Source organism: Camelus bactrianus, chromosome 30, assembly GCF_048773025.1.
Source record: "Camelus bactrianus isolate YW-2024 breed Bactrian camel chromosome 30, ASM4877302v1, whole genome shotgun sequence".
NCBI classification, from domain to species: Eukaryota; Metazoa; Chordata; class Mammalia; order Artiodactyla; family Camelidae; genus Camelus; species Camelus bactrianus.
The window spans coordinates 20,895,359-20,962,100 of record NC_133568.1 but is presented as its reverse complement, the minus strand read 5'-3'; the positions used below and the strand labels follow the sequence as shown (position 1 = coordinate 20,962,100).

The window sequence follows — 66,742 nt, the reverse complement described above, 5'->3', positions numbered from 1 at the left end:
GAATGGAGCTGGGGAGAAAATGAGGGTCAGGTGGAGTTCAAGTTCACAAAAAAAAAATAGAAATAGATGTTCAGACGAGGACCTGTTTCTCGGGGTTTGTGAGATCGCTGGCCCATTGTTTTCCACCCTCTCACTCAACTGTGTGGGGAGTCCTGCCCCCTGGTAACTTACATGGTTACCCTACAATCAAAAAACATCTTTTGGTGGCACTAGATAATTTTAATTGGATTTACAGAATCCTAGAAACATGTTTGCTTTGCCGAAGAGACACTTGGTTGAAATGACTAATCACAGGTCTTTATAATGAAGAGCTTTAAATCAGACAAATGTGAGTTCTGACATGAACTCTGCCTTTTGTTATGCATGTGAGGAACTTCCTTGACTACCCTGAACCTGTGTTTATAAAATAGGGAGGGTAGCAGATATCTACCTGACAACGTTGTTGTTAAGCGTTAAATGTGATAATAAATATAAAGTCTCTAAATAGAAAAATTACTCAATGATATTATCCTCCTTTTTCCTTCGAAGATTATGGATTGAACTCAAAGAGGAGTCACAAATTTGAGAAGGAAAGTATTGGGTCCCCAAATTAATTCTACAAATGGGGAAACTGAAGTGAGCCTTTGGGGTCACATGACTTGCTCAAGTCCACACGGTTAGAAAACATCAGATTCAGAATAAACATTCAGTTTTCCTCTCCAGCGCATTGACCTCTCCGGCACACAGCCTAGAAAAAGAGGAGCTGAATTGTGGTACCACATAGCACGATTTCTCCTTATGTGTTTGTACATATTTACAAACAAATTTCTTATTCAGACAGCCAACTCAGCCAGTTTTATTTGTGGAACAAAGGGGAAAAAAAGCTTACTTCTCTTTAAAGAAAAATCTTATTCAGCCTCGGTTCAATCATCATCAAAGTCCTCACCTTAACCTAAGAATAAAGATCGGGAATAGAAATGGCTCTCTACAGTACTGGAAACCGTGACATCAAAAAGCTCCCTCAGTGGCTATGAAGAGCTGAAAAGAGAGCCACACACTGCCTTGTTTTAAATCTGCGCGTCCCACCACCATCCCCCAAACCATGACACCTCTCACAGCCCTCTTCCTTGGATTACAACTAAATATTTTCCCCGATACTTCGCGAGAACTCATCACCACCTGCAAGAATCATGGCCAAATAGATGTAATTGAGTGTCTGCATTTTTACCTTGTTTTCAGATTGGTCAGAGTCGAGCCCAGAGCTGTGTCCACGGCACGCAGACACACACAGCACTCAGCACAGAGTGTACTCCTCCCGTCTGCTCAGAATTTGGTTGCACAAGCGATTTTCCCTTGCATTGTGAAGTGATGTGATGTATTTATACCTAGGGGTAGAGAGTTGGCCAGCTGACGTGTGCATTGTAAAGTATGCTGCTCCCCTGGCTCAACATGGATGTGGACTGAAGAGATGTAGAAAAGAATGAATAAAACATTTAATGGCATGGATTTTATGTCATAAATTATGTGGTATTTTTAAATGAGCTGTAATGTGTGTATCTATGTTACACAAACTCTCCATCTATAACAACAAATTATTGGAGTTTAAAAACCAGAGAAGAGGCTTCTGTCTTGTGAATTGGCAAAAGGTGTCTTCCCCTGGCTGCTCGGATGAGACATGGTGAATGAAATGCTGTTCTCTCTGGCGCAGAGGCAGCTGGACACGGAGTAACCCTTGTTGAGTAATGATTTCAAACCTATCTCAGGGCAAATGTAGGCAGGATTCCCAGGAAAAGCAAGTTACAGATCAGCTGTAGCTCCAACTCAGAGAGAGACCGGGACAGCATCTCAGGATGTCAGAGATGAAGAGGCCTTAGAGCGCATCTCTTCCGAGATTTTCAGCCCCTACAAATACTTTTTATACTGTGATCCAGAATATTCATTCAAAACTGAAACAAGAGTTTCACAAACAAAAAATAAACATAGCACTGCCTGTGATCTAGCAGTTTCACTTCTGGGTATTTATGCTAATTTGAAAAGATATGTGCTTACCAGTGTTGATTACAGTATTATTTGTAGTAACCGAGATAGGGAAACAGCCTGTGTACGTGGATAGATGAATGGATAAAGAAGATGTGGGGTGTGTGTGTGTGTGTGTGTGTGTGTGTGTGTGTATGCAATGAAATAATCCTCAGCCCTAGAGAATGAAGTCTTGCCACTTGCAACAACATGGATGGAGCTAGAGGGTCTTATGCTAAGTGAAATGTCAGAGAAAGACAAATAGAGAGATCTCAGTTATAAGAGGAATCTAAAAACCAAAACAAACAAAACAAAATGAAAACAGACTGTTAGATACAGAAAACAACTATGCCTTTAAAGTATTTGCTCTAAAAATCAAGGCATATAGTTTTGCTTTTTTAAAAAAAGAATCCTTCTAACAAATTATTAGCTAACACTAATTAGGAGTAACTAAAGTGAAATCCGGACACGTGTACTAGCTCCTTTTCATAAAATTAAACACGCATATACATATATAGAGATAGAAGTTCTCATTTTTAGAAACAGTGTCCAAACGACAAGTATGTGCAGAGGAAGAAGAGGCTAATTAATGGAAGAAAACGATTCAAGGCAATAAAAAAGGGAGAAAAAGCCAGAATTGAGACCCAAAAGCCAGAATTGAGACCCTTTGTATTTCCGTTAAATGACCCCTGACTTGTGTAGGTAACATAAAAGCAGGCATCCAATATTTGGTTACAACAGGAAACGAATTCGATAGTTTTCCTTTGATAACTTGACAGTGAATTTTATAAAATTATTTTACATATGGGAATAAAGACGTGGATTGTGGTCTTCATGAAACAGGATTGGCAAATGCCCCCCTTACCAGACATTAGGCAGTATTTGGCTTTTCCCTAATTAATGTGAAGAGGAAAAGGCTGCCAAGTCAGGAGAAAAATGTCCCGTAGTTCCACTTGCTTCTCAGATTCTCAGAGGGGAGGGGAAGAAATGAAACAATCTGATTACATATAATGTTAGTAAGAGACATCCTGGATGCACGGACTGTCTTCTCAAGGAAACCTTGCCCACTCAAAGAGCCAGCTTGCCTCCCTGAAGCCCTGCAACTAGCTGTCCTCTCTTCCGGATCATTCAGTATGGGGACCCTTGAGCAAGGGGGAAGGGACAGTATTTTTCATGCTCTGGCAAGAAATGGACTTCTATATGACGCAAAAATCTTTTCTAGAGTCTCAAAGAAACATACTTTGAATCAGATTTCCACCAATTTAGAGAACTTCACTTCTCTCATATACAGTCCTGAGGAGAATTTGGATTCAAGAAGGGAAAGGGGGGAAAAAGAAGGGTTAACAATGAAAACAGAATCCTATCAACTTCCTGGCGTCTGTGATTCACCTATAGACGCTGTTCGCCCAGAAAGCCAAAGAACAGATACTTTAGAGCAAAACAAAACAAAACAAACAAAAAATAGTTAATAATTCTTTAGTTGGCTGTTCACAGAACCAGCGGGTTATTGGCAAAGGAATAACTGGGCATTGTTCAGTGACTTCTGTGCTTTTATTACGTGTGAACACCCTATTAACAAAAGAGCATTTGCTGGGTTTTCTTGCCTGTAAAGCATTCTGTCTATAAAGACTCTGATTAGTAGCTCGGAGTGAAGGTGTGTGTCTCTGCCTGTTGTTGTGGACGGTTAAGGGAACAGGTGATTGTACGTGGTCACGCCTGGGGCCCTCATCCCACAGCACTCGGCACCCATCTGGTGGTCCACGGCTCTCGACCCTGGTTTGCTTCGTGCTACAGTGGATGGCTTCCATCCACAATGCTCTAATTTAGATCCATATAACAAGGATTTTTTAACCTAGTGGGTCTATGGTTGGGATCAAAGAGATCTTCGAACTTCCTAAATTTACTTGCATACATTCTCCTATAGGGGCATGTTTCAGCTTTCAAATTGGATTCTCAAAGGGAGTATGTAGGTCAGTAAGTAAAAGATCATTACAAGAAAAGCTTCCGTGGGCCCCTCTGCAGTCGGGCTCTTCCCTTCCTCCTGGCGTCCACCCTCTCTGCCCCAAATGCTGATGTTACTGTCATTTAAAGATTTCTAAATCAAATACTGAGAAATCCTCTTCTTTTATCTCCACGTTCATTCAATCGTGAATGCCTAACCAGTCAGGCCACCTCCTAAATCTGTCAGTGCTATTCACTTCTGTCTACCTGCATGACCTGTCCCCTGGTCCCAGCCACCATCACTTCCCAGCTGGACCACCGTCCAGTGCTCCCTGTTAACAATCTTGTAACACTCTAGCCCACTGTCCACACATCAGCAAACACAATCCTACAAAGTGCAAGCTTCAAAGTGTCACTCCCTTCCTCAGAGACCTGCAGTGCCATCGCACCAAGCTTGGAGCAAAGGCGAACTCCTCGTTGTGTGCACGGTGCTCTCCGCACCTCCCCAGCCCACCCTCCTGCCCTCCTGCCCTCGACTTCCTGCAGTTGCACTTACGGCCATCAGAGGAGCCGGTGGCCTCTCACGTGTGGGCTTTGGAGTAAGCTGTTATCTCTGCTGGAACCTCCTTCCCCTCTCTTGCTGCTCCCCTTACTCCACTCATTCCTCCAGGTTTGAGCTGAAACAGTCCTTCCTCCAGGAAGCCTTCCTGTCTTTCCAGGACTAGTTTAAAACCCTCCACTGCGCGCTTCCAAAGCCCCTCTGCCTTCATTCATAGACCTTAATCACACTGTTACAATTTGTGAAAATTATAATAGCTCCTTCCGGCCAAAGAGTCAAACTTAGCAGCACTGACAGGTCTTGTCTGAAGAGGCACACTTGGAGAGAAATTGTACATGTAAAGGTAGGTTGTTCTAAAAATGTCTAGAAAGCATTTCTGTCATCTTCTCTTCCCTCCATTCTTTACTCTCCATTCTGCTCCCATTTCTCTCCCTCCCAAGCTCTGAGTATATTGACGTATATTGTTTTGCATTGTTTAAATTACAAGCCAAGAATAACACCCAATATTTGTAAAAGATTAGTCACTCTAGTTTCACTAAAGACTTCTCATGTTTCAAGTACAATGGAGTTCCTGTTTTGGTCAGCAAGGCCACAGGCAAGGAGCAGGGTGAAGAGGGAGGAACAAAGGAATGTCTCAGGACACAATTAGGTTCTGATCGTCCTAGTCCGCAGGCTACCTGCTCTGTTAGGTAAGCTCACTGTGGCTGTCTCTTCTGGAAGGTGCTACCGGTTGTGTTTATGAACACTATTCTAGTCATGGGTCTTCACAAATTTTAGGTTTGTCTGTTGGGATAGGATCTAAATACTAGCGTTAAGAGATACCCAGAGGGTTAAAAACACATAATACCACCTTTCTCTGTTGACAAGTAGAATCTGTCAGTCAGTGAAGCGTGTGCTGGAGAGAAATTACAATGGAACAGAAGATAACTGTCCTTTCTCTTAGAGAGTTTTTAGTTACGAACCTTTATTTTTAGAAGAATTTATATTATTATTACTATATAAACTCTCAGAAAGTTTATTAGGAGAAATAATACCAAGCCAAAGGAAATCCTTGGAAGTATAAATGACTCAAACATCAGAACACGAAGACATGTAATTATGGATTTGCCCACATTTATAAGAGGGGTGGTCTTCCAGGAAAGCCTGAGGTCATCAGAGACACTTGGCGTCCATAAGTGAGCATCCCAAAGACGGGGTGCACCATGTGAGGTGCTCGACCAGGAGGCATGGCCAAGGCACAAGGTGAAGTTTCCGTTTTGTATACTATTTCCTTGCAGACCTGACTCTCACTCTCTCTGTTTACCTCAAACTTCAGTGACTTTGCGTCCTACCATGCTGCCCAGAAAACCCTATCAGCAGAGGAGAGTGGCCGGATTTAACTGAACTGCGGGGCCACCATCAGAACACATGCTGCTGTATCCCATTCCTGTATCTTTACCGCCCGAACACAGAGCCGGGGGGTTGGGGGGTGGATGTTATTTTTGAATGGCAATAGATGGGAGTGGGATTAATCAGAAAAATCAGCTCCTTGCAAAAAGCGTACCATTGCATACCAGTTAAATTCACTCCTGTAAAGGTATCTGAAAGACAGTAGTTACTTCAGGGGTGCAGGTTAGGGGTTAAATTATTTCGGTCAGGGGCTTTGCTACATCTTTCAAATCATACCACGTTAACTCGTTCATGCCATATTCAGGGGCTCCACAGTATTTGTTGAAAGTCAAGTTCTGCCAACCCCAGTGCTAAGCACCGCGGTGCCAAGCTGTAGGCCACTCCTGACCAACCTAGTTTCTATTCAGATAAAGAGTCTTTTGTGATGAAAACACAATTCGACAGGCTGTTACAGTTTATAAAATCCTCAGTAAGTGCTGCATGGTCTAGTGATTCTTACTTTTCAGTCTGTCTTGTAAAATTACTTACGGCTTATCATAAATACTAATATATGCAAATCATTTCCCCTTATGAATTTAAATCCTAGTATTTAAATTTGCTCATCTGTTTATGTAAGTATCTGGAGAAGTAACTTTCATGTGTACTAAAATAGCAACATTAAACCAAGTCAGATTTATATTAAAAAAGCATTCTTTCTTTTCATGGCTTGATTGCTTGGCGTAGAAAATAGTGCAGATAGTCTCACGATTGGCCCGAGGAGAGCCATCATGCTGTACAGCTGTGTTCAATTTTTTTATTTCGATAAATAGAGAAAAAATTTACAAACTTTACAGCATATGAAATAATATACTGCAAATAACAACTGGCAACTGTTAAGAGATACTTAATATTTGAAAAACTATGTACATATCAAGTCTCTATCAAGGAAAGGCCAAAATGATTAATGAAACATTTCAGTTGGTCCCCAACCCCAAATTCATATTTTTTTAGCATCTAAAATAGATATTAATTTCAAATCAACTATATTAAATTAAATGCTAATGTCTTCTTAGCTCAGCAAGGAAAAATTATCCTTCACATTTATTTCCCGCAGTGGGACTTACTATGTAGATCATTTACAGCAAAACTAGAATATCTGCCATAACTACAGTTTCAAAAAAGATCCCTAGGGCTGCTTCTATCTTACTACTCCACCATTACCAGCAGGGCACTACACAATTCCCATATGTTATATCCAGATCTTTGTGCGAGAGGCTATGGTGTGAAGACTGGCAGAAATAAGTGTGGGTAGAGAGACAAGGAAATTAGAAATGGGGTAGGCAGATGGTGGTAGAAATGCTAAGAGCAAGATCAAGACAATCAACCAGGTGTCTAAGGAGGGTCAAGTCACCAAAATCATCTGCCAACCAACGTTAGAAGGAAATAAACCCAAGGGAAACACCATGTGCTTCCAATTAAATTCAAATCTATTCACTTGTGGTGGCTCCTTGATGTTTCAGGGACCATTATAATAGAAACCAGTTGGATTTTCAGGGGCAAGAGACTTTGCCACTAAACAAAATGATGTCATTCTTCCTGATGACAAATAGGAATGGGTGATCAGCTCGGAACACTGTGGAGTCTGGGAGCTGCTTTTCTACGAAGTCGTTTCCCGTGGCAGCGGTCGCCTCTGTGCCTTCCTCGGTCACCTCTATGTAAGACTTGTGCATCAGTTTTGACATGTATAGTCGGCCTCCTGCAGCTATACCGGAGAGATCAGCTCTGGATTCATCAAAGATATCTCTCAGCCCTAGGGCTTTTAAATAGTGTTTGGCTTCATAATTCTTCTCTATCTTGAACTGAGGGAAAAACACCTCAACATATTGATATCTCATTTTTCTTGGATTGGTCCAGTCCATTAGATTCTGGAAGGTCAGTTTTTTTTCAATCTGCAAGAATATTTAAAAGACAATTTAAAATCATATGGTTAAGAAACAGATGGGGGGGTGGTGGATAGCTCAAGTGGTGGAGCTCACACTTAGCCTGCATGAGGTCCTGGGTTCAATCCCCAGTACCGCCTCTAAAAATAAAGAAAGAAAGAAATCTAATTACCTCCCTCCCACAACTAACAAAAAAAACAAAAACAATTTTTTAATTTTTAAAAAAGAAACATGAAACAACAGCTACAAAGATACAGGGTTTTCCATAATCATCCTCTCCTGGATATTTGCATATACGTATGTGTGTGGGTCCCCGGCGTGTCTGGAAAGGGGAAATGATTAAAACAAATGGTTCAAGTACTCTTTAATGAATCACATATTAATCTTCTCTAATGTGACAAGGTGTGGCTTATCCATGCTTCAGGGCATTTCTGATCTCTGCCCGCATATGAACGTATGTAGCCAAGGGGAAACAATGAACGAGTGAAGGAATTAGAGAATCAGAGATCACCAAAGGGAGGAAGGAACTCATCAGCCATAGAAATCAGTGTTTCCTGACCATTTTCCCCTCAATAAAGACTTAGTGATAGTGCTTGCACAGCTTGTGGGAATAAACCAACGGAACCCCGGGTGGCCCACAGCAAGGAGCCCAGAGCTGTAGCCTCTTGGGCTTGTGTCATCAACACCTCCCAGCACAGACACCCCCACCGGAAGGCCTGGATCCAGATCGACTCTCCTACTCAACGTGTGTGACAACTGAAGCTCAAGACAGTGTAGGGAGATGTCATTTTTCTTGGATTGGTCCAGTCCATTAAGAGTAAGGGCAGAGCCAGGACCCTCAGCGACACAGTGAGGAGCCCCTGTCTCTCCCCAGTATCACTGCTGCCCCAGGTGACTCGCAGATTGAACTCTCCAACCCCTTCACACTGAGAATCGATCATAGATTACTACACACTTATAATGGGAAGAGTTTTCACGCACATTGTTTACCAATCTTGTACACATATGGGCATTTGTTCTCAAATTTAGGCTCAGTGGAATCCTAAATGGCTTTTCACAGCTGCTAAACCTTCCTCATAGTCTTATCAAGGACCTGGATTTATATAATTTTATAAATTTTATATTTTAAATTTTTTGTGTGTAAATTATCCACTTCGTGGATAGTAACTTTTTGTTACTGGATTAGAATTTTTTCCTCATTTAGTCTTCTGCAGAGGCAACTTCCACACTGCTGTTTAGTCCTGTAGGATTATGGAAGTCTGTAGATTTATGCTAATCTGATCCAAACATTATTAGGAAAATCTATTACAGAAAAGAAAAACTCAGTAAGTGCAAGAACAAATCTTTATAGTTATCTACCACTTGTTTTATATGAGATACTTTTTCTGTTATTGAAGATTATTTGAAGTTAACATAATTGATGTGTGCTAAGATCTGACTGTCATAAAGATTATCAAGTGAATTATTGATTTAATATGAATACCAATAATTCATATTGTCATGCTTTAAATTTAACAATGCCAACTTTATGACATTCCTCTTGCCGTTCATGTCAAAAAAGAAGATTAAAATAAAAATTGGACACAAATCATTATAATAATTCATTGCCTGTGTCCATGTAGGATTGGTACTTCCATAGTTTTAAAATCATGTCTTTAAATCATAGGAAAAAGATGGATAGAAATAATGCCTCTGGGTAGGAAGAGTCTCCATTTCTTTCTATATTTTTTACTTTCCATTATTTTACAAGAAACATTTATTATTTTCCTAATTAAAACACAACAAATATTTTAAACTTTAGTTATAGCTTTTTAGGATAGTGATATGTGTGTACACACACATACATTTGTCCATATGTACTTCTCAGACAAATTGACAATTTTATGAGCCTCTTTTCCCTAATCTCACGTGGCTGCTGTAAGGATTAAATGAGATAATAAAAATGAAGCACCGAGCATATGGCTTGGCACATAGTAGGTGTTCAATAGATGATGTCTCTTATTCCTTTTGATTGGAAGTATAGAGATTTGGGCTTCTGAGATTGCAGGTCACAGACCTAGGAAGCCAAGTTCACAGAAAGAAGAAGGGGAAGAGGAGGAGGAGGGAGGAAGGAAAAAAGGAGAAGGAGAAGGAGAAGAAGGGCTGAAGAGCAAGATCTGAGACCCAGTGATGATGTCTGGCTCTGCAGGGCCGCCGCTGCCTGCCGCCTGCACCGTGCTGGTCGGCTGCCCTGCTCCATCAGTCACAGGGCAGTCTCTAACCTGCTCTTCCTAGAAACACAGCAGCACAGAGTGAGACCATACATTTTAATTCTCAAAGGCTCAGGACTTAAAAATGCCGTCATATTGTTCCTGCTTAAGATGCTGAGTCTATCAAAATTTCAGTTTTACATAAAAGGCTATTTTCCTGGCCAAATGCAAAGACCTAAACTCATGCTCTTCACTCACCGTGGCTGAAATTTAACAGGTTCCAACTCTACAGCTATTCAACTAAAATGATGCTAAATTGAGATGAGTCAGTCTCAACATCTGCAATGGTATCTGGCACGGAGTAGGTACTCAAATATTTGTCAAGTAAATGAATAAATGAGTAAGTCAGTAATTCCAGATCTTAAAGTTGATGGATAAAACACAATCAACAGCATCCTAAAAATCTTATTCCCCAAGAGTGGAAGTGGCAGCAGTGACTTACTTGGGATAGGTCATTCTCAGGCAGCATTATGTACATGCTTATGCCACCGTGATATCTGAGCTCCAGAACCTGCATGGATGGGTCCTTAATGACAGACAAATTGAACTTCCGTTCTTGATGCATCATGGCCACTGCTTTTCCAGGACACTGGAAGTCAAAAGTCACAAAAGAATTTTAAAAGCCCACCTTATTTCACTTACTGACCAAATACAGTAAGAACATGCTGCAGTTTTTGTTCAGTTGACCTTGTGGATTTTCCCCAACTTGTGGCCAATAGTGGTCGTGTAGGTTCACATCTCAGTGGTAAAAGCACAGACTTTGACTTCAACTGCTTGAGTTTACAACTCCCCAGCTATGTGACCTTGGGAAAGTTACTTCACCTCTCTGTGCCTCCATTTCCTCCTCTCATAAAGAGGGGTAAAAATAATCTCTACTGCATAGGATTGTTGTAAAAATGTTGTTAGTTAATCTGTCTAGCACTTGGAACACTGCCTTGCATTTGAGTTTTATCTGAAAATGTATCATAAGTAAGAAATAGTTATTAAATAGCATTATAATTTTAAATGATTGCTATAATTTTTTTTCCTCTCATCAGAAGGAAAAGACAGACTACTACTATAAAATCACAATTTAAGAATGAAGTCTTGTAAAATGTTTTAAATTCCTGTGAAATATTTGATACTGAGGGGATAAAAAATTTTGATACTATCCCCCAAATTAACTTGAGGGGGAACACAGTAGCTCTTCTCTTGAGGGTACCATTTGTAAATTTAGAGACACTGTAGAGGTATAATAAATGATTTTTTCCCCTAAAATATATTGTGATTCTGCCAACTTTTCAACATTTTTGTAACACCTCCCCTTAAGAAAGAAGGTTCTAAAGGAGGAAGTCAGATAATTATTTGAACCAAAGATCCTTCTTCCTCTGAAAAGTTTGTTCTTTTTGACTGAGAGTCCAAACCTCACAAAGAACACACAGGATGCAATGAAGGAAAAAAGGGCACCTGTTTAATGAGACCCACCAGCCTCGTGGAGGCTGAAACAAATGAGGGCTGGGATGTCACAGCCACAGTCTCACTTCCTGCCCGGGCGGGTAAAGAGTCACACAGCAGGGTTGTGCTGGGGAGAGACGGGAACTAGACTTAGCGAAGAGATAATGCCACCAATTTTTGATGGACCCAAAACTGACACCAGTCTGTGATGTGTCTCCTGTACTAAGATTACTGTGCACAAATTGATAAAATAAAACCAAGCATATGTGTCTTCTGAAGGGACAAATTGGTACACAAGAATATATGTTTTATGAAGGTCGGTTAAGATGTTTTAGATCAAAAAGAATTAGACGAAAGACCAGGTATGACCAATTCTGGGAAATGCACAGCTTTATTTAACATAACATTTCCCTTTGTAAAAGGAAACACCTCTTTGCTTTGACCCTGGAAAAAAAAAACGTCATTGATGTTAAATGACTCTCACTGTACATGTACACCCCACACTTAGACTCACACACAAAAAAAATGGCATGCTTTCGTCAGATGTTTTTTCTGATAAGCCTCCTAATGAGAATATCTTAAAATAAGGGTGGGGGGAGGTTAGAGCTCAGTGGTAGAGTGCCTGCTGAGCATGCACAGGGTCCTGGGTTCAATCCATTAATAAACAAATAAACCTAATTACCTCCCCCTCCCCGCCAAAATTTTTTTAAAATGTTCTAAAGAGTATCTTAAAATAAATTCATATTTTATTACTTTAGTCAATTTTGAATGTTTTAAGAAATACCAATTTGCTGCGTTCCATAACCTGCACTGTCGGGCAAATAGAAAGTCTGTTTTACAAGCAGCTTACCCATACTGTATTAGCATGTAGTACTGGATGGTGCCGGTGAGGCAGTAGGAAAAATGAGCAAAGAAATGGTAAACCCAGCACTTGTCTACGTAATACCACAGTTTCTGTGAAGGCACACTATTGGCAAAAATCTTCCTAAATTAAACAGATTTCCACACCTTGGGCGATCTGAAACGGCAGTTTAGGGTCTCACTCTTGGTGAAGGCTGATTCCCACTTGCCTTTGAAGTACACAGCGTTCACCAGCACCATTACAGCGGCTGAGCTTATGGTACCTTGATGAAAGATATTCTTGATTTTGCCTTTTGAAAATAGAGAAAAAAAAAAAGTTAATTTTTTTCATGTAAATTAAAAAAAAAATTTAATGATGAAATGAATGTTTTTCTTATCACATAATAATTATAATGATATTAGTAATAATCTATGAGTAATTACTTAGTCTAGCATTTTCTGAACACTTTGTATGCAATACTTGGTTTAATCGTCACAAAACCCTGTGTACAGTAGGCACTATTATTGTTTCCGTTTCGGTTGAGGAACGTAGGGCATAGACAGCTTAAGTAATTTGTACAAGAAATCCTGACAACAGGATTCCGACCCAAGATGACAATTCTCAGAGCCCTTCCCTAGTGGTAGACACCAGATAGCCTTTATCTACTCCACTGATGAGGCCACAGCACTTCTGGTATAATTTAACTCCATTCTATTGAAAAGGCTAATTCCTTCATTCCACGTTAATGAGACGTTTGCTAAATGCTTGGCACCATTCTGGATACTTGAATCACAATGGTGAAAGACACAGTCCTTGCCATCATTGGGCTCAGTCCAGCCCAGTAGAGGCAGCTCCCAAACGCAGTCACAGCACCCTGGGGTCCCAGCCTTGTGCTCAGTGTGCTGCGGGAGCGCAGATCTGGGGCAGCCATCTCTGGCTGGGCCACCTGCTTGAGCTGAGGGCAAGGTTGGGGTCAGGGAAAACTTCCATAAAGACAGGACTGTTTATTCAAAGACACGGAAGCTTGGGAGAGCAGAGTGTACGTGGGGAAACCCTAACTCATTCCGATGGAATAGGAAGAATAAGATAGGAAAGGTTAGAGGCAGGGACCGGAAGATAAAGAGCCTGGGGAGTCCGGGGAAAATTCTGGATTATCTTGAAGGTGATGGACAATTATTCTTCAGCATTTATTAAAATACATGAAAGGGCAGAGTCACGAGGGCTCAGATTTGCCTTTCTGAAGGGTGACTCCGACAGTGTGTGGAGGATTCAGGGTAAGAGGGTTATAAGACCTGGGTAGGTTTGTTGGAATATTGGCATCATTTTGAAGTGTTCCTCCAAATGAGTATTGAGTTCATATGCTCATCACAATGAGAATAATTATACATAGGTTTGCATGAGAAAGGAAGAAAGAGAAATAAATAACTACTCCAAATGAAGAAAAGTTTTACTAATCTGACACTAAAATACTAAACACTAAATGGAATTCCATTCAGTTATTAGAAAAGTTAGTTATATGGGTTTCTCTTGATTTATGAATAGTGTATTTGAAACACGTGGTAGGTAATGGTCAAAGTAACCCCCTACCGATGTGATGATGAATAAATGAACAAAAAGAAACTTGAGCCACTGTATTGTTGTTTCCAGGACTAACTTATGCTTTTGAATGTTTGTATTTAAGGGTGCAAGCCACATATCTCAAATTTTTTAGACAGAGCCAGACTCAGCAAATACACATACATTGTTCAGAGTATAAATCAAGGCCACATCTTAGGTAAAGAAATGACTTTGGAATCAGGTGATTAACAAAACAACAAATAGATTTCTTTCTTTGTTTTGTACTACACAAGAACATTAGGTGGAGTTCCATTTTCACTTGGAAAGAGATTTGTCAATAAAAAGATGTACTTTTTTTCTGGTAGGCGTTACCTTTGCCACATATATTATCTTGCTAAATGAAGAGAATTTTAAAATAAAAAGTAAGCTATGTATTCTTTAGGAAAAAAATCAATGATATGAAAGTATACTTCTTAGACAGCAGGATATCATTATTTTAATAAGCTTCTTCAGTCCAAGAAGGAACAGTAAGATACTGGATGGGTCATTAGAATAAAATATTATGTTGTGGTTATTGAAAATAATATCCTATAAACCAATCTCTCTGTTCACTAACCAAGTATAAGACATTGAGGTTAACGATGAATTAACTCAGCTTGTCACTAATTTATGAAATGGCCATAATAAAATCACTTTGTCTCACTAATAAAATTTGTTTCCTAATAAAATGAGATAATGTAATAGACAAGATTTCTAAAAAATATATAAAGCATTCACATCATTAAGATTGCTCAAAACCACAGTGCAAATACTAAAGCAATTAAAAATAATAGCAAAGATTACTTTTCATTAAGAGAGCAGTTCCTTTATGGATACAAAAGACTCCCAACTTCAAAGTTGAGAGTTCTCAGTATTCAGATATAACTGACAGATCTTGTTGAAAAACAGGGCATGGCACTCACCGTGTGTCTCGTTTTCAATCCATTTATTAATTTTATGTCTGGTGTCTTCTATATCATTTGTAAAGTCAACTCTTTCCACTTTGGCATTATATAGTTTCTCAGCACACTCAATGTAGTCCTATAAATAGAAATGACACACAGTTCTATAAGTAATATGCAGTTCTTGTATTTTCAAACCATCACCAAGTAAGCACATTAAGAAATATATTTTCGAATGTGTCTCCTCATTTCCTCTGCCTTACTCAAGGACTACTTCCTGCCTCAAAGATGAGGAAGTATGGCTAGAAGGGGAACTGGAGAACTTGAAATTCTATCTGCATAGCAAGCACACTCTTTAACTTAAGGGCACCTGAGAGGGACTGGGGGCATCAGTAGAGACTGCGGCTAATGCCCACCCCTTGACTTGACCACTGCTTTCTCGCCGTCCGTGCTTCCATAGCCCCCTAACTCATCTCCCTTGCTTGTGTCATCCTCTTCCTCCTGAAAACCCTTCAAGGCTACTTCTTGTGCTTAAGATGAAGTCCTGGACCTGGCCTGCAAGGCTCTGATGGTCTGCACCTCACTCACCTCACTTCTAGCCACTTTCCCCTTCATACTCTGCTCTCTAGCCAGATCCAAACACTCGAAGCATCGCAGAAGTGCAGGTGTCCTCTCTCTCTCGAGGCCTTTGAACAGCATCCCTTCTACTGGGAATGTCCCATGGCTCTCATAGTTACATCTTTTAAAATTACTTTGTGTATGTATTTATTTCATTTCTTCTTTTATTTGTGTGTGGGGGTAATTAGGGTTTTGGGGTTTTTTTTGATGGAGATACTGAGGATTGAACCCAGCACCTTGTGCAGGCTAAGCACACACTCTCCCATCGAGCTATAACGTCTTACTCATTTTCTATTTCCAAAAGTATAGATGCCTCTTCCTGATAGATGTCCCTCCTGTGTCCGCTCACAGTCCCTTTACCTTCATTTTCTTACCAGCTGTTATCATAGTGCATCTTGCTTGTATCTGAGATTTTCTGAGCCCTTAAAAAGACGGTAGATTCTGTGAAGTCAGAACCATAGATGCCTTGCTGATTATCGCGTTCCTCGCACCTAGCACATTGCCTTGCACGTCATGGGTGCTCAAGAAATACTTATTGTCTTTAATAAAAAGTACTTACAGCAATCCAGTGTAGCAGTAACACAGCAAGCACACATATGCACATTTTGACGGAAAGATTTTCATAATTGGGGGGAAAATATTCCTCACAAACTGTATATACTGACAGAGGGTATTCTGGTGAATTTTACAGAATTTTTCAAAATATTCATGAGGATTGGCTAGTTACCCATCATCTGCCTGCAGGATGAGATTAGTTCTACAAAGAAGGCTTGGGGTATAATCTATGTACCTTTCTTTTCAGTCCAGCTAATGTGTCTTCCCGATCCCCCTCAAATACTGTTGCTTAAGTCCTTAAAAGGAGGCATAAAACTTAAATGACAAAGAATAAAGCTATTGATATTGACTGTCTCCTCATATGTGTATTGGCCATTTAAGTATGTTCCTTTGTAAAGTGCCAGTTTTTGTGTTTTTCTTGATTCACAGGAGTTTTTGATTTTGGATATCGGAGCTTTATTGTTCAGGTTTATTGCAAGTATGTTCTGCCTCCATGGCTCGCCTTTTCACTCTCTTTATGATATTTTTTAATGAAAAGAAATTCTTAATTCTAATGCCCTAATGCTGTCTACTTTATCCTAGATGACAAGAGCTTTATGTATCCTAAAACAAAAATTAATAAATATTTGCTTGTCCAAGATAATGAGGATAAAAATCTATATTCCTCTTCTAAAAGCTTTATCGTCCCGCCATTGGCATTTTTACCTATGATCTACCCGGAACTGATTTTGTTGTATACAGATGAACGTCAAAATACATTTTTCTCTAGGGATAGCAAGTTGAACCACTGCCATTTATTATAAACACTGACCCTTACTCCTCTGTAGAGTCACCTTTATCATAAGTCAAGTGTCCGTGTGTCCCTACGTGTTTCAGGACTGTCTGCTGCATTCCACTGGTCTATTATCTCTTTTCACAAATACCAACAAATCTTAATTATTGTAGTTTTTAAGTGCTGATTTCCAGTGATGTAAGTCCTCCGTTTTTTTCTCTTTTTTTCAAGATTGTCTTGACTTTTCTTGGTTCTTTGCATTTCTATGTAAATTTTTAAATCAACTTGTCAATTTCTCCAAAAATCAAATACTGTGAATCTATAAATAAATATGGGAACAATAGACATTTTTATAATATTGAATGTTCTCTCCATAAACAACTTTTTAAAATCATCTGTTTTTAAAAGTCCTCTTTAATTTCTCTTAGCAACTTTTTTTGTTTTGTAAACGTCTTTCATTAGATTTATTCCTAGATATTTGATGTTTTATAATGCCACTGTAGATGGTATCCTTTTAAATTTTATTTTTTAATTATGGATAACATATAGAAATGTAAATGAGTTTTATATGTTAACCTTGCTAAATTCACTATAGTCTGATTATTTATAAAAATCTTTTAGAATTTCTACATAAACAATTGTTATCTGTGAGCAATAATAGCTTTATTACTTTGTTCCCAATTCGAATACATTTTACTCGTTCTGTTCCTGTCTGTGACCTCTAGTTCACAGTCTAAGGGAAAAGTCAATTATAATCCACAGTACACCCAGAGGCCCGTAACTTTCAGAGAATCTTCTCAGAGGAGAATGAGCTTAAAATGAGTCTTGAAAGAAGAAGGGAAGTTGGCCAGGGCAAGTGGGGAAAGGTGAGCACTGCAAACAGAGCTCGTTTCACAGGAGTAAGAAGATGTGGGCACATCCAGAAAACCGACAGGAATCTGTGATGACTGCAGTGACTGATGAAAGGGCAAATGGAAGGACATGAGACAAGAGCATGAGGGTCTTGTTCCCCTTGCTACGGAGCTTTCATTTTATTCCAGAGAGAGTCACTGAAGGGATTCAAGCAGGGAGGTAATACAGTTGAATGTGCATTTCACAGAGGTGCAGTCAGCGTAGAAAGAGATAGAAGGACTTGTTAGAGCATCATTATCGTTTATCCTGAAGGATAGAACATCAGGGTGGCCCCTGTAAAGCTTGTGTAAGATACTTTTGGGAAGATTAAAAAGCAATGTGTCCTAATGCTTCATAATTGACAGGCTGCCAAAGGATTTGGGAGTGGTGCTGGAAAGGGGCAAAGAATTTGAGTGGGTGACAGACAGAGGAAACAATGATTGGGTGGAACACAGACAGCTGGAAAGATGCAAGTAGAGATTAGCCCAGAGATGTCACAGAGGTGGAGTTTAATATTCAGGTGAGGAGTGAAGAATTAAAGGGGGGAACAGACTTCCCCAGAGAATTGTGGCCACTGTGTCTGCTTGAATAGTGCTCCACAGCTTCCGGCTGCCACAGCAGTGATGGTTCTAGAGGCTGGGTTGAGCATAGCAGCACGCAGAGTGCATCCTGCATCTCACTGGTCTTGGAGTGAGCAGGTACTATGTTGAATGAATTGGTAATACAAACTCCATATGGTAATACTAAAAATCAATCTGCTGACCTCAAGTGAGCCCATTCCTCTCCTGTGTCAAGTCTCAGTGGCAGCTCTACCAAAGGCTGGCCTTATCTGGGTAATGTCTCTTACCAGGAACTCTTTTTGTAAGCGATCTTACTGAAAAGATAAGTAATTAACCGCTGGAAGGAGAGATGGAAAGGCATGGCTGAGAAAAAGGAGGTGAACTCAGCTCTGGGGATGCAAAACGCAGAAGGAAAATGGATAGACTTTTCTCTGCTGCCCGTGGACAACTCTAAATGAGCTGTCTGCTCCTCCCACCCCAGTCCCAGCTCCACGCCACTGCCAATGGGCAACCCTTCTGCTGTTTTGGAGTCTGTCAGTCTGGTGACCCTGCATATGTGGATCACTCAGGTAAAGCCAAGTTGTATTTTGGAAACAAGGTGATGACACTTAAAATCACCTTTGTATGGCTCAGTGGAAAGGTGCAAGCCTTTATTCAGATGATGGATTGAACAAGACTCAGGTTCATAATGGAAATAACCCTCTAACACAGGAGGCTGCACTTACCTTTCGAATATCAAACATCTTTTCTGCAAAAAGTCCATTGACAATGCTGAGTTCGTAATCCTTGTGGGATGAGTTTATATCAGAGAGAACTCTTTTCAGTTGGGATCGGATTCCTGGCTATTATTAAAAAGATTCATAAAAATGTATTCTCGGACTGCAAAGGTATGCATACTCTTTTTGCACATGAAATAAAACAAGTATTTTATACCAGAAAAGAATTGAAAGATAAGGATGTATTAAAGCAGCAAACAATGCCACACACATCTACAATTTCTTGCCCTTTCTCAAAATATTATCTGTGATTGACGTTAATTAAAAAAGTTACTAAAATAAATTATTAATCTTAGAATAAGCTATTAACAAAAGATAATTAATTTGGCTAATGTGTACACTAAATAATTCATTTTAGCTCTGTAAGTTGGCTGTGAATATCAAAGAACAAAAACAAACGTTTACTTCCCAGTCCATCTTCCCAAACTCTGGCTAACACACAAGTAAAATATTGGTTAAGTTAATAATTTACAAGTAAGTTATCAAAAATTGTGTTTGAAATAGTCGCACGATGCAAATCTGAATGAGACATGTTCCTTTGCTTTAAAGGATGGAGAGCATAACTAAGTATGTCAGAAAGGCAGTAATTTTTCTACGTCTAGTCTCACGATCTCTTTTCCTAAAAGAACATATCATCTTTACCTGAGTATTAGAAGAATTCCCACGTCCGGAGAAGGTATTAAAACGAAGCATCTGCACACAGAGAACAAGGGAAGCAGTTAGCAGGTGGTGCTGAGCAAGAAGGGACCAGATGGGAAAAGTAAGGATTCGAGACGCCTTCATTAGCAGTCGTGTTTGTGCGTGTGCTTGTTAGCACCCAGGGCAGGAGTCACGTGTCCAGCTGCCCTGTTGACTTGGTTAGAACAAGACTGTCCTTTGGGGAAAGTATAAACTGGAATCCCGTGATTCTGCCTCCCGGCTCTGTGGCCAATTTCACCGTAACTATGATTCTTCCGTTAGTGAACATCGACATCGCTAACTTATCCCTAAGAGAGGAAGGTTCAACAAGGACCTTCTGTTTCCATGAAAGTGTTTATTTTGTTACTACCAGGGGAGCAAATAACAGCACGCGTCTGTTTTACTTGGACTGTGTCAGTGTCACTTTTTCATTCTTAACTGCGTTGTAACATTTATGTTAGAAAGTAGATGAAGTTTACCTCTCGGTATCCCCAAAATGAAAAAGGAAAAGTTGCAAATGAAAGTCCTTACTGTGGATCACCTCAACATGAGATGGAGAGAGAGAAGCACTAGCCAGCTTTTGTCCTCTGACCTTGAATTTGGGCAATGCCTTTGTATCTTTCCTTCCTAAAAAGAGGGATTATGGGTGAGAGGGTCCAGTTCTAAAATCTTAGAAAAAATTCAGGGAGAAAGATGTAACCAAGAGAAGGCTGAGAAAACATTGAAAGTCCTACTGATTGTTACGTAACGTTATCGTGTGTAAAATATTAACAGCTTTGTTGAAAAAACATTTTGACTGGTGTCTGCTCCTCTGAGTTGTAAACCTTTTACTCACTACCTCGTAAAAACAACCTAGTAATTAGCGTGATGCCTAGCAAGCAGAAGGGAATCTTCCCTTCTTTTTGGCCAAAGTTTCTGTCAGATTAACTTTAATAGTTTCTTGTAGTTTTCTTTTTTGAAAAATATCCAAGGGCATCATTGGATAGATTGGTATTTAAGTATATATGGATGCACCAGAAACATAAAATACCATGGGTTTGGATTTACCTAATACAAATGCATGATGTCAAGTGTCAGGTACCACGATGAGAAGCTAACCGGGATATGGGGGGTGAGGGGTGGGGAGCAGGGCGGAGGCTGAAAATTAATTTCCAAGAAGGTATTTTTCAGAGGACTTATATTTGTACAAATGAATTACATGAATATTTTTGTGACTATAGTTGTCATTTTTTTTTCTCCTACGTGGTCTTATAGGAGGTCATAAATAGCAAGAGTTACAAAAGTAACTCGTGAAAGTCGTTGATTGGGGCAGTGACTATAAAAGAGCACCGCTTTGAATTCCCTGGGACCCGCCTCCCAGAAACTGTTGATCCCTGGCCCACCAGGCATCCATGGGCAGGAAGACCGAGGGGTCGCACCAGGGAGTAGCACCGAGAGTGGCCGGGACCTGAAGTTGCACACAGATCCCGAGCCGTGTCTTCTGCTGGGTAAGAGCTGGGCTTTAATCACAGGTGTGGAGCACACACATCACGGCCTGACATACTGAATAGGAACAACTGTTAAGCTATTTTTTTTAAAATTAGATACCATCAAATCAACCTCTGTAGTTTACAGACAAGGACCCTGAGGGGTCCACAGAGGTGAACTAATTTTCCCAAGGTCCAAATCCGAATCTACTCACTTCTACAGCACTGATGCCAAGTTGTCTCGTTTGGTTCTACAACATTATGTATTTTTATTAATGAATGGAAATATTTTTATTAGTTGCTAGATTATCTTTTCCAAAGGCTTTACATATATTTATCAGAACATTAACTTTAAAATAATTGAAGCTTTACAATAGTGTGCTTTGAGCTGGCTTTCATTTTGGTGGCTTTAGGGCAAATGGGCCTTCCTCTTGGGGGCTATCTGGCAGTGTCTGGAGATTTTTTTATTTCCTTGACTGGGAAGAGGTGTGTAATGCTGTCCGGTGGGGTGAGGCCAGGGACGCTGCTAAACCTCCTACAATGTACAGAACAGCCCCTCACAGCAAAGAATTATCTGACCCAAAATGTCAGGAGGGTTGAGGTTGAGAAAGCCTGCCTTAGAATCATGTCATCCTGAGTTTGCATGTCAGCTCTGCCATTTACTAGCACAGAGATGGTGTGTCAACCCCTCTATCAAATCAGGAGAATGATGCCTACTCCAGTGTTACTGTGAGCATCAGACAAGATATTGGTAGCGTTTATCCCAGAGCCTGACACTGGTGAAGTTCTCAGCAGTTGGCTGTTATCATTTCATTAGAGGGAGGTGTTCAGTGGGCTGGGTTGTAAACCACTCCAGCTGTTGGAAAATGGCATTCTTCAGCTCTGTCCTTGTTTCCTAGCAACAAAGACTCACTGAGCTACCCAGGGAGCGAAACAAACTCCTCTAGCCTAAACTATCTGCACAATAATCTTCAGCAAGTACTTAAGTGTGAAAGGTTACAACGGGGACTCGCTCCCTCTGGCACCAAAATAATGGAGGAATCGGTGGGCAGAGAGGGATGACATCAGGGTTGGACATAGCCTGGACCTGGCATCTCACCTACTACTGAGCTCCCGAATTTCGATGGCAAATTTTGGAGAGAAGGAACGTAAACTTCCCTGCACAGCCTAGCTCAGGGCTGTACACAAGGGTGCGTTAGTAAGCACTTTGTAAAGGTGCTGGGAAGGGTGGTGGTTTTGACAATGCGGTGAGCATTCTGGTGGGCTCTGTTATCTGGAATGTGCTGTGATGTCATTTGTGCCCAGGTCGCTAGTGACTTCATTGATGACTCTTTCTAGCTCTTCCTCCCCATCTACATTTTCTCAGGCAGTGGTCCTCAAACCTCAGCGCGCACCCGGAGAGTTCCTTAAAACTCAGCTTGCTGGGTCCCCTCCCCAGCAACTTCTGATCCTGTAGATCTGGGGTGGGGCCCAAGCGTTTGCATTTCTGCCAAGGTTTCCAGGTGATGCTGGCATCAGAAACATACTTTGAGAACCACAGGACTAAGGAAAAGGATCAAAGCTGCAGTTCTGGAAATATTCCAGCTTAAAGAGAAATGCCGCGAGCTGTCAGTGCTTCCCACCGCGGGAGGGCTCACCGAGGCGTCTTCTTTACTAGGGACCACTGCAGGAAAACATTCTCTTGGGAGAAACAATTTGCCCTAAGATTCATTACAAAAGCCGTGATTGGTGGCACATCCAAGACTGACCTTGTCGACCTGAGCAGCACAGTCTCCTCTCGCTCCCAGACGAACCAGGGCCAGGGCGGTGAAGAGGCTCAGAGAGGAAAAGAACACGTTGCCGCTTCCTTGACTGTTATCCATCTCTCGGAACAGGTTGAAGCAAAATTCTCCATTTGCTGCAGCAAGGGAGGCCATTGTGAAACGGAGTGCAGCCTGGAGAACGAGGAAAGAAAGTGAGTTCCGAGTACATTTTCTGTGAATATTATGATTTTTATATTCATTGATTTTTTTAAATTCGAAGCTTCCTTTCTTCAGCCTTGGATGTGACTATCAAATAACTTAGAACAAAAATAAAAAGCTCCTTTGGCCCAGCATCCTTGTTACGAACAGTCTAAAACTATCTCTTCTGGCGACAATTTTACGATACACTCTTTTTTTTAACACTGATGCTCTGTAGCACAGTGTTTCTGTGCTCTCCTATTCACAGCCAGGGCACATTCCCACTTCTCCTTGATGTGGCATTTCTGTCCTTAGTGGTCTTTGATCATTCTGTTTTCACATCCTAAGCTGACACATTCCTGGGGCCTACTATTTCTCCAGTCACCCCAGATTTCTAAGCTGAAATAGAATAAAAGTCCTGTTACAATAAAACAAATATTACAACATCAGACTGTCCACTCAAGTGGCTAGGGTCCTCACTTTTAATCACCTGCAATTTAAGAGTAAATAAAATTGCTTAAAAGAATTTCCTTAATTTGAGGAAGAAATTGTGTGCTAGATTCTCTCTCTCCAAATAATTTTCAAATAATTTTCAAGACTTCATGTTGATTGCCAGAAATCATAGTAAATAAAATTAAGCACTTTTACAAAACTAAGTTCAAAAGCAAAAGCATAATAATCTTTTCCAAATTTTTACAGAGAAAATTACATTAAATAAAGAATTGCGAGCATAGTAATATATTGATATAATGTAAGCTAGAATCCTTGAGATCGGAAAGAGTTTTAAATGACCCTGTTTGGGGACCTGCTTGTGTGGTCCACTGGGGATCTGGAAGCCACTTGGTAATATCATAACCCAAAATACAAACACTCACTTTGAGGTACATTTTTCTTCAGTCCAGCCCAAATTATTCCTGTTGCTTTACAAATTCAAATTTTACTATTTTACCCCCTGGGCGAAAAGAGAACCTTTCATGTTTTCAAATATCATTCTTTAACTCACTTTCTAAGCAATAATCACAAATTTTCATTTTCTAATTTTTTAATCATCCTGCTGACTTTTCACTCAACTATCCTTGCATTGAAGTAAAGAGAAGCTGCACAAGAGTTTGTCCACAAGCAATCAAGTACACAGTTTTAGGATTTGGGTACATTTTATGGCAGGGAAAGCATACTAGATAAATAATCATTACAAAGAAACACCAGCCAAGAACTTTCTAGACCATTAAAAATTCTCAAGCAACGACTTTTAAAATGATAAATGGCACTAGGATAATATATCCTTAAACATTCTCGTACAGACACGTTCATGCACTTGGAAGATAAACTCCAAGAACTATGTTCCACTTCACATAACTGTTTTTATTATTTTTCTCTATGCAAGTGCCTTGTAGTTTCCAGAAATGAAGTCTTTCCTTCTCATCTGATGTAAAATCTGAATCCCATTGGCAAATAGACAATCATATTTAAGATTGAATTACTTGTTTTAAGTTTCCATCGGATGACAGAGAATAAACATTAATATGGTACCAAAACTGTGATTTTCTTTCTCCTATGATTTCTTTCCCCAACATCTTAAAAAAACACCAAAAAATAAAATCAATCCATCAACAAATATCCGATGATTTGGGGCCCAGTTAAATAACTAAAGTAAATTGAAGAGGAAAATCAATTACATTAAGCTACAGAAGCAGGTGTCAGCATTAATATTACCCAGTAGGCCAGTGTCTGGACACAGCAATGAAGGAAAATTCTTTTCAAATTGCGAAGGAACTTGGTTTTAAATTAATTTTTTATTTTACTAAAAATATACTCCATTCTTATATTCCTTATAAGAAATACTTTAATATACAGATACGGAATTAACTTATAATTCTCAAGTTAACATGAATTAAATACTCATGAAGGTCTTTAAATTCCAAGCATCAGACTTGAGGATTTAAAAGTCCATGGAAGTCTGAAGCCTATTTACCTACTTACGGGATATTTCAATTCGAGAAATTTTTTTTACCCCTTCCTTTCTTTTGTTAACATACTATTTGCGTCAAAACAAAAGAGTAGATATGTTCTCACTAAAGCTTTTTTAAAAGTCTAATAAAAAAACAAGAAAATAATTTTTAAAGTATAAGAAAAGCCAGGGGCAAAATACATTTAATGAAACATGGAATTATAATGACAATATTTCATGGATCTAAGCTTATTAATACCTAACAGATAAATTATGTGCCTTAAATGTTTAATCAAAATATTTCATCTTAAGAAAATTTTGTCAGTACAAGGAAAAATAATCATACTTCATGGTACATTGTTGAGGGAAAAAATACCTGTTTTTACTGACCTAAAACATACATAGAGGGAAAATTAATAACTACTGTTGAACATGCTTAATTTTTATTCATATCATGTAAGTCAGATGTCATGCTAAACATAGTTACTCCTCTACAGAAGTATTTTCAAATCTTTCCATTTCTTTTAAAACCATGATTTCAAATTTTGATAAATCCTTAATCAGATAAGCACTTCGCTATGCAATTAAAACAGAGTTCAATTCTCAAAAATCTGTATCTTCCAACCCATAAGGCCTTAAATAAGAACACCTGAGAATTTAGATTTGGACATAATTCCCAAATGCTAGTTATCTCTTCCAAGATGGAACACAAAGTGTTCGCCTGGCCTCTGATCCCCAGCGTGCAGTGCGCGCCCCTCTCCCCAGGACACCACGGAAAGCCAGCTGTAGACAAGCCCGAGACAGAGAAGCCGAGCAGGACCAGACAGCAGTGTTGACACTGTTGGGTGCATTCAGACTCTCAGGTACAGAGAAGCATCCACCGCTCTCCTCTTTCTCTCCCTCACTCTCATTCAAAGTGTCTGGCCAGACTTCAAGTTGTGGGCTTCAGAGATATTTACCTTACTCTCTTCTGAGAGGGAGTTAGCTGCTGGTTGGGTGAGTCTGGAAGAGTTCTTTGCATTACTCTGAAATATAAAGCCTCTGACTCAGACACTCCCTCCTTCCTTTTGTGATGACCAGGGTAGTTTAAATAATGTCATTAAAGTGGAGTTAGGTTCAGGCCCTTTTACAGAGCAAATTAAAAGCAGTGTGCACCGTGTGAGCTACAGATCCAATTCAAAGTAGTTAAAACAGATATATTTTTAATGAATCAAGATGTAGCATGAAATTTAATTTGATATTAACATCACATAGTTTTTTCATACAGTATGTGTAGATACTCGCTCCGAGTGGTACCAGTGGAATTTTTATATATGGAAGGGCAGGCTTTTCAAATTCGATCTCTGATCTTTGTTTGCGTCCTCACCTTGAAGGTTCGTATTCTAGGGTGTAGAGGCTTAGCTGTCGTGCAGGAACACCAGTGCAGTCCTGGGGAGGTGAAGAGGGCGGAGCGCTGGGGAGCAGAGTTGGGGCAGGAGGCGCTGAATTTGGGGATTTCTGTGTTCTGAGGCAGCAGGGGAGGGGACTCTTTCAGGAAGGAGAGGGTTTAACTTCACATGGTGTTTCTGACATTGTCCTACACATTATTCCTACGAGCGTTTACCCACCCTGCCTTCATCTTAATTGTACGTTTTAATGCTAAATTGGAAAATCCTAACCGTTTGAAGTTTTCTAAGGTGAATATCCTATCAGAGGGACAGATGTGTTTGAACATATGAAACAGGGTGCGGAGAGGTCTACCTCCAACATAGGAATACGTTAGCGATGGGAACATCAGGAACTAAACAAACAAAAAATAAGAAAAAAAGTATAATTCTTAACTCCAGAGAAAACAAAGATTACACGGGGAAATATATATCCTACTACACTTTATAGCTCAGCTCTGGATAACGTTCCCTTAGTTGTAATGATTTAAATATTAAGCATTGAGTTAGACAAGATTTATGATGCATGACCGTAGGGATGTTAGGAGGAGGAAATTGTCGGGGTGGGGGGGTAGGGTGAGGAACCAGGTATCTGAGAGGCACATCGTCCTTCCATAAAAGGAAGTCTGTAGATGGTCTCTAAAAGCAAAAAACAAAAAAGGAGCAGCGCTGGCTTGCTGTTTGGATGTCTGGAAAGATACAAGGAGCAACACTAAATGCCGTTGAGATTGGAGATAAGAATACACTTGTGAAACCATCACCACAATCAACCATGCTTCAAAAAAGTGGTTAAAAAAAAGAAGCAGTGGAGAGTTGTTGTTCCTGCTGAGTGAGAAGCAGAGTGGGGACAGGGGCGGGGTGGGGGGGAGGAGACTGCCGTTTTATGTAAACTAGGCAGTCTCATTTTGACTCCTCACCACCAAGATCGTATATAAACTTGAAAAAAATGAAAGATAAAAGCCTAGATCTAGGTTAATTCCCACTTTGGCAACCCTACCAGCTGTGTGACCTTGAGCAAATAACTTAATTTCTCTGAGCCCCCATTTTCTCATCCATTAAAATAAGAGTTCACATCAATTATATCTGCATTCATATTTTTATTTACAAATGTAGGCATGTAACGTTACATATTCATCATGTCTGATATACATTATGTTTATGTACATATATACGTATGTGTATGTATGTGTGTATATGTATGTGTATAATCACCAGCACGGTGCTTGGGGCAGGGTAAGCCCTTGCTAATTTCATTCCTCCCCCTACCTGTCCTCCACCCCCACTTCGCCTTTGTTATATTTTATTATATGTTATTATCATACAACATTAGAAGTTTTTGTAGAGCATTTTACCCCCTGAAATCTGGGGGTTTGTTGCTACTGTCTCCCTAGAGTGTTAGTTCCATTCCTCTGAGGCAAATGACACAGCAGCTTCTTTGGAAGGATTTTCGTCATAGGAGGTGGGGGCAGGGCTGTCAGGAGTAATGAGCAGTTGTGAGTGGAATTTCAGAATCAACACGGTAGGGAGAAGAGGCAACTGGCAGCCTGGAGGTGGATTTGTGGAGGGAGGGACCCGTTTGCCTGGGACTTCTCCTGGTTTTAGCCCTGCAAGGCCCACAGCCCAGGAACTCCCTCAGTCCTGGCAGGGCGCCCCCCCAAGAAGGCATCCCCTCCATCGTTCCCAGAGCTTTTCCCGAGACCCTTGCTCATCTCGTACACCCCAACCAGGTCCCGGTCATTCAGTCACAACTGTCGTAAGACACATAGAACATATTCTTGACAGTATGCTCTCATCTGCTCACGGATGCCCCAAATCACCACAACAAGAGACATGGGGTACCATGCCAGTTAGAAGTAAGGCTGAGAAATCAAATAAGTCAGGAGGAAAAGAATGCACACAGTAGGATTCCCTTAATGAAAAGGTCAAGCCAAGCAAAATGGTATTTGTAAAGATGCTTACTTACATAGGTGGGCAGGCTTTCTCAAACAAATGATGGCCTCCACTTACCTCTAGTGGGAAGGGAAGGATTTTTGCTTGTTTGTTTGGTAAAAGGATAAGGGAGGGAGGCTTCAGAAGTTCTGATGTTTCATCTGTTTGTTAATTTTTATGTGGATATCGAATGCACTTTTATGCCTCCAAGTTATATTTCGTAATTTTAAAAGGTCAATCAAAAATATAAAGAAAGAAAATGCCTCAGAGATAGGATCATGGCTCACTGTGTAACTGATAACTGATCTATTCCTGAGAGCAGGCTTTGGTGGAAGATGGTCTGGGACCCTAAGCCGAAGATAAACAGAGGGGCACTGAAGTAAAGAATAAGATGCTAAACAAGACCAGGAGAACTGACAAGAGATGGTGCTCAGCAGAGATCAGGGGGCCCAGTGTTCCCTGCAGCAGCCCCCAGACCTAACAAAGTCACTGAAGGGAATACAGGCTGCTTCCCCGGAAGGGCAGTCCTCCAAAGATGTGACTTGGAGGCATTTCAGGCCTCTGCACGTGACCATTGGCCATTTTCTCCATCTTTCTCGAGATTCAGTGGTGAGCTCACCTCTCAGGACAACAGCAGAGACAGGAGCAGCGTACCTGAATATGCAAATCAATAGTGAATTCATACCAGCATCCTGGTACGTGGAAGCAGTGGTGAGAATCGAATCTCTCTCTCACAAAGAAAATGTTTCCACCTCACTGCGGACTGTTCAGCCCTAAATGTTTTCCCACACACTTAGGAATTCCTGTGACGAAGAAGTGAGGTGGAAACCTGGCACATCACTGTCTAATGAAACCCAGCAAGCATTTCTAAACAGGTTTTTTTTCCCTTAAAAGCTTAGAACTGTATTAAAGTCTGTCCCTGGTGCTGTCTACACCCTGCCCAAGCGCCTGCTTACTGATGTGCAGACCTGGATTCTGGAATGGTTTCCCTGTGACTCAGAGTCAGCACTGTCCCTACAGAAGCTTACAAGCATTTAGCCTTCAAACAGATTGCAAAATAGTATCTGACTAAGGTGGTCATTATGGGATTCACTCAGTTTGCATGTGGATCAGATTTGAAGAGGTAATTTGCTCATCTCTGTCCTTTACCATGTCGATGGTTTTAATGTAACCATACCAAAAAAAAAAAAAAAAATCAGAATTTACGGTATTTTATCAGCCTGTCTCAGGACATACTCTCTGTTTGTGACAGACCAGGGCAACAATAGACTAAGGCAAGGCAGCGGTGACTCTGTGAGTTAGCACACAATTTTACTGCAGTTTGTCATTGAGCTTTAATAGCCTAATTTTTTTCCAGTATAAATGTGCTTTAATACACTATTTTCATCATTCCTGAAACTCAGATGCTCATCTGGACCCTATGCTATTTTGGCTGGCTTCTCTTGTGCTGTTTCCTCTGCTTGGAATTTTCCAGAGACATGTCTGTTGGGTTAGTAATCTCAGCTGGCTTCTCTGGATGCCTACCTGAATGAGGCAGCTTTAGATACGAGCTGAAGCTTGGGGGTGTTAATTCATTCTTGTCACCCCGCCAGCCTCTTCTCCACCCTTCTGATCTGGTAGTGGAAAGCCACTTCTGTAACATCCAGATCCTCTCCGCCGTTCCTTGGAGTGGGGGGTTCCCTTTGAAAAGTGGGAAGGTGGAGGGACAGGTAGATCAGGACCAAATGGTGGTGGACACCTTTGCCACCAGAACATGCCACACAGGGGCATGCAGCCCAGCCTGCCATTGCATCGTGGGCTGTTGCGTCACAGCCACCTGCATCTGCCGCACGGAAGGCACTGCAAGCCTGGATCTTCTGGCTCAGTATTTTCCAAAGTATAGCCAGTGGTTACCCAAATGGCTGAGTCCTCTATTGGAATTAGAAGATACCATCGCCTTACAGTTACTTGTCAGTTTTGTGGAGTTTCACCTCCTTCCTGCTAACTTAGACAAAATCCAATAGAGCAGTTACTGCTCGTTTCCATGATGGTTTTTGAGTAATAGAATAGCAGAGGAAAATAAAGTCACAAATATTCCCTGAAAGTTAATTTTGACTTAGCAGTTGCAATAAATTTTCTGATGGTGGTTGTTAAAGTGGAAAATACAAGCTTGCACATGGATTTCCTGTTCTCTTGGATTCTACGTGCCGTGGTAATTGACGAGAGCAAGCGGACATATTTTTCATTCTACATTCTTTCTATTCCCTATCTATAGTAGGGATAAAACACTTTCAAGTGGTAAAATGGCTGGTGGTTAAAAGGCAAGCGATCCGAATGACACACAAACTGTATAATCCTCCTGGAATTACCAAGAGTTGGCTTTATATCTGAACATTTTAAGGTCACACCAATCGTGCTTTTGTTGTCTGCTGTTTAGACCAAAGTTAGCAAAGGCAGTTGTACAAAGTGTGTGTGTGTGTGTGTGTGTGTGTGTGTGAAGGGTGATTCAGGTGCTGTGAGAATGTGGCAATGTGACAGTGACACCAGGTATGAAGAAATGGTTATTAGAATATGAGGGCAACGCACCCTTCTGGTAAAGCCACTTGTAGGTGAGGCAGTAGGTAGGTTAGGGGCGAACCAGCAAACAAGGAAGGCTCCCTCAGAAACTAACGCTTATCCGGAAGGCAAACTAGACCATGAACTTGAAGGTAAACTCTACTGTTATTTTGCTTCCTGTAGTGCCCAGTGCTTACAATTACATGAAAGATGAAGCAACGCACTGCAGACATTTAGAGCATGTGTTTCACCAGAAAATCCTGAGAGTAGAGGTTAGCAAATTTTTCTATAAGGAGTCAGACAGTAAATTTTAAGGGGTTTGTGGGCCAGGTGGCCATCTTTCACAACTCAGTTTTCCACTTGGAGCATGAACGCAGACATAGCAAATAAGTAAACAAGTGGACGTGGCTGTTTTCCAATAAAACGTTCTTTACAAAATCAGATGGTGAGCCAGGTTTGGACTGAGAGGTAAATTTGCCAATCCCCACCCTAAAGCATTTGAGGGCACTCTGAAAGTCAGGTAGGAGAGGAAAGGCTTTGCTGAACCACCCAGTTGATTCTTGAAAGACCTATGTCCAACTTTATAATTTAAAACTATTGCACCAACTAAATCTAGAAAAAGGCAACAGCGACTCAGCCTCTCTCTCGACCCTCAAAAGCATCAATGTATTATAACTATTTATTTTATTATTATTATACCTATTTTGCAGCCAAAAATTAGGATTTCAAGCCATTCGGTTGCTTTTGCAAGGATACACATATTGTCAAGGATGGACAGAATTTATATACAATCATTTGACTTTATAAGAATCAGAAAATCCAGAAGCTAAATTTTCATGTTGTGGCTGACTTAATTTCCTAGACAAAGAAGATGAATCTTCTGTGTTACTAGCTCTTAACATGGAACAGAAACTTTCAAAATGATGATTGAGAATGGGTTTTGGATCATTTGCTTTAAACAAAAAAAAAAAAAAAAGGAGAAGAAAAGGAAAGGAAAAGAAAGAAGAGAAAAGGAAAGGACAGAAAAGAAAAGGGAAGGAAAAAAAGAAAAGAAAAGAAACAATGGGAAAAGCTAGCTTGTAGAAAGCCCAAACTCAAACATTAGATGTGTTCAGTGTCTGAGTCATCTTTTACAAGCGTCAGGATTTGTTCAGCAGTTGGGAGGTATTTTTCATATAAGGTTAAGAATAAAGCTGATTTTCCTGCATCCAATGTGTTGCCCAGTGTAAAAGGTGCTGCCATCCACAGTCATTCTAATCTCAAAGATCCCGCGACACAACCCTGTATAGAATAGAGGTTGGATAGGGGAGCTCACGGTGCCTTCGGGGAAGTGCAGGAGGTGATGGTTTTACCAAGCAAGGAGGTGTCTGACTACAGGAGCCCAGATGCTAGAGGCAACACTATAAGTTTGAAGGCAGGTGAATGCTTATGACAGGCATAGCCCTCGGGCTCCCGGGCTTCCCTATCCACCTTAGGGAGCCTGAGGAGACCTAGAAGCCTAGAATAACCCAGCACGCACAAGAGTCCCACTTACCTCCTCCCACTGCTCTTCTTCAGCCTTCACTGCTGGGCTCCAGTTCCTCCTGCCTCCTCCCTCCTAAGGCTTCTCCCTCCTCCCACCTCACTTCTGCCGTTCAGGGAACATTTCCCAGACTTCCCCTTGGCTCAACCCTCAAGGGAGAGGTTGAGAACAGCCGCATCAGTGACAACAATGCATGAGAAGTCCCTCCCCTCTCCCAGATGGCACTAGAGGAAAATCATGGAAGGGGAACCAAGGAGGGACACCAACTGGGCTCCCCTGTCCGGCTCAGGAAGGCATGCGGCATCTGCCTGCTCAACAGAAAACATAGAGCAGTGCCATGATGTCTGCCTTCACCCTCCTACTTGATCATGGGGGCGTAACCCCACCAAACCCCAGAAGAAATACTCTAGAGCCTGTCCTTTCATGTTCCCTTCTAAACTGTGTATACCTGGGTGTGGGGCAGGTTATGGGTTGAGGGTTGGGGAGTCAAAGCCAGCAGAATAGAACACAAGTTGGGATACACACGAGGGTGATCCATGGTCAAGAGGGGCCAAGCACCAGGAGAGGACATAGACAGTCCTGTCCTCCGTCCAGGAATGAGGTCAGTCGAATGCTTCGGTTTTATCCATTCCTAGGGTGGTCATTATCTAGGGCTCAAATGGTGCCCCTGAAAAATGAAGTGACTCAAGTCCCAGATCTCATGACAAGCTTGCAACATACGGTTTTTGCAAATAACAAATGGCAACATGCCACTCTGGAGAAATGCTGACAATCCACATAGCACAACAGAGGTCATATATTATGAACTGAACATCAAGATAGGTCTTCAGGGAAATGTACTTCTGGTGGCAAAATACAGAAGGTGTGACATAGCCGGGAATCCCAGCTCCTCTCTCTGTATCCACGTGACTTTGGCCAGCAGCTTAGCATCTTTATGGCTTGATTTGCTCTTTAAAAAAAGAAAGGGGGATAATTACTGTAAATTTATGGTTGAGAGGATTATTGGTAGCATATGTAAAGTACTTACTATGTAGTTGGCATTTAATAAATGTAGTTTTTATTCTTGTAATAGAAGGGGACAGTCCTGGAGAATCCAGTGCATGGGAACTCCTCCTATAGTATTTTTCTGTCTCTACATTATTCCTCAAGGTGCACCTCAAGTCCCACCATTTCCACCACGAGCCCATACTGATTTATTTCTTGATAATATGCTTTCATCATATATTGTACTGAATTTTTCTCTTATTCGATGGAATGTTACATGGGCATTCCTACGTAAGCCACCCCCATCACAGCTTTTCTCGACCACAGGAAGCAAGCCATGCTGTTTTCAATTCCTTTTGTGCTCAACACACTGTCAAAACAGATCACAAAAAGCAATAGCTATAAAGGAAACAGCAGTCGATTTCATCAACATAGAGAACCTTGATCATCAAAGAGACACCTCAAAGAGAACAAAGACAAGCCACAGAGCGGGAGAAGGCATTTGCAGTAAATATTTCTGACAAAGGCCTGTTATCTAGAATATTTAAAATTCGACAAATCAGTGACACAAGGAAAGACAACCCAGTGGAAAAAAATGTGCAAAAGGTTTGAACAGGAACTTCACAAAAGGGAAATCCAAACATCCAGGAGTGTATGAAAAGAATCTCACATCATGAGTCACCAGTGAAATGCAAATTAGAATCACAATAAGGGACGTCTGCACACCCACTATTGTCAATCAGACTAATGCTACCAAGTGTTACTGAGAATATGGAGCAACTGGAACTCTCGTGTATTGCTGGTGGAAATATAAACCGGAAAAAAAACTATTTTGGAATGCTCTTCGGCCGTGTCTGCTAACGCTGATCTTAAGTCTATGCTCTAATCCAGCTGTTTCAGTCCTAGATGCATGTGTATATATTTGTACGAAATTAATCACATATTCTGCTTCTCGTTATTAATCACATATTCTGCTTCTTGTTATTTGCACCCTGTGTATTTAGTGCCAAATTTTGGAAATTCAGAGACTCTGATCTCTTTCGAATTCAGGTATGTGCAAACAAAAGGTTCACTTTCAACTCTGTTGTCACTGCTGAGGGTCTAGAAAATAAACTGAGAAACTTCAGCAATGTCTTTGTCCCACATGGTGCACTCTTTCCTCGTGAAGGCAGGCACATCAAAAGCCTAAAAGGTGGACGTGAGAACTCAAGGGAGAAAGTAATCCTCAAACATTATCTCAAATGTCATCTGCTACAGGTAAAATTTTTAAAGTAAACCAACTGAAAAAAATACAATAATAAGGAATTATTCATATGTCCTGTTGCATCCTGTAAATGAACACTGTACTGCTCTTGAGAGTTATTTTGTAGAAAATTCTTATTGACACAGAAATATGTCCAAAACATATTAAATACCAAAATCAAGTTTAACATGGTGTATGGAACATGATCCTTTTTAAAGTGGAGTTTAAATATATGTGTATATACATGTAGGGAAATTCTGGAAGGACACTGGCATAATTTTCACAAGGGTTAGAATTAAAGGGAGAATTATTGATGAGTTTTTCTTTCTGATTACCTATAGTTACTAATGTTTACAACATTGGGTAAATTTTAGTAAATGCATCTCTTTACATATTCAATGGACTTAAGAAGGTAGATCATTTCTCATAAATTATTGCTGGCATTTGCTTCCACTACGTTTTTAGAGGCTGGCATCTCACTTTAGACATATTCAAACAGGTTCAGAGAGGTCCAGTTGGGGAATACTGTATAATTAATTACAAAGTATAATTAATACTTCAGTTAAAAAAAAAACAAAACTTTATCCAAAACCAGTCAGCCGGTAGTAGATTATATAGCACGTCCTACTTTCTCTAGTGCCCGCTCCAGCAGAAGAACGGTGGGCCATATAAGAGTGAAAAACAAGGCCAGCAGCGTAGCGATTCGGCCAGATGGATAACACAGAGTACTAACAGAGCAAAAACAAATGCTAAAGTTTGTGGGCAAATGTCTGTGCAGATACAGGATTTACATAGACTCAAAAAAACTCCTCAAAGGTTCTTATTAACTACAAAGGGATAAAAAAAAAAATAGCTTGACAGTGGAGAAACGTAAAAATCGTCAAATTTTCCAGATGAACAAGATAAACGTCACTGGCACTAAGACGTGTCAGCGCGATGAACACCCTGACATGGTGCGCTCGGGACACAACCCCGTGCTTCCGGATCTCTTGCCCAAAATGCATGATCTCCCTCCAATTAGGAGGCTACATCAGACGAATCCAGATTAACGGACATTCTATAAAATAATGGGTCAGTACTCTTCAAAATGTCAAGGACATGAAACACAAAGGAAAACCAGGAACTTTTGCAGACTGAAGGAGGCTGAGAAGAAATAGTAACTAAATACGATGTGAAACCCTGTAGGTATAATCCCAGAACAAACAGAGGACACTTGGGGGGACAAGAATAAAATTCAAATAAGGTTTGTTGTTTAATTAAATAAGCTGTCCCAAAGGTAGTTTTTCATTCTTCATGTCTACGCTATGGTTATGGAAGATGTTAAGATTAGGAGAAGTGGAGTGAGAGACATAAGGGAACTCTTCGTACTATGTTTGCAACTTTTCTGTAAGACTAAAATTCATTCAGAATAAAAGATTTAAAAAAATAAATAAATGCCTAGAACATGAAAAACAAAGAAAAGGAAATGTCAGATATTTCTGAGGCCCTGCTATAAGCCAGATACTGTTCTAGACTCAGTCACGAATGCTGCAGCCCAATCCCGCGCTGTCTGATTTATACTCCTTCTGCAGACGTAGTGCTCATCAAGCAAATAAAGAGGAAAAGAGGGGCTATTAAACACAAATCGAAAGAAACAATGAGTAGAAATTTAATAAATATTTATAGTGGCTGATTGAAAGAGCCCGTTTTGCTGTTTTACCAATAGGGTTCAAGGTAAGATTTACACGTTAAACACCATTCATTCGCCAAGGCCTCAGCTCCTTCCTGTGACCACACCTGCCATCTAGTGATGAGACGGGGAACTGCAGCAATATATCTCTAGCCTAGAAGTTAGTGTCAGTTCACCCAAACGGTTTAGAGATTATAGCATTTTAAGAGGATCTGTGTCAGACGCTGCGGTAGAACCCAAGTCTCTAAACCGCCAATATAACCCTTCCTCCAACGTCCACAAATGTACTGAGTAGCATTACAGTGCAGAGGATGGAACACAGACTCTGCAGCTGAGCTGCTTGGCCCCTTCGTGGAGTTTTTGGTGATGTCCAAAGAGTGAGCAGATTCCACACTGAGCCAAACACGAGGGAGGAAAGAGCAGGGAATCCCAGAGAAGACTTGGGGACTTAGGGAAGTGAGGAGTGCGATTCTAAAGGACCTGCGTTAACCGGTGAGATCGAATCCAGAAAGAGACCGTTAGTTCCATGTCGTCTGGGAAATGCAGGCTGTGCAAGGACATACAGTGATTGAATTAACAGAAAGCAGTATTTAAAAAAATAAATAAATCGTTAGGTTGTGCATAGAACCTGGAAACCCTGCCAAATCCCAGTCCAGTAAATGTCAGTCAACAGCTTTATTACTTCCTAACAAACGGGCTTTTCAGCACTGACGGTCAAAGACGTTTGAGGGCCAGACTGGGGAGTTCTTGGCATAGTCGTATCAGAGCTGTTGTCGGCGAGTCTGACTCACTCCGCGTTACTGGACAGTTCCATCACGCAGTGAAGCATCCTAATGGCGCCCTTCACTGTCACACCTAACTTGTCAGAGATGCTGCCTACATACAACCAAAATAAACCACAAGCAGGCCTTTTATCGCTGCCTCTAAAGGGCTCTAGGCCTGCCAAGGTGATGTTAACGTGGAAAATGCTCCTTTGTGATTTATTTCATGGGATTTATGATGCATCTTTCCCATCGTAAGGATGGCTTCTTGGAAGCCCATGTGACCTTTCTAGAAGGCCAATCAGATCGAGTCAGTATCCTGAGAAGAGAGCCCTCCCTCCCTGAAATGGCCTAGGGGGCTCCCCACTGAGAGGGCCCCACCCATCACCCCATCCTCATCACTTGTCCTTGCCCGTAACAGTCTTATCGCAGCACCCAGCACCCAGTTGTTGTTCCTGTTCTAAAGTCCGTCATCTCTGCTAAAATACATGCTTACGAGGACAAACGCTGTGGCTCTTTGTTACTCACTACATATCTATGGCTTAACGTGGTGCTTTGGAACCTAATGGGCACTCAAGAAATATTTCTTCAAGAAATGAATCAGGGTAGCAACAAATAATGAAATGGCAAGAACGCTTTAAAGGCATTCACTCTGGGGCAGCAGGTTTGGTGCTGGCTGGAGGGATATGTGCCTTCGGGGGTCTGGTGGAGGCTGGTTTGGGTGTCTCATTGAACTCTGCTTCCACTGTTGACACAAAGAAAGCACAGGAGCCCCCAGTGGAAAGAAGTAAAAAAGGAGAAGCTTCTCACCGAAAGGTCCCAGAGGAATAAGATGGGTGGCATTCTCAGGAAGAGAATCCGAGGACCGCGGAGACACCAGAGCAAAGGTCGGGGGATGATAACGTACCACGGGGTTATTGTTGCCAGGAGAACTGGGGCCTCCTATGAGCAGCCCTTTCTCTGCTGTCTTCGGTAACTCAACACCAACGGACAGGATGACCTCAGACCGTGGAGTAATATCCAATAGTATTAAGATAAGGAAACCTCATAACTTATCGTTGAAACCAGAGCACTTCTGAGAGTGAAATGGGAGGCTTAATGCCGAGGACGGCAGAAGTCAGGCGGAACTGAGCCAGTCACACCAGGGTTAGCATCTTCCCCTTCACCCAGACACGTCAAAGGACGGCCCGTGGGGAAGGAGCCTGATCCCGCAAATGAGGGAGTTTGAAGGGGAGTTTTCCCCAAGAGTGGTCTCCATTAAGTCTTTGCTTCCAGAGGGGAGGGGACAGCTCAGTGGTAGAGCGCATGCTTAGCATACATGAGGTCCTGGGTTCAATCCTCAGTACCACCATTAAAAAAAAAGTCTTTGTTTCTGCCATTCCATTCTGCTCCTGACATTTTCCGAGACAAAAAAAAAAGTGACAAATCTGGAAGTAAAGGGAGAAAACTAGATTTATCAGTAAATATGCAAACAAATCTCTCACTGTACCACTGCCCAAGCGGTAGTTTTTTTTTTCTTTTTTTCACTTTGTCTTTTAAATTTGCAGCAATTTAACACAGAAGAACCACCCTGCACAGAGAAACTCAGCAAAAGTTGACCTTCTACGCCCCACTGATGCACCGTGACTCAGAACTTGATTGAATGCTATTTGCTGCCCATGGGGGCGACAGGCTTCCCTGCGCAGCAAGGTGTGGATGTGAACGCTGTTGGGAAAGCAGCAATTTTGTCTGAGTCACTGTGACCGCGTGTGTGCCAAACGCCGACCGACCTGGCGGCTCAGTGCCCTTGCAGCAAGAGGGGGAGGAGCGCGATAAACACAGGCGAACGTGTCTTAGTCTCAGGACTGAAAACAACAGAAACAAAGACAAAATACTATCAGAGAACACTGGAGGAAAAAGTAAAGCTTTTTGGTTTTTTGAAATCCAGGTAAATGTGTCTTCCTTCCTTTCTCCCCTACTTCCTTTTTTCTTAACTAATAGTCTTTAGCTTTTAATTAATAGTCAATAGATTTTTGAAGTAGTTTTAGGTTTACTGAAAAATTGACCAGAAAGTATACACTTCCCATATGCCCTCTCCACCCCTCCCCCAGTTTCCCTGACTAATGACATCTAAAGCTAGTGTGACACACTCGTGACAATTGACGAGCCTACATTATCATAATTACTATTATAATAGTAATAGTTAATTCAATTGGTAGTTACTTAAATACATTGTCATTAACTAAATCCCATCAGATTCACTCTTTGTGATGTTAACCCTCTGTGCTTAGACAAACGTATCATGACGTGTGTCTCCCATTATAGTATCAGACAGAACAGTGTCACAGCTCTAGGTGGTGGACACCGAGGTTATTTCCCTGCCTTGGCTACTGGGAATAATGTCGCAGTGAACATGGTGGGGGAGGGCAGATATCTCTTCCACACACTGATTTCGTTTCCTTTGGATGTGTACCCGGAAGTGGGGTTGGTGGATCATATGGTAATTCTGTTTTTAATTTTTTTTGAGAAACCTCTGTACGGCTGTCGATAATGGCTGAACCAGTTTCCATTCCCACCAACAGGGTCCAAGGGCTCCCTTCACCAAGCCCTGTTATCTCTGGTCTTCTTGATGGCGCCAGCCTCCGCGGGGAAGGGCCCAGCATTCACTGCACAGACTTCACTCACTGTCTTCCCAGGGTGTTTAAAGTGAATAGCAGATGCCGAGAAACAGCTCCATTTTTACCCCCATCATTGTTGCTCCGTGTCTCTTGCTGTTCCACAATGAATCCTGTTGGATTATCCTGTGAACGAAGCCAACGTGGCTTCTTGGCTTTATGCCGTGTGACAAGCAGGCTTGGGGGAGGATCCTTAGAAGCAAGACTGCCATTCCAGGGCCACGAGCAATTTCATGTGTTATTTTAAGGGGATATTGTGCAGTCTTCTACTTTCCTGAAATCGTTGCTTGCTTGTATTTTATTATTAAAGAATAAAGTAAGCCCATCCTTCAGTGCCCTTCTAGGAAAGGAAAAGCCATCATTGGATGCCCCCACTCTCAGCTGTAAAAGGACTCTGCCCATCACTACCTCTGCCCGGAAGGGGAGAGACGGGAGATTGGAGCAGCTGGTCTGTGTTCAGACCTCGGAGGGAGGCCAGGAAGAAAGAGGGCCCTGGGAAGGCAGTGCATGGATTATGGCCCCTATCACCAGATTATTATTATCTTGAATAGGAATTAAGGAGGCTTTCTTTAAAAAAAAATTTTTTTAGTAAAACTTTTCTGATTGATTACTGGTTTCTGCTGTTGTGAAATTTTACGCATTGCATTTTTGAGAGAGAGGAGGGAGGGAAGGAAGAAGAGGAAGAAAAACCTATTAATTCAACTTAAAGCTCAAAAAGATTTGGCCAGAGATTCCACTAAAATGCTCACTGAATAGACGTCCCCTTGTCCACAGTCTCCTTTCGTTAAGTAGTTAATTGCTGCCGAGTATGGAAAATCCTCAAAGAACTGAAGGCATTGCATGTATTTATTAGAATTCACAGTGTTAGATGTACACACGCAGGGAAAATAACAGATTTTAAAATCCAACCGAAGTTGAAGCCCTTCATTTGGTTTTCAGAAGGTAAAGTGGTCACTGATTCAAGAGCTCACTGACTTCTCCAAGTCAAGAAAAGCTCATTGTTTGAGACTTTTCTCACTGACTTGCTCAGCCAGACAACACTTAAATGAGGCCCCAAAGAAAAGAGAGCGAGGGAGGCTTTTTTGTAAACATCCCTTCTTCTGGGATTAGCATCAATTTAGGGCTTCACCAACTCACGGAGTAAGCTGGGAGAGAGCTTAGCCCCATTTTGCAGAGGAGCAAATGGAGGCACGGGCGTGTATGACGTATGAACTGCTTTCAGGAAGGGGTTTGTCCCTGCACCTCCTCTGTGACTCTGAGCCTGGCTCAGCCCCGCTGCTTAGGGAGAGGCGAGCTTGCCACAGAAGAGAATCGTGTTGGTCTGGATGTGCCTTATGAAGAACAGGAAGGGGTGGTTCGCCATGAACTGAGCTCGGATGGGGAGTCTTTTCACGACCACGATGACCCCCGTGGCCGCAGCTGCCTCCGTGCCCTCCTCGTTGACATCCACATATGACTTGTGGATGACTTTTGTTACAAAGAGGCCCTCGGTAGGTGATATTCCAGAAAGATCAGCTTTGACCTGGCTGAAGATGTCGGTCATCCCAAGGGATTTCAACAGCGAGTTGAGCTCATACTTGACGTCCAGCTTGAATCGGGGGAGATGCACTTCAACCTCCTGCTCCACCAAGTTAGAGGGGCTGGTCCACTCGGAGAACGTCTTCGCGTTCAGCTGCTCTTCTACCTACGTGACAAAACACCGATGAGCCCACGTGAGCCAAATGCACACCCTCGGCATTACGTGCTATTTGTTTTAAGTGCTGTTTGTTTACATCAGTGTGACTGATGCAATGTCCATTTCTTTTCTGCCTTTACAATGTGCTCAAGTCCTATCTGGAAAAAAAAAAAAGACTCGCATTCAGCTTCATCTTCCCTCTTTTATTGTCTACTTCTCATCAATATTTCATAATTAGCTTCTCAGTCGTGTATCCTACAGTCTTTTGCCTTAATTCCCTCAGAATGTAGGTGTCTCTTTAACTCCCTCTGTTGCCTCAGCAGAAGTCACTGAGTCCGCCTTTCCTGGATGAATTAAACCATTTCTGTTGGGTTCTCCTATCTGAAACCTTCAATCGCATCTCCTTTATGAACTGGGTTCTCATTTGGCTTCTGTGATGCCAGGACCCCCTGTTCCACTGCTCTCGTCCCTCAGCCCCTCCTTCATTGTGTCGGAAGCTGGACTCTGAGTGTCCTTTCTGCGTCTGCTCAGCGACTCTCCCGCATCTGTGCTCCGAGTCCCCCAGGCAGCCTCCCCACTCTGCCCGCTCCTTCTACACCCAGTTTCATCAGTTTCTGTAAGTCCTTCAAACCTCTCCCCTGGAGCATTTGAAACTCTCTGGCAAGCCCTCCCCACAGCTCCAAACCTGTGTGTCAGGCTCCGTCAATCTACTACATGAGTGGAAGACTTTGTCACTTTCTCCCCATCCTGACGATATAAAATCAGACACAAAGATGGTTTTCATTCCTAAGCATCTTTTCCTTTTGCCCTTTCTGCCCTCATCCAAGTTACCACGACTTCGTGTCAAGCCCATCTCGCTGCCTCGCACGGCTGAGGCATTGGCATGTGCTTTTGCTCTGGTTAGAACAACGGGTCCCCTGTCCTACCTCCTTACCTTCCACTCCTCTGGGGAGGCATCGAGACTCCTCTACTAGGGAACCTCCCTGATCTCCTCATTCCAACCCGGGCCCTCTCTACTCCCATAGAACTTTCTACAGGGTCTGTCACAGCCCTTGTTACCACGTTTATGATTCGATGTTGGAACCACACGTTTGTCTGTGTTTCCAGAACGTAGCAGAGTTCTCAGCACATGGTAGATACTCAATGTTTGGTGTATGAGGAACCAAGGAGCAAATAAATAAATGAATCAGAAGTTAACAAAGACCACTTCTAAACTGCTTCCAAAATGCTCTCTGCCTCCACATGCCCCCACTGCAGCCCACAAGCCTCAGAGGCCACACTTGCCACGCCTGTCCTCGTGGCCGTGGCGGTGCTGCTCTGCCCGCTAGAGGTCCCGATGCTACACCAGCCCAGCTATTTTTCCCTGCCCCCCACCCACTTCGTTTAACCTCAAGCAGGCCCTCCCTGACTGTGGCCATCCCATCCACGTGCTATGTCAGCCTCAGCAAGCCCCGGGGCTCGGCTGGGGTCCCGAGAAACTGGTTGTCATTCTAGCAGAGCATTGGGACGTCCAGGCGGTGGTTGCCCCACAGCAGTGTCTTGCCTGCTGCGTGCTGTGCAGCTTTGGCTGCAGCCAGAGAGAGAGATTAGACCCAAACTCCAGCCGCCACCATGCCCTCATCTCCGTGGCTGTGGTGCTCCCTTCCCCACAAAACCAGGACAGTAAAAATGGAGATTAGCCCGTGAGAGCATGTCACATTTGGATCAGAAATACTGCTCCTGAGAAGAAGATGGCTTATCTCTGTGGACTGGGGGGGTCCAAACAGCATTATAATTTCATTACTCTAGAAAGCTGCTTCCCACGTGTCCAATGACCGACTGATATGTGTGTATGTTGGTACAACAGGCACTTTTGCCTCCGTGTGCCCTTTTTGAATGTAAGGATAGATTATTCTCCCAGAATACATGACCCTGAAGGCAGGGGCCAGGCATCCCCCCTGTCCTCTCACAGACCCTGGCAGTACAGCTAAATCTCTACCGTGATGGAATTCGATGGACAGCACTACCATCCTGGGCTCCACACTGTGTGTGTGTGTGTGTCCCCACACGTGCACACACTCTTTCTCTGCACGTGAGCGTTCTTGTCACCTTACCTGCTGTAGATCAGCCGTGCCCACTGGAAGCAGAATAATCATGCTTAGCGTGTTGTTAACATAGGGCAGCTCAAGGACTTGCATCTGTGGCTTTTTGATGAAGGCCAATTTGAACATTCCAGTTTGATACATCATTTCCACAGTTACGCTTTTACCCTTTTTTTAAAAAAAAAAAAAGATTGTAATTAGATGGTACAGCTCCATATGTGCGTGCACATGTATTTGCCCCTATTTTCTGACATAACACGAGTATCTGTATCAATGTTCTAGGCACAGGTGACTTAGGAACTTTAAAGTGCACCCTTTATTACTTTCCTTGGCAAAGGTTAGCCTTTGTGTTTTTTTTTTAATTTTTATTTATTTTGGTGGGGAGTAATTAGGTTTTTATTTATTTATTTTTAATGGAGGTCCTGGGGCTCGAACCCAGGACCTTGTGCATGCTAAGCGTGCGCTCTACCACTGAGCTATACCCTCCCCCTGCTTTGTTATTTTTTAAAATAAGTCCTTATTATAGCCCGAATAGTTCAAATAACATAACATAGAAATAAAAATGATAATCTGTGTGTTTTCCAAAAACAAAGCTGAGGTTTCCAGATAAAATGAGATTTTAGGATCACATTTTTTTTTAATCCAGCTAGAGACTTTCTGGGAGAAAATTGATACAGATAGTTCTGTCACACTGCTAGAGAGTGTATTTGCTGGGGAAAGCATGTCTGGGGAGAATTCATACACAGAACAGTAAGAAAAGGGCAAGTTATCGGGGGGAGGGTGTAGCTTAAGTGGTGGAGCGCGTGCTTAAGCGTGTGCACAAGGTCCTGGTTGCAATCCCCAGTACCGCCATAAAAAAAAAAAAAAAAAAAAAAGTAAATAAGTAAACCTAATCCCCTCCTCCAAAACCAGAAAAGGACAAGCTTTCCTCTCTTCCAGAACATCTCAGTGTCCAAAGGCCCCAGCTAGGTGTCCAGTGAGAAAGGTTACTGTCACCTCAGAAAGAATAATGAAAATAAAATTCACAGAAAACACAATTAAAACTTAGACCAGCATTTTCACTAAAACTTCCTGAATTCTCCTTAAACAGTTACTGCATTCTCCGAAATGTATCATTGATCTGAAAATAAGATACTCACCTGACTTAGCTGAAAGGGCGTTTTCATCGTCTCTCTTTCCTGGAATTTGTTTCGCCATTGTCCCTTGAAATATATGGCATTCACCAGGACCATGACACAAGAAGGGTCAATCGTGCCCTTTCCAAAGAGGTTAGTGACTTTTCCTTATAATAATAATAATAAAAAAAAAATAGATAACATATTTAAGGGATTTGAACTTATTAGTAACAGAGAGTAGAAGAGTCACCAGAAATGTGGAGCCTTGTTTTGAAGTTAATTATGAATTTGAGAAGCCAGAACAATGCCTTCATCTGTGGCCATGAAGCCTGAAGTTTTATTTCAAAGAATATTGAATACTTTGTTCCTTCTAATCAGAAGATGGCACCCAAGGACTAGCTCGTCTGCTAGCTGTGGGTTAGCTCACCTTACACCTGGTTGCAGCCAATGCTTTCCTGCACACTGCTGCATTTTTAGAAAGTCCTTTAATAATTTCTTGTGGCTTTGATATTTATCAGGCTTTATACTTACCAAGACCTCACCATGTGCAAATATGTTACGCATTTCAAAGAGTCACTCCTCCTCTAAGTACGCTAACGTGAGTCTGTCACAAGCATAGATGCCAACACTTGAAGTAAATCCATATCTGAAAGTCATGATTTATAAAAGCAACCAGGAGTCGCTAGCTTTGTAAATATACTGATCAACACTGAACACCAAGTCCTCTAGGTGCATTTTGGTGCATTGCAATTTATAAAAGTTTGGGGACATAATCTGTCGTATAATATGAAACAGGTATCTGGAATATCAGAGTCCTAAGCTTGATGGGAGTTTGAATTTTTATTGAACTTTTGGGTCAAACACAATACCTAGCATGCAATAACAATGTCTAACAGTGAATGCTCAATATATATGTATGTGTGTGTGTGTGTGTGTGTATATATATATATACACAAAGATATGTATCTTTGAATGAATGATAAATAAATGCATAAATGAATGACAATATCAGTAATAGTCTAGATAGATACACAGCATGTGGGTCCCTGATCCACACCTATGACAGACACCACCAATCAATCTATTCATTTATGCTAAAAAATTTTAAGCGACTTGTGTGTGCCAGGCATGATTCTAGGCACTGGAGCACTAAATTGAAGCTAGAACACTAAGCTAACCAGACCCCGCCCACCTTCCTCCTTAGCATGTTAACTCAGTTTATCAACACAGTTCAAATGAAGTCTGGAGACACACATGTGACCCATCCTTACCGTTAGTTTTATTTTCAACCCAAGCATTAATAGCCTTCCTCGTTTCCTCCGCAGACCTTTCAAAGTCAACCGTTTGCAGCCTGGCTCCATACAGTTTCTCAGAACAGTGTAAGTATTGCTGTAAGAGAGAGGACAGTTGCACAACAACACAAAAATAGTGTAAGGAAAGCCAAAACCCACAGCTTAACGTATTCTGAATTCACAACAGGCAGACAGAAACAGCAGGCAGTGTGAAATGCAGAGAATGCCAAGAAAGCTATCGGCCGCTATTCCAAATGGACTGACCTGGTGGAATGCCATCGCGTTGGTCCCGTAGAGTCTGCTGGCAATGCTGAGGGTGTAGTTAGAGTCTGGCCGGTTGATCTGAGAGAATAGAACTCCAAACTCTGAATGAATCTTTCCAGTTTGGCTGCACTGAAGCACCAGGAAACAGTGAATGGAGTATTAAATTGCTTGATTCATTGCCATTGGAGAGTTATAAATAATGTGAACACTAGACAGCCTGGTGTTGGCCTCTGAACAAAAGGGCAGCAAATACTGACAGACAAGGAGTTGGCGAGCTTATAGCATTTTTCCTTCTCTAGCTTTCCCCTCGCCCAATAATCTCAGCACCTGGGGACTTCGGTTACAGACTGTGGGCAGAATTGTAAACCACTGCAAAGCATGTCTGTGTAGGCCCCAGTGGTTTACGCCAAGAGCAAAAGCTTTTACAAATGAAGGGATCCTCGTGGGGATAGTCAGGGCAATGATCCAAGTTTTATCGTTGCCTTTGTGCCTAAAGAATTGTCTCTCTTCTCCATCACGCTCCTTGCAACGTCTCCGTTTTCTGTGTGATCATTCACTCACTTAGCTCTTCCCTGAACTGACCTCACACACCCATGTGTCCCTCACAGGAGCAGTTTGGTGAAGCGTGCAGCTTTGATGCATCTGAATTCATGGACGTTGTAGGGGTGACGCCTGTATTCCCTAAAGCAAATGTTCCCAGACCGTAGACTTTCATGTCCTAACGGTAAGGCGGGTTCTGTGAAGCAAGTATTCTGTGTCTGTATGCATTTCTGTCCTTTCTCAATCTGTCCCTCTCAAATGCACAACTATTTTTACAGGGGGGTTCTATTTAATTTGGTGTCAAAAGGAATCCTTTTGTTAGAACTGGGACCCCAGTCCCAGAGCACGTGGGTGGGGTGACATCAGGCCCTATTCTCCTGGTAGGTAAGTAAAAGGCAAAGCATTGGGGTCCTTTCTCAGTCCCTCCATGGGACTAAAAAATCAGACACTGCCTGGAGGAGTCTGGCAGACTCACCACGGGGCACAGTCCATAAAAGAACAGACAATTTGAGTAAGGATGGCAATAACGGTGTGCTAAAATCTGGGGGCTCCATTACTGTGGTTGTCTTTGTGTTACAGTCTCTCGGCCGTAGCCATCCTCAGGGAAATGAAAGGAGCGGACCCACGGAGACGTCGCTAGCTCTCTTGCGGGCCCGAGAAGGGGCTCTGCCACTCCCCCCCCCGGAATGTATTACTTCTCGGGGCGCTTAACTTAAAGAGCATTTGAAAGCTCAGCAGTGATATTGTCATACCTTAGCTGAGTCCTTGAACTCTGGTCCTAAAGATTCTTCAATATGATTAAAATGAAGCACCTAGAAAAAAAAAGGGGATGGATTGGCATCAAAAGCCCGATATGGTCTATAAAGGTTAACAGCTAGAAGCATCTCTTTTTCCATTTCAGATAAAGAGCGACAGTAATAGCTGATGCTTAATGATGTTCTATTCCAAGTCCTGAACTAAGCCTTTACGTATCTCATTTAATCCTCTCAACAACTTTATGAGTAGAGACTGTTATCCCCATTTTCTGTTAGGGAAACTGAGCTCATGAGATTAGGGGACTTGCCCCCAGGCCACTGTCGGTCAGGCCCCAGGCACCGAGCTCCTGTCCACCAGGCTCTCCTGCCCCTGTCACTCTTCTCAGGCCATCACTGTGACAGTGCCCATCAGGCTTGTTGTAAACCATTGCATGGTTTCCCCGAACAATACCTATTTTAAATGCAAGAACTCATGAAAGTGCATCAGAATATGGAATAAAGGAATAAAAGACAAACAATAATAAGACGTTCAAGCATCCTGGGGCTGTTAAGTGACATTCTTCTAGACTTCCCACAGCAAATAAAGCTCCACAGCAGGAAAACCCACCGCACAGCAGCCTACGTAACCTGAAAAGTCACTCTTTCTCTTTTAGTCTCAGTTTCCTCATCTGTAAAATGGGGATAACAATTCCTGCCCCTGCTACACAGGGTTGTCACGAACTCCAAATGTATTACTGAGTACTTTTAAAAACTTGTAACTTTTAAAGTGTCATTAAGTTTTATTGTAAGTTAAAATTGTAGAGGGCAAGAGTAATACCATACATGTTCAAATCACTAAAAGAATAAAACTCTGAAATTAAACTGTAGACATTTATGTGTGAAACCACTGTCAGTAAGGAAGAGATTAGGAATAGCATGTATTGTGTTATTTGCATTGTAATGTATTGCATTATTTAAGTCATCATTCATAATAAATTTTGCTCAAATGTGTTCCTTCTTTCATGAGATGGCAGTTTTCCTGGGATAAGGATGGAAGTAATCTGGCTGACTCAAAGCGGGTGCAGGTGAGACTTCCAGGCTGCAGGGAATTTTTTGCTGCATGCACACCTTTTCCATCTGCCTCGCGCTGTTTCCTCTGGCTCCAAGGAGGATCATGCTTAGAGCATAAAGCAGACTCAGCGGGGAAAAGAAGATGTTGTCTCCTGCGTTGTTACTGTTCAGCTCTTTGAACACATCAAGGCAAAATTCAGTGTTTGCTGTGCTAAGGGAATCCATTCTTGCCAAGCGCTACCTGAGAACAGAAGGGAGAAAGGCTCAGACGATCGCCTGGAGGTACAGATAATATCTAGCATTCAGTTACTACATTTCATGAATTTAGTAGCCTGAGCACCCTGCTTCATGAAAAGTCGCAGCCTGTTGTCACCACTTCTGAGAAAGCAGTAAATGCCAAAGGGGGGCATTTAGTACTTTTAGATTCTAAAGAAGAGAAGATTCACTGTTCCTTCCAACCACTAGTGCAAAGCTGTCTCACCAACATTGGGGTACGTTTAAGTGTTCCGTCATTGTTCTGGGGCCAAAGAGCAGAAGGAATTGGGTCTTTTTGCTCTTAATTTCCATGCTTTAAGACGCTCCTCGACCTGGAATTTGCACAGAAAAATCCTTGAGCTACAGAAGCTCAGCCAAAAGAGATGCTTTCCTGCTAGGCGGCCCACCTGCACAGTCTCCATCCTGGTCACTCTCGCACAGACAAGGAGACAGTCAACAGAACAACCGTGGGCAACATTCTCCGCACCTTTATCTCCTTGGTGGGACCTCATTTCCTGTGCCCTCCATGAAAGCAAGGTGATACTAGCAAATAGGTCATGCCATCAGAAGGTGGTCAAGCCCCTCAGCCCAGCATAATGTCAATGAAAATGGAGGAATAGAGGAGAAAAAATTGAGAGGGAAGACGACGAGGCTGGGGTGTGTGTTACCTGAGGACAGTAGTGGGTCAGGAAGTGTTCATTGACTCAGCCCCCCAAGCACCTGCTGAGCACTGTTAAGTGTGGAGGCTGTAGATACAAAAGTAATTCTGCATCGTTCTTGCCCTCTTGGATGTTTCACTTTCCAGGACCCTCCAGTTGCCAGTGAACACTCTTTTCCTTTAATTTCTGGGTCATCATTGTCTCTTGCTTCCCACCCGCAGTGGAGCCACCCCTTCTGAGTCTGTTTTACAGGCTCTCTCTCACATTCTCAGCCTCTGTACAACTTCACACATCAGGATTCAAACCTTGGTCCTCGTCTCTGTTTTTGTTCCTATAGGTGATCTCTTCCACCCTCGAGCTCTAAGTCACTGATAGGCTGTTAGCTCCTGAGTGTATATTGCTTCCACATTCCAGATTCATGTATCCAGCTGTCTAGTTGACATCCCTACTTGAAGGTCTAATATGTTAGCTTCATGTAAAATGTCCAAAAACAGACTCTCGACTTCCTAACCCTCTCTCCAGCCTGCTCCCCCCAAAGCCGTCTTCATCTCCCCCAAAGGGCTGTTGCGTTCGTCCATTTGCTCAGGCCAAGAACCTGGAGATCATCCTTAAATGGTGTTTCACTCACATCTCATTCAAACTTTCCAAAAATCCCATTTCCTCTGTCTTCAGAAACACTCACCACTGGTCCATCACTCACTCTCTCCGCTTAGCATCCAGGGCAAAGCTATCATCACGTCTCTCCTGGATCAGAGAGACAGCCTCCTCTCTCGTCTTCCTACTTCAGACCTTACCTCCTATGTTACATTTCCTAGAGAAGACAGAGTGTTGTTTTTAAGAGATGGGTTCCTCATGTACTAACTGCGTAAGGGCAGCTCAAGGTCTCTGCGCCAAACTCCAGTGGCTTCCCTTTCTCTCAGAGCAGAACACAGGCTTCCTTCCATGACCAGCAAGGCCTTTGGGGTCTGGCCTCTGCTGCCTCTCAGACCTCATCACCCACCAGTCTCCCAGCTCGCTCTGTTCCAGCCATGTCGCCTCCTGGCATGCCTTCACCACGCCAAGCAGATTCCATCTCAGAGCATCTCCTGGGGTGCTCTTCCCCAGATATCCAGATGGCTCCCTCCAGCAGTCCATCCATTTCCTTCTGCGCACTCAGCATCCCATCAGTAAGGCTTTCACTGACTGTTCTATTGCAAACATCCTCCAGCGATTCCCCATCTCATTACCCTAGTTTGTGTGTATTATATACATACATGCTATGTAAATATAAATCAGTTTGTGTTTATTTGCCCTATATATAGTAATTATTATTTATTTGCCATATATATTACATATGTGTGTATTTATATATATAATATATACATGTGTATCTAGGTATTGATAAAATAGGAATAAACAATATTATATTTATTTATATAAATTAAATATGTGTATATGTTATATATGTATTTATTGTCTAATTCCCGTCTGCCTAGAGTACAACATCCCTTAGAGCAAGGACTTTGTTTTTTTAAGCTTTATTCCAGCACCAGCCCTGGCCATAGGGTTGCCACTCATTAAGTATCTGTGGAAGGAAGAAACGAAGGAAGAAATTTCAATTCGCTCAGTACTACAATACACGGATGTACACAGAATGCTGTGGAAGCACAGAGCCAACCTGGGAGTTACAGGAAGACTTCCTGGAGGAGGTGCCCGCTGCTTCTTGAAGAATGAAATAAGAGTCATCCAGGTATGTACATAGAGGAAGATCATTACTGAGAGAAAGAATAGCGTGAGCAGAGACTCAAAAACCTGAAAGAGAAACTTTCTACCATAAGAGCATGACACAGAAGGCCAGAGGTGGCGGGCGGTAGGGCTGGAGACGGGCAGAACTGTCCCCGGAAGCCTTCACGCCCCACACATCTTTTCTCTTTTCAGATACCTTCACCGCATGGTGACGATGGTGAGTAATACAGTATTGTAGACTTGCAAGTAGCTGACAGCAGATGTTAAGCATTCTCATTGCACACACAAAGCATTAACTGTGTGAGGCGATGGATGCGTTCATTGTCTTGATCTTGGTCTATGTATGTATGTATGTATATCGAATGTGTGTATGTATATCGAATTATCACATTGTATACTTAAAATATGCACCATTATGTTTGTCGATTATCCCTCAATAAAGTTGGAGGAAAATAAATAAAATTTTAAACATCGGACAGTATGGCAGTCCTTGCCCATAAGACGTGGCTGCTGGAAAAGGCTTCCCTCCGATGGAAAGAGACTCACAGGATGGAAGCAGCCTCTTCTTCGTGTCAGGTTGTCTTGTCTTCATGGCGCCGCTCCAGCAGCGGCTACTCTGTGACCAAGTCAGGATTTCAGAGAGGCTGATGGAAAGGCCCTGAGGCTTTGATGACCCACCATTGAGTGGGTGGATTAACCTACCCCGGATCTGCCCTAGCTCAGGATTTCTTGTCCTGTAAGACGATAGCTTTATCCTTATTGTTCAAGCTATTTTAGTTGAGGCCTCTGTTTCTTGCAGCTAGAAGCATCCCAGCTCTCTTTAGGGATCTCTTTAACCGCTCTGGTCCACCAGGACCAATTAGCCCACCACACGCATGCTTTTCCAGCACAGCTACATCTTTTCCCTTATTTAGTCCCCCAGGGATCTGGGACCATTTCGTTCTTCTATCTCTCATCTTCTAGATTATGGCTTTGCTTTCTTTCAGGATCCTAGTCTAGGCCTACATTCTCTAGGCTGTTTCAGCAGACGACTGGTCTGTATCTCCGCCAGTGTGTGTTTATTTGAGTTACTGACTTGCCTTACATCAGAGCTGAGCTCACTGGAAATGTGTTCTCTGGGATGTGACCCAGAGATTTACGCATTTGTGTCGTCCTTTTCCTTAAAACACAGTACTTTGTGCGCTGAGAGAGCCAAAGAGAGCCAAGGGAACTGGGGCCTGAGAACTGGGGCATGGAGGAGTGTGCAGAGCTCAGCACTCATCAGGCAGAGAGAGGCTGAAAGGAAGTGTGTCACTCATGGACTTTCAAAATAATGGCCCATGACATTTATAATGGCAAAAAAGATGATCACACATCCCTGTAATCGAAACTGGCTGTCCTAAAATAACGATTAAGGAGTAGATGTCATGGGTTCCAACCATCAGACCCTCCAACACAGTTTCTTGGAGCTTAGCAGTTGTATTACCCCAAGCCTGGGCCACATTTTTCTTTGCTCTTGAAAGTTTTTTAAAGGTATGACACAAAAGGTTAGCTGATCTTAATGAAAATACTAGTATGTGCCTTTAACAAGATACTGTTCAAGTTAATTTTAATAGAGCTCTCTGTAACACGCTGAATAATAACAGTATCCTTGGAGGCCTTTGTTTAGTTGCTTTTTTAAAAAAAATTTTTAGGGGGAGATAATTAGGTTTATAATTTATTAATGCAGGTACTGGGGATGGAACCCAGGACCTCGTGCACGCTAAGCAGTTACTCTGCTGCTAAGCTACGCTGTCCCCACCGTTAGTTGCTTTAATAATGAAACCACATCCTACGGTGAAGCATGTCCAAGCCAGACCCTCTTCCTATTGGGCTCTGCACTCTAGCTAGTGTCCGGTTCTGAAATGCAATTTTGGATTTATAAGGAAATGTAAGCTTATTCTTCTTAAATCTATGCCTTATTGTTATTGTAAAACAGCCTGCCTACATGTCACAGTTCCTGTGGCCCCACAGTTACCGGGCTGCCCAGGAAAAGAGTTCGGAATACACTGATGGGCTACTTATTGCATACCAGGCACTTTTATTTTATTAATGTGTTTATATGCGTGTGTCTTCTTTTTGAACCATAAGCATAAAAGATTGAGGGAATCACGTCCGTCAGTTTGTACCACGAGCCATCACTGGACCAAAGCACTGCTTTGCTCATTGCCTTCGACCCAACACGTCCCGTCTCCTCCGTTCCCAAAGATGACACAACATGTTTAAAGCATGTCCCTCTATTTACGTTCTCTTATATTCTATTGCTTTCCTTATATCATGCATTTTTTTCATTTTCATAAATGAGCTTATGTTGAATAGTTTATTTTTCACTCAGCCCTACGCTTTTAAGATTCATCTATGTTATTCTGGAAACGTAATCTGTTACTTCTGAGTGCTGGGTTTCTGTGCTTTCGCCACATTCGTGCAGCCACTCCTCGGTGACAGACACCCAGTGGCCTCGGAGTCCACGCCACCATGAACACTGTGTGGGGACTAGCCCCCTGCACACCCTCTTACCCACCTGTGTGGGAACTTCTTTGTAAAGGCATGGATAACATATCTTAGAAGAGCGTATTGCCACTAAAGCGTTGCAGGGAGACAGAGAAGCTGGGTCTGTCCTATCTGGGGAAACACACCTCCCGGGTAGCTAAGACACTGAGCTCTCACAATGGGCACGGAGCCTGGGGAGATTCTTAACCATCTCAAATGACTCCCTCCTCTCCCCTAAATCAGGGCAAATCTTTTACTCTCACGCTCTGTCCTTCAAAGCTTTTAAATTTCACAATGTGCTCATTGAGCCTAGAAGTAGCAGGAACTTCAGAATCGTCACCCCATCACACAAACATGAACTATGAGCCTTTACACCCATTTACAGAACACACCTACTTTTTATGAGACTAATTTTAAAGTCACAAGAAGAAACTGAGACCCAGGAAAATAAAGGAATTCTTCCCAACACATAAAGGTGTTAATAAGGCCAATCCAGTGGAGTTAAGATCCTCTGAGGAGCTAAGAGGTGCTGTATCACACAGAGGCCAGAGCCATCGGTGACTGGCTCTGGTTTGAATAAGCATTATCAGGGAGGAAGTAGAAGCGATCAACAGCGTCCCTTTTGCTAAACTAATCGGAGATTTCAAATCAAGTCAGCCCGCCTCAAGGATTTTAAATGCACAATATCAGTGATATTCGTGTTAACGTCTGATCTGCATTAACAAAAAGCCACCCCCAACTAAAAGGTTAAGCTGCCCCTCGTTGTGGCTCATTGCACCCCGGTCCAGGTGCCGCATTTCGCTGCTCCCATCTCTTCCCCTTTGACCAGACGCACGGCTGAAACACAAAGTACAGAGATACTTCTCTTTACCTTTGTTGCTTTTCGGTGGCGAAGTGGACAGTTTGGCAGGAGAGGTTGGAGCCTGGTCCCTGAAGAAGAAATATAAAGCCTTTATTTTTGCCCCTCCCTTTCCATTTGTGTCCTCAGTGATTCAGCTCGACACCTGCTGGGCAGCAAAGACAGCTCTGAGAAGGAAGTCCTTCTAAAAGGAGACTGTCAGGATGGCCGTGCTTTCTGGAGAAGCACCCAGTTCTTAACCTCCTTCTGCTTTGCTAATGGGGAAACGTGGGGGAGCCTTACCTCTATCTAAGAAAATGAGCTGTATTTCTAAAAAGAGTAGCTTGGACACGTTCAAATTGGCACTGCCCCATTCAAAATTCTAGGGATTGCCTGTGTCCGTGTCCCTGGCACAGAGCTACTCAACAGGGGAGATTCCAGTCATGATGGACGTGTCCTGGCCTGAGTCACATTCATCCCAAGATCTGAGCTCTCCTGCAAGGAGCATGTGTTTTTACATGAAGCTTCAGCAATCTGCTGGAAGGTAATTCCTGCCCCATAAAAAGAATTCAAGGATGGGCTCAGGCAAGAGTTGCTCTGTGGTTTGAGTTTAAAAGCTTGCAAGGAGCAACAAGCCACTCCACCTAAAGTGAGTTCAGAGAGGTGTAATTCAGGACCGTGTAAGAAAAGACAAGTTATTAGGCATAGGGATGAAAGCTGCAGACAAAAAAATGTTTGGGGTGTGCAGTAGCCAGAATTGGCACTCTGAGGCAAGCCCAACTTCCCAAAGGCTCCTCTTGTTCACGTAATAATACACAGCCCAGTCTCGCCAGGTTGATATCACCGCCCAAACTTGAACTATAAAAGCAGGATGCACTGCCCTTGTGATAAGAGAAAGTCCTTGATGGCCAGTGATTTTTCTCTTCATCCTCAGTTTGCAGTGTGTCCTCTCTTGGTTAAAATTAAACTGTTTTACAAGACACAGGAACTAGAAGAGTTAGGGTTAAAATTATGGCCCTACTCTCCTCTGTGCCCGTAAGTGTCACAGAGTAGGACCCTATTGTCTACATTGGTGACCATCTGATATCTGTAGTGCTGTTTGTAATTGCTTAACTGTACAATGGTTCAGAGGATTTTTCTCATGCTTTTGCTGACCAAGGTTGGGCTGGAGAGCAGGGACAGACCACCAACCCCCTCACGGTGCTGCATGTGGGGATCATGCTCAGTGCCCTGCTCTTGCCCCCAGAGTGCTTTCCTTGTATCCTGTTGTTTGAGTTGCATACCTCAGCCTGTTAAAAAGACTAAAAGCATTTATCAACCTGACTTTAAACTGCACAAGTTTTTCTTCCCATGGAGCTATGCATCCTTTGTTCTAGGAACAAGAATATTAAGAGAGTCCCAAAGCTGGAGGTGAACTTCATACCCAGCAGAGGGAAGGGGACCCTTGCACCTGCAAAGCCAAGAACAACTTTGCAACAGTATGTTACCCTGTGTGCCATCTCTGTGGAAACTAGTTCCACCCCTTGAACTCTTGAACTTTTACTATAAACCCCCCGCCTTCTCTCCCTGGTAGGCTCACAGTCGTAGAGGCATTAGCCCACTGTGACCTCCTCTGTCTGGCAAAGAAATAAAGCTGCCTTTTCTACTGCATCCAAAACTCTGTCCTCAAGTCTCAATTTGGTAAGCGGGGTACGGGGGATGTGTTTTCAGCAACATAAGGTTCTCATAAAAATGGTTGTGCACAACCAAATGCACAGAACTAAAAGGAGCCCCAAATCTGTTCAGTCTTTCTCTGCTCAAAGGAAGTGTTTTCCGGTGTGACCCATTTCCAACTGGGAGTTTCCATCACTTGGAATCACCATATTCATGGTTACAGATGATTCTCCACCTCTTCATCTTGTTTTCATCTCTTTAGAGATCAAGATTTTCTTGGCTGTCTTGCAATCTAAGAATTGGGCTGATCAAAGACGATCTTTTTCAGCCTTGGTCTGGGCTGAAGCTCTGACGTTTTCTCTATCACAGGACATGTTCTTATGCTCCATTTGAGTTTGCCTTCTAGGTGGATGGACACCTGTTAGCATAACCCTCTTTGCTTCTCTTTCCTCTCTCATTCACTTCTCCTCCACTAGTGTCTTAGTCCAGATTCCCTGATACAAAGCCTTAGACAAAGTCTTGCATGCATGGAGTTTATTTGGAAAATTATCTCACAGAATAGAACTAAAAGAGAAAAGGGTGTGGAGCAGGGAAAGAGGGAAAGCTAATACACTGGTTGTTGCAATTTGGCCGCTGGTACCTGATCCCATGGACCTTTGGGGGTACCTTATAACATGTATCTCAGAACTGTCCACCTAGAAGGAAAACGAGGGAAGTATTATCTATTGGCTTCCAAACCCGCTGGTCAAGGATGGCCCCATGGGAGTTAACTCAGGCTGCTCTTGAATGTGCACTGAGCTTGCACATCCTGCATCCAAGCCCTGGAGCTAGAAGCAAGATGTGAGGGGAGCTGCTGTCAGGTTGCAACGCACAAAGTTACTTAAAGCTTGTGCAGAACTGGTAGCCTCAGTAGCACCTAGGTTTGGAGGTAGGGTGAAGGAATCCGAAGTAGCTCACAAGAAGTGTCCAACACATCTAGTCCGTGACCTACACTGCTGGTGGATTTGGGAGAGGAGCTGCGCTCCAGTTCCCTTATGTGGGCTCTGGCTGTTCAAAGGAAGCACGCATTCTGGTCTAGTCCTCCTGCCTTAGGTTTTCCTGGGGCAGCATCCCAACCTGGGTCCATACTCCTGACTCGCTTGTCACGTTCTGAGGACTCAAATCAGAAGACCCACTGTTGGCTCATACGTAATCTTGTCTTTCAGCCTATCTTTAGCCACAGTAAATATTTGGTTCTCCATCTGCCTGAGTTCCTCTGCTTTCTCGCCATATTTTTCAGGACTCAGGTGAGGTAAGAAGTGTTGTTTACCGGGCTTCACAGCCTCAGACAGAGAGCGTGGGCTGGGGAGGAGAGTGCAGGCTGGGTTTCTGCCCCCAGCTACTCCCTCCTCTGGGGCAGGGCACCACTAGTGCCACCGTACCTGATGGCCTTCTTCAGGAGTTAAAGGAGGAGAATTGCAGAAGTACTAAAGAACACTCCCCTTGAGTGAAGCTGTGACATCAGGCAATGCTAGAGGAGGCAGAGCTGAAGAGCTTTTTGTCTGCGGCTTTAGCCTATTCAGACAGGGAACAAAGAATGGTATGTATTCACAGCCTTACTCCCTCCCTGCCTTCCCAGAGGAAGGGGCCAGGACCACCTCTGGGGCTTCAGTGAGGAAGACGGAGGAAGGGTGGATATGGGCACAAAACAGAGAAGCCAAAGATAGTGGAATTGAGAGCCTCTGGGGGGTGAAACCAAAAAAAGAAAGAATAGCATTAGACAGAGGACCCTGTTTAGGCTGAGTTAGTTGTTCTTGGAAGCTGAAACTGGGAGTGAGAGGGAGGAGAACTTTGGGAGCCTCTGCTGTATGCGTGGGAGACAGAAAGAGGGAGACAATGATGATTTGGGAGACTTTTCATTTGCATTATAAATGTCATCTCCCTTTGCAGGGCTACCAAATTTAGCAAGTGAAAATATAAGATGCCCAGTTCAATTTGAATTTCAGGTAAACAATGAATAATTTTCTAGCGCTAGCATTTCCCAAATGCTGTGGAGGACATATTTATACTGAAAGTTTTTTTCATTGTTTATCTGAAATTCAAATTGAACTGGGCGTTCTGTATTTTATCTGGCAACCCCGTCTCTTTGGCACTTTCCTGAGAGACCGTAGTCAATATACCTATTTACGGACATTTATTTGGATGAGGCACAGAATTAAGAAAGGTTTGCAAGGCAGACTGACGTAACGCTGGGTCGGGACTGTGTTGTTTGCTAAATGCCTGACGTTTAGTGAGCACACAATAATTATTCATTAAACTAAACTGCTCATCCTTTTACTGAGTGGAGGGGAAAGGGATGCGCGTCAGGCCAGCATGAGGCAGAGGTGAACGCTTAGAATGGCCAGGTTGGAAAATCGGAGAAGCGCCTGACCAAGAACACACACAAGGCTCCCTCGCTGCCCGCCAGGTGGGGCTGGAAGCACACGCGGTTAGTGGCAGACCGTGAGAATGAGATCCCAACAAGCACACTTTGCTGTGACTTGCAAGTCCCCACCTCCCAGGCTTCCCCAAACCTTGGCGTGTCATCGCCACAAGCAGCCTCCATTTTCTGCAGAAGTTTCCATTTTCTGTCAGGACTTTTTCAATGAAATATTAAACACGTACGTTCCCATCCATAAAAGCAACTCTTTCCAAAGAAGTCGTGTCACGTGAAAATCAGGAGTTTTGAAACTACACCCGGAGCACTTTGCACTGAGTCAGATCAGCTCCTGACAAAGGCTCAGTTGGGACAAAAGGGGAAGAGTGTGACGCATAGACCCAGGAAAAATAATCCACGATGCTGCTCTTTTATTTTCCGGGATGCACAGAAAGAGGCTTTCGGCTGTGACAAGCAACTCCAAGTACCAGAAGGATGCTTCAGCCTAGGCGAAGCCTCGGTACTTCAGTTGATACACTTAGAGTAAGTAAGTCAAGAGGGATTCACTACTCGAAACAAACTAAAAGAGAAAAAGTCTTTAAAAAACTTTCTTAAGTCTCATTAAAGACACTGTTAAGAAATTAGGCACAGGGGAGGGTAGAGCTCAGTGGCAGAGTGCATGCTTAGCATGCACGAGGTCCTAGGTTCAAACCTCAGTACCTCCATTTGAAAAATAAATACACAAACAAACAAATAGATAAACAAACCTAATTACACCAACCCCCCCTCAAAAAACCCAAAACAAAAAAATACAATAAAAAGAAATTAGGCAAACCACAGGTGGGGGGAAATATTCATAGTGCATATACCTGGAAAGGTGATTATACATAGAATATGCAAAGAATTACAAGCCAAAAAGGTAAAGATAAATCAATGGGTAAAATATTTGTACAAGCTCTTTACTGACGAACACATATGAGCGGCCAACATGTACATAACAAAGTGTTCAACAGCATGAGTCATTGGAGAGCTGCAAGTTAAAACACAGATGTACCACATCGCACCCACTGGAATGCGTGAATGCCAGCGAGCGCCTGCACCCCGTGTTAACAAGGACGTGGCCCTCCTATGCTGCCGGTTGGGAGGGGAAATGTACAACCACTCTGGGAAAAGGGCCAGATTCTTAAAAAGTTAACCATGTATCTACCCTATGATCTAACAATTCCTCTCCAAACAATTCAGCTGAGAGAAATGAAGACATTTGTCCACAATAAGCCTTGCTTGTACAAGAATGTCAGTAGTAGCTTTAAACATAAGAGTTAAACACTGGATGTCCATCCAGAGGAGAAAGCACAAACGGTTTTGCAGCCACACTTGGAACACTACACAGCATTAAAAAGGAACAAACTGCTATTAATACACACAACATTGGATCAATCTGGAAAGCATTATGGAGCGGGGTGGGTATAGCTCAGTGGTGAAGCATGTGCTTAGCATTCATGAGGTCCTGGGTTCAATCCCCATTACCTCCATTAAAAAAAAAAAAAAAAAGAAAGAAAGAAAGAAATGAAAAGCACTATGCTGAGTGCAAGAAGCCAAGCCAAAACAAAACCCCAAAAATTGTGTGGGCAAATGCACATGATAACAAAGATCAAAACAATGGTGGTTCCTCTAGGGGGAGGTTCACTGGGAAGGGGTGTGAAGATACTTTCTGGAGCAATTGAAATGTTTCATTCCGTGTAGGGATATGGGTTACATACATGCACACGTTGGTCAAAACTGGTTAAACTGACTCATCTGAGCATTTCACAATATGTCAATAACAGTGTTTTATTTTAAACTTTTTATTTTGAGCTAATCATCAGGCCACTGACATACAGTTGTAAGAAATAACACAGAGAGATCCTGTGTATCCTTCACCCAGTTTCTTGCAGTGACAACAGCATACCAAGAAAAGCCCTGCTTTTTAACTCTTTCCTGCAATGACTATGTGGGAATTGGTGGTCTGGACTGAACTGGGCCGTATTGATCGTGTTGAAACATCCAGGTTTTGTAACTATTCCTCTGCCCTTGTTCCAGGTGGTTCCTGATGGTCCTATTACAAAAATAAATGAATTATAATAATAGAGAAGCCCTCATTACTTATTAACTATAAGAAATGCTGAATGTCCATCTGTAATTCAAATTTTCAAGACAAAAATACCATATGAGATTGCTCATATGTGGAATCTAAAAAAAAATTCATAAATACAAAACAGAAACAGACTCATAGACATAGAATACAAACTTGTGGTTGCCAGGGGGATGGAGGGTGGGAAGGGACAAACTGGGATTTCAAAATGTAGAATAGATAAACAAGATTGTACTGTGTAGCACATAGAAATATATACAGGATCTTGTGGTGGGTCACAGCGACAGAGAATGTGGCAATGAATGTATGTATGTTCATGTATCACTGAAAAATTGTGCTCTACACTGGAATTTGACACAACATTGTAAAATGACTATAACTCAATAAAGAAATTTTTTTAATAAAAATAAAAACAATTACAAAAAAAAATAAGCTGATACAGTTAGGGGAAAAAAAAAGTTTTTCAAGACAGCCTCTTCATCAACTGAAAAAAATGAGTGCTTTCTTCCACAGTTGCCTATTGCCAGCTGCTAACTGTCCTTCATCCTCGGAAATAACTCTCTTGCCGTCGACAGACCCTACAGCTTCTGTCTGGAACCGTAGTCTTGCATTCAGCTGCCTTTCTGGCTGTATCACAGCTACCGTGGTGGGAGATTGGGTCTGAAATGCAATGGAACATCGGTGGTGCTAGAACTACATGTATTAGATGCATCTGTGGACCACGTTAACCCCCCTCCGACAGCCCCGGACCCTTACTCTTAGGACATACGTGCTGGTTTGACTTACCAGGGCTGATCTTCTTCTTCCTGGGTTTCTCAATCTCTCAAAAAAAAAAAAAAATCACCTCCACCCTGGCCTGGCACCACCCTCCCTGTTTCCATGTTCCTTAGAGACCGCAGTCCACAGTGTTTGTGTTAGTGGGGTGGGGAGGCAACGTTCAGCTTCTCAAAGAAAGGCTTCTCCAGGACACGTGCAGGTCGACTGCCGGGAGTTACCGTGCAGTCGTGCTGTTAGTTTTAGGTTTTCAGCCTGTGATGCTGAGAGCAGGAAACAGTGAACGTTTCGTGCTATTTTCCAAGGCGGGCAGGTGAAGCAGTCTTACTTGGAGAGTTCAAAAGAAGAGAAACTTTTCCAGGGCTAAGATCCAAGAGGGGGCACCTGGCAGGGAAGGGAAGAGGTTCTTTTGGGGGGATGTGAGAGGTGGGGGTTTGTATTCAAATCACAGAGGGAATATAGGGTCACTGAGCAGTTTAATTAATGTACTCTTTTTTTTTAGAGAGAGAGAGATAAGTATAAAATATTTAACATACCCACTTGTAAAAATGTTTTTAAAAGATTCAAAGCAGAATACTTGATTTAGTAAGCATTAGGATGCTAAAAATTTCTAAATGAACCAGGCAACACAAGAAGGGTGGAAGGAGTCAGAAGTCAACACGGAGGGATTTAAACAGAGACAGGGGACAGAAGGGACAAGATGGGGGAGTCGGAGGAACAGAGGAAGAAGCAGTGGTGCCGCAGGCCCCCGGAGGGTTTGGGGAGGCAGAGACCACGTCCCTCATGTCCCTCTGATTGAGGTCAGAAGATTAGTCCCATTTCCCGAGCAATCTTGAGAAAATCCTCTGGGCCTCATTTTCTTCTATTGGAAATGAGGCAGTTAGAGAAATTGATTTTCTGGAACCCCATCCTTATCCTGATCTCGTCCCATCTCTGAGGCCTGAAGTCGCCCCCCCCTCCACGCCGCAGTGGCCACAGCCCAGCAGAACTTGCGCTGCTGTTTGCTCCGCTGAATGTTTAATTTGCTTGTATACTGTTCACCCTTTAAATGTATTTTGTGATCTATGTCTGCTGCTGCTATTTGTTCTAAGGTCCTCTGTAACTCCGAGAGTCTATGATTCTGGAACCTACAGTTACCTGATTACCTGCTTCTCGGAGGTTCTCCTCGAGGAAATGAGATGCTGCGCTATTAACCAGGCAAGAGAGTGCACACCGTCTTGAATCCTGAGCTTCCGTAACCGTCCCAGGTCAGATGACTGCTCTGTTGCCTAACTGGTTGCTTCACAGGGAAGAGGCGAACTGGGATTGCTTCCTCCAATTACACAGCACAGTGGACGGGGACGAGGTGACAGCCCTTGTAGTTCATGTTTGCTCAACTTATTAAAGAACAAACACGGGCAGAACTGCTGGAGCTTGTTCACGGTAGCCAAGCCCTGCAAAGACCACCGCGGCTCTGAGGTCCTCCGTGTTTAAACAATGGTCCCAGGCTCCCCTGGCGGCTTCCCACAGAATCAGTGTCACGATCTCGCGCATGGAGTCTAATCATACTCTGCGTTTTGGCCTCTCAAGTTACTTATTCGCATCATCGACTGTGCACTTATTAACAGATATTGACAATATTTACCATGCAGTATGGTGTTAGCTGTGGGCATTTTATAAATATCTTTTATCATGTTGAGGAAATCTCCTTCTGGTCCTGATTTGCTGAATGTACTTAACGTAAAAAGGCATTGAATTTTTCTAATACTTTTCTCCATCACTTGAGATGATCGCATCATGTTTTCCCCCTTCATTCTATTAATGTGCTGTAGAACATTGATTGTTTACATATGTTGATGTATCCCTGCATTCCAGAAATAAATCCTACTTGCGCAGGATGTATGATCCTTTTAGAATGCTGCTGAATTCAGCTTGCTATTATTTTGTGAGGACTTTTGTATCAGTATTTATAGAAAATGTTGCTATGTGGTTTTCTTTTTGTAGTGTCTGTCTAGCCAATTTGATATCAGGGTCATGCTACCTGAGTAAGTTGGGAAGTACTCTCTCCACTTCAGTTTGAAGAGTTTGAGAAGGATTGGTATTAATTTTTTAAGTATCTGGTGGAAGTCACCAGTGAAAGCCATTTAGCTCAGGGATTTTCCTTATTGGAAGAAACAATGACTTTTTAGTGAAGACAAAATAAGACGACATTCCTTTTCAGGATCAGATAAAATATAATCCATCCACCATCCCGTCTATGAAAACATTCTCTTTCCCTGGATCCTCCCTCTCTTAATGACTTTAAGAACCGCAAGGTGTTTCCCAAGTTAGGATGGAGACGGGTTCATCAGCCTTCTGCTTGCTTTAAAGAGGAAACACCAGAAATTAATTTTGTCCCTGAGAACTGCTGACTTGCTGTTGCAGTCACTGCCACACGGTGTCCCTAGTGGTGTGGCCAGAAAGGGGACAACCTGGCAGCACACAGCAACACCATGTGTGGATCTGGACCCTGCAACAGTGATGGCCAAACCCTTTGCTCAAGAACAACTCAGAACTTCCCCTTCAAACCTCCCACAGTTTTTACTTGACAGCTACACATTTTGTCCATAATGTAAATCGTTAGAAAGGATATAATTTCTGTCCTACTACGAGTGTTGCTATTGTAAAATAGAACTCTTTATGCACTTCTAAATGCATGCAGTGGAATACTTTCAAAACGCATGACAGCCCACTTAACTTTCGAATGTTTTACATCATTCCTTCTTCCATGGAAATGACATTTCCATTCCACTTTCTCCAAAGAATTTTATCCTAATTTTGTATTCTAAAGTCTTTTATTGATAACTTTGTCAGCCTTGTAACCAATGAAAATATAAATGTAATATATAAAACATTCTTATTTTCCAAGATCATATTGCTCTGAACATTTCATACATCTCTTCTTCAAAAGACTCAAAATAGACCTACCATATGATCCAGCAATCACACACTTGGGAAAGGCAGCCATCCCTTGACAACCTAGCTGAAAGGAAATCGAGTGACAAGCTCCCTGACCTCACCCAGCTGGGGGTCTTCCCTTGCTGCCTCCCACTGACCAGATGCAATGTCCCCAGAGGACAAGCACCCTGACTATGTCTCCCTAAATGTCTGCCTCCTGGGGCCACTGGAGTTGAGGGGGTGAAGGGAGAAACCGGAGAAGGAAAATAAAATCCCCAGCACACCCACATCCCATGTAATCAAATTGGCTTATCTCTCTAGAAGTTTCCATCTCCATTAATACTCCATAGTAGAAATCAACAATAATTAATATTGCCTCTATATAAACAATATATTCAAATAGATATTAAAGGTCATGGATCTAATTTTTTTAAGGGTTTTTTTTCTAAAGGGAGGAGATTCAACTGGAAAGGAGATGTAAAATGGAATAAGAATGAGTTCAATTGTTGCCAACACAGTGAAAGTTTTGCGGTCCTCCAGTTCAGAAGCAGTTAGGTTGGAGCGGAAACCCATAAAGGGCGGAGGGGCAACAAATTCCTTAGTGAACATTAAGGAGTAATATCCAACATGGTAGGTAGGTGGGCACATGGTAAATTACCTGATTGGCCAGAAAATTGAAGCAGGGCTTTCGGACAGGGAAACAACAATGGCTACAAAAGGCAGCAGGAATAAAAGAAATAGAAGACCATGTACCCGGGCTTCACGGTACAGAGATGGGGGAGAACGGAGCTGCCTCTGCAAGATCAGGGACCTGCAATCGTAGAGAAAATCCACATTTCAGCTAAAACAACGAGGAAGAGGGACACTTCCAGGAGAAGGGGAAGCCTGCATTGGTTTTTCTGGGCAGCAGAACAGGAAAGGCAGGATCAAACAGGGAGGGAGTTGCAAAGTATCACCGAGGAACTGCACTGTATTTGATTGAAAGCAGAGAAGGGTGACTGTCTGGGTGGTATCAGAGGCGTGGGAATGAGGCGAGGGGTGCAGGTTATATGACTCTGTCTCATTCTGCCTTCATAAACCCACCAATTCCCTAAGTAGTGTCTTTTAATAGATTACTGGAGTTGGCTCTCCTCTGTGAAAATTCAAGCAAAGCTTATTAACCCCGTTCTGATACTTTTCACCGTGGACAGGTCCACGCCTGTATCTGCATCTGTAGGGAATTTACAGAAGATACTCGACTGCTGGATGCTTGGAGGATCTTCTGCACTAAGCAGCTTCCCTATACACAGGCACAACCGCATACTTGCAAACAAAGAGGAAATGACATGCCTCCTAGGATGTGCAGCTTAACAGTACTGACAGACATTCACCCCTTCGCAAGGAAGTAAGGGCCAGGAAACCCGAGAAGATATGTGTTAACTAATCTATCAATCTATTAGAACGAGCACGATAGTTCCTGAAGGTGTGACTTGCTCTTGAGTTTTATTGGGTTCCTGGATTCCGAGAACCAGTGATGATGTTGTATAGAAAATTCCCAAAGACATGAGTTGGAAATTATTGACTTGCAAAATCTTCTGGGAATTCCCAAGTGTTACGTGGCACTGTATGACATTAGAATGTCATATTCCTGTCCATTACATGCCAGAAGCCATCGTCAGAGACTGGGGAAAACAGAAACCTGTGCCGTGGCTTCTTATTTGAACTATCTCAAGATTTCTTTAAATTTAACCAAACTTCTGCTCATTACCAATTAGTCCCTTTTCCTCAAAGCCAACTTCTGCATGACGAATCTTAGAAGTTTCTTTTCACAATTCAACCTTAGCTGAAAGTTCCTTCGAAGGCCAGTCTATCCTACTTTGTGCCCCTGTTCCTCCCCCCGAGCTCCAGGCTGAGCTTCTTGCTTCTGTCCTCCTGGGATCAGGTCTCTTTATCTTTCAGCCCAAAGAGACCCCTCCCGCTCCTTCTCCAGGAACCCCAACTCTCTCTGTGTCCTGTGACACAATCTTGTCTAGAAGCTCCTATTCCTCATGTTCATAAGTTTTCATTCTGGGTCTTTTTCTGCTATTTTTAGATTCACTTCTTCATCCAAACTTCAGGAGTCTACATCCCCCCTCACCCCCACCCAGTCTCAACTCAGGAATCTTTTACCTACAGGAGAATTCAGGGGTCACTACACACAGATTGACGGAGGAGACCTAAGAGAAGCAGGGCTGGGGGCTGGGGGGCCAGGCAGAATAATCTTTACGTGTTAGAAACTCAAGTCCCCGTTCCACCTGTTCCCCCCCGTCTCCATCCCCTGTGCTTCAGGGCCTTTGGCGGGTGAATCTTCCTGCGAATACGTGGTGTGCTGAGACAGGCTCTGATCG

At 42.5% G+C, this 66,742-nt stretch overlaps 2 protein-coding genes across 3 annotated transcripts; both read right to left on the bottom strand.

The window, feature by feature from the left end:
- Positions 1-6,643: 6,643 nt before the first annotated feature.
- On the bottom strand, positions 6,644-32,567 carry SERPINB7 (serpin family B member 7). Of its 2 annotated transcripts, none has more exons than XM_010961262.3 (8): positions 32,452-32,567; positions 22,890-23,075; positions 19,640-19,690; positions 18,947-19,063; positions 14,847-14,964; positions 12,495-12,637; positions 10,495-10,641; positions 6,644-7,812 (listed from the first exon to the last, which is right to left on the bottom strand). In XM_010961262.3, the coding sequence occupies exons 2-8, from the start codon at positions 23,055-23,057 to the stop codon at positions 7,414-7,416; spliced, it is 1,143 nt and encodes a 380-aa protein (XP_010959564.1). In that variant the 5' UTR covers positions 23,058-23,075; positions 32,452-32,567; the 3' UTR covers positions 6,644-7,413. The 2 variants fall into 2 exon arrangements, with proteins under 2 accessions (XP_010959564.1, XP_045377406.1); XM_045521450.2 differs by lacking the exon at positions 32,452-32,567 and adding an exon at positions 25,989-26,030.
- Positions 32,568-40,495: 7,928 nt separating this feature from the next.
- Positions 40,496-54,650, bottom strand: SERPINB11 (serpin family B member 11). The gene is made up of 8 exons (XM_045521453.2): positions 54,541-54,650; positions 48,580-48,763; positions 47,470-47,529; positions 46,178-46,306; positions 45,893-46,010; positions 44,646-44,788; positions 43,519-43,674; positions 40,496-41,434 (listed from the first exon to the last, which is right to left on the bottom strand). The coding sequence occupies exons 2-8, from the start codon at positions 48,745-48,747 to the stop codon at positions 41,030-41,032; spliced, it is 1,179 nt and encodes a 392-aa protein (XP_045377409.2). The 5' UTR covers positions 48,748-48,763; positions 54,541-54,650; the 3' UTR covers positions 40,496-41,029.
- Positions 54,651-66,742: the final 12,092 nt, after the last annotated feature.

Coding starts and splice junctions, on each gene's coding strand:
- SERPINB7 (XM_010961262.3), bottom strand. CDS start 23,057: ATGGCCTCCCTTGCTGCAGCAAATGGAGAATTTTGCTTCAACCTGTTC. Junction 19,691..22,889: donor GTGCTGCTCAGGTCGACAAG/GTCAGTCTTGGA, acceptor CTCTGTGTGCAG/ATGCTTCGTTTTAATACCTT. Junction 14,965..18,946: donor AGATGTTTGATATTCGAAAG/GTAAGTGCAGCC, acceptor TTCTATTTATAG/GACTACATTGAGTGTGCTGA.
- SERPINB11 (XM_045521453.2), bottom strand. CDS start 48,747: ATGGATTCCCTTAGCACAGCAAACACTGAATTTTGCCTTGATGTGTTC. Junction 46,307..47,469: donor AGTTCAAGGACTCAGCTAAG/GTATGACAATAT, acceptor CTGGTGCTTCAG/TGCAGCCAAACTGGAAAGAT. Junction 46,011..46,177: donor ACGCGATGGCATTCCACCAG/GTCAGTCCATTT, acceptor TCTCTCTTACAG/CAATACTTACACTGTTCTGA.